This window comes from Juglans regia, chromosome 12 (assembly GCF_001411555.2).
Source record: "Juglans regia cultivar Chandler chromosome 12, Walnut 2.0, whole genome shotgun sequence".
In the NCBI taxonomy this organism is placed as follows: Eukaryota; Viridiplantae; Streptophyta; class Magnoliopsida; order Fagales; family Juglandaceae; genus Juglans; species Juglans regia.
In genome coordinates, this window is record NC_049912.1 from 30,525,709 (window position 1) to 30,591,030 (window position 65,322).

General features: G+C 36.0%; 10 protein-coding genes and 1 non-coding gene across 24 annotated transcripts; 7 read left to right on the forward strand and 4 right to left on the reverse strand.

Annotated features, from left to right (window-relative positions):
* The first annotated feature begins 12,238 nt into the window (after nt 1-12,238).
* Nucleotides 12,239-13,781, forward strand: LOC108983360 (lectin-like protein At1g53070). The gene has a single exon (XM_018954964.2). It carries the CDS (start codon nt 12,546-12,548, stop codon nt 13,611-13,613), a length of 1,068 nt encoding a protein of 355 aa, XP_018810509.2. The 5' UTR covers nt 12,239-12,545; the 3' UTR covers nt 13,614-13,781.
* Nucleotides 13,782-14,831: 1,050 nt separating this feature from the next.
* LOC109019865 (immediate early response 3-interacting protein 1-like) lies at nt 14,832-22,046 on the reverse strand. 2 transcript variants are annotated; one of them, XM_035683169.1, is made up of 3 exons: nt 21,958-22,046; nt 16,583-16,755; nt 14,832-15,281 (listed from the first exon to the last, which is right to left on the reverse strand). In XM_035683169.1, exon 3 carries the CDS (start codon nt 15,245-15,247, stop codon nt 15,014-15,016), a length of 234 nt encoding a protein of 77 aa, XP_035539062.1. In that variant the 5' UTR covers nt 15,248-15,281; nt 16,583-16,755; nt 21,958-22,046; the 3' UTR covers nt 14,832-15,013. The 2 variants fall into 2 exon arrangements, with proteins under 2 accessions (XP_035539062.1, XP_018857782.1); XM_019002237.2 differs by having other exon boundaries at nt 14,832-15,251; nt 21,958-22,037.
* LOC109019864 (60S ribosomal protein L35a-1-like) lies at nt 17,040-18,794 on the forward strand. Its single transcript, XM_019002236.2, has 5 exons — nt 17,040-17,186; nt 17,317-17,352; nt 17,850-18,078; nt 18,159-18,201; nt 18,507-18,794. Exons 1-4 carry the CDS (start codon nt 17,155-17,157, stop codon nt 18,198-18,200), a joined length of 339 nt encoding a protein of 112 aa, XP_018857781.1. The 5' UTR covers nt 17,040-17,154; the 3' UTR covers nt 18,201; nt 18,507-18,794.
* Nucleotides 21,594-27,136, forward strand: LOC109019861 (probable sugar phosphate/phosphate translocator At3g11320). Of its 3 annotated transcripts, XM_019002235.2 has the most exons (6): nt 21,594-21,852; nt 21,982-22,196; nt 24,284-24,751; nt 25,353-25,456; nt 25,570-25,798; nt 26,580-27,136. In XM_019002235.2, exons 1-6 carry the CDS (start codon nt 21,798-21,800, stop codon nt 26,724-26,726), a joined length of 1,218 nt encoding a protein of 405 aa, XP_018857780.1. In that variant the 5' UTR covers nt 21,594-21,797; the 3' UTR covers nt 26,727-27,136. The 3 variants fall into 3 exon arrangements, with proteins under 3 accessions (XP_018857780.1, XP_035539061.1, XP_035539060.1); XM_035683168.1 differs by lacking the exons at nt 21,594-21,852; nt 21,982-22,196 and adding an exon at nt 23,772-23,994 and having other exon boundaries at nt 26,580-27,016; XM_035683167.1 differs by lacking the exons at nt 21,594-21,852; nt 21,982-22,196 and adding an exon at nt 23,773-23,994 and having other exon boundaries at nt 24,075-24,751; nt 26,580-27,016.
* A 1,774-nt stretch (nt 27,137-28,910) lies between these two features.
* Nucleotides 28,911-32,554, reverse strand: LOC109002721 (LIM domain-containing protein WLIM2b-like). 10 transcript variants are annotated; one of them, XM_035683174.1, is made up of 7 exons: nt 32,397-32,554; nt 32,183-32,298; nt 31,423-31,646; nt 31,002-31,101; nt 30,874-30,908; nt 30,655-30,744; nt 28,911-29,346 (listed from the first exon to the last, which is right to left on the reverse strand). In XM_035683174.1, exons 3-7 carry the CDS (start codon nt 31,555-31,557, stop codon nt 29,137-29,139), a joined length of 570 nt encoding a protein of 189 aa, XP_035539067.1. In that variant the 5' UTR covers nt 31,558-31,646; nt 32,183-32,298; nt 32,397-32,554; the 3' UTR covers nt 28,911-29,136. The 10 variants fall into 10 exon arrangements, with proteins under 10 accessions (XP_035539067.1, XP_018836133.1, XP_035539066.1 ...); XM_018980588.2 differs by having other exon boundaries at nt 31,423-31,656; XM_035683173.1 differs by having other exon boundaries at nt 31,423-31,671.
* A 2,910-nt stretch (nt 32,555-35,464) lies between these two features.
* On the forward strand, nt 35,465-38,409 carry LOC118343930 (L10-interacting MYB domain-containing protein-like). 2 transcript variants are annotated; one of them, XM_035683177.1, is made up of 4 exons: nt 35,465-35,667; nt 36,455-36,802; nt 36,905-37,501; nt 37,639-38,409. In XM_035683177.1, the coding sequence occupies exons 2-4, from the start codon at nt 36,485-36,487 to the stop codon at nt 38,107-38,109; spliced, it is 1,386 nt and encodes a 461-aa protein (XP_035539070.1). In that variant the 5' UTR covers nt 35,465-35,667; nt 36,455-36,484; the 3' UTR covers nt 38,110-38,409. The 2 variants fall into 2 exon arrangements, with proteins under 2 accessions (XP_035539070.1, XP_035539069.1); XM_035683176.1 differs by having other exon boundaries at nt 35,472-35,667; nt 36,463-36,802.
* An 807-nt stretch (nt 38,410-39,216) lies between these two features.
* LOC118344051 lies at nt 39,217-39,886 on the forward strand. The gene is made up of 2 exons (XM_035683806.1): nt 39,217-39,237; nt 39,392-39,886. The coding sequence occupies exons 1-2, from the start codon at nt 39,229-39,231 to the stop codon at nt 39,884-39,886; spliced, it is 504 nt and encodes a 167-aa protein (XP_035539699.1). The 5' UTR covers nt 39,217-39,228.
* A 1,468-nt stretch (nt 39,887-41,354) lies between these two features.
* Nucleotides 41,355-45,556, forward strand: LOC109002717 (laccase-22-like). The gene is made up of 6 exons (XM_035683175.1): nt 41,355-41,486; nt 42,080-42,231; nt 43,172-43,416; nt 43,529-43,657; nt 43,764-44,684; nt 45,326-45,556. Exons 1-6 carry the CDS (start codon nt 41,397-41,399, stop codon nt 45,454-45,456), a joined length of 1,668 nt encoding a protein of 555 aa, XP_035539068.1. The 5' UTR covers nt 41,355-41,396; the 3' UTR covers nt 45,457-45,556.
* A 219-nt stretch (nt 45,557-45,775) lies between these two features.
* TRNAR-CCU lies at nt 45,776-45,848 on the reverse strand. The gene has a single exon. It is a non-coding gene; the product is annotated as a tRNA-Arg (tRNA).
* Nucleotides 45,849-46,223: 375 nt separating this feature from the next.
* On the forward strand, nt 46,224-48,745 carry LOC109002722 (transcription factor DIVARICATA-like). The gene is made up of 2 exons (XM_018980590.2): nt 46,224-47,371; nt 47,916-48,745. The coding sequence occupies exons 1-2, from the start codon at nt 46,980-46,982 to the stop codon at nt 48,379-48,381; spliced, it is 858 nt and encodes a 285-aa protein (XP_018836135.1). The 5' UTR covers nt 46,224-46,979; the 3' UTR covers nt 48,382-48,745.
* A 3,850-nt stretch (nt 48,746-52,595) lies between these two features.
* LOC109002723 (coronatine-insensitive protein 1-like) lies at nt 52,596-60,359 on the reverse strand. The gene is made up of 3 exons (XM_018980591.2): nt 59,441-60,359; nt 54,110-54,581; nt 52,596-53,735 (listed from the first exon to the last, which is right to left on the reverse strand). The coding sequence occupies exons 1-3, from the start codon at nt 59,920-59,922 to the stop codon at nt 52,923-52,925; spliced, it is 1,767 nt and encodes a 588-aa protein (XP_018836136.1). The 5' UTR covers nt 59,923-60,359; the 3' UTR covers nt 52,596-52,922.
* Nucleotides 60,360-65,322: the final 4,963 nt, after the last annotated feature.

A 65,322-nucleotide genomic window follows, 5' to 3' on the forward strand; every position in this document is an offset into this window, starting at 1 on the left:
TAAGCCAAGCTCAAACCGAAAAATCTAGTCACCGTTGAGAGGAAACAAGACAGGATGAAAGGGAAAGTACCCTTTTGCGCATGCGATGAAACTCGCTGGACTTGAAATCGTTGCGGGCGGACTTATGGAGGCGAAGCATAAGGAGCTCTCCCATGAGGTCGACCTCCTCTTCGTTGATTTCTTCCATGGTCTTGGCTTTAATTTCATTAATTTATTCCTCTCACTGTCACTGTCTTTGTCTTAAGGGGTGGAGACTCGAGAAATATCAAGAACTTTGAGACAACGAGAATTAGGAAAATTAGGGATTCAAGAAATTTTCAAGAAAACAGAGAGAAGGGGGAGTGAAGAGCGAGGGTTTCCAACTTGCCAAGCTTCTAGCACGAAGAGAGAAGGGAATATGAGGGAAAGATAGAGTGGACGGAAATAATAAAATAAATGTTTGATCATTCTATAATCGCTCGCCAAGTATGGTCAGGGAGAATAATTTATTGTAAAGTTAATAAAATATGACTTTGACTAATTCAATGTAATAATTTTAACTCAAAAAGATGTAAAATTTAGACTTAAACTACATTGCCAATACTCTAAAAAGGGAGGTGAAGGTTCGCTCCCCCCTTTTCAACGTAGCTCGATTGATTTCAGCGTAAGATTAATTAATGGGTCCCAATAATCCAATCCCCCCATTGGCACAATCGATGGGTTCCAAATAACACAATCCTCCCGATCGATGCCATGTAATAAATCCATCACCATCTCGGAAATAAGAAAATACCAAATAAATAGGAAATAATTTTTTTTCGCTCAAAGACAAGTTATCTCGTTTGATGGTAAGATAAGATAAAAAATTTATAAATAATAATAAAATAATTTATATAATAATAAAATAATTTGAATTAAGATGTTTTATACATGAATTTTAAAAAATATAAAAAAAAATTGAATAAAATTATCATAAAGTTAAAACTTGTCAGAATATAATTTTTATTTTAAAATTTTAAAAAATTAAATTGTTTAATTTTTTATGTTTTGTTTAAAAATGTACAAGAATTATAATGATTAAGTAATGATTATATATATAAAAAAATTAAAATTAAAATTAAAAATATTTATATTTAAATAATATTTAAATATCCAAATTAAGTAATTTATATTTGGACCTTCTGAAAAAGACTGAACACCGCGAACTTCGACGTTGGTCAGCCAATATATGAGAAAGAAATATTAGAAACAGATCATGGATCGGTATGGGCAATTGCAACCTCTTAAAAGCTAATTGGCCCCTACCCACTATGTTTTATTTGGCCGGTCCCTCCCTATATATACAGAATATTGGCTGTAAATACTTTTACAATTTTATTTTTCTTGGCACAACAGTATAACCAAAGCACCCCGGCCCCAATTAATCCGATTAACGCTACAATTAGTAATTTATCGTCTCAGCCATATATAACATGACTTTCAACATTAAATTTCAACAATATATTTTTGGGATCTTTTAACTATTTGTAGCGGAGTCCGGATAGGGCTCGTTTGTTTTTAGAGGTGAGATTAGATTAAAGTTAAAAAATTGAATAAAGTATTATTAAAATATATTTTTTAATAATATTTTTGTTTTAGAATTTAAAAAAGTTGAATTGTTTATTTTATTTTGTATTAGAAGTTGGGAAAGTTGTAATGATTAGATGAGATGAGATGAGATGTTTTCTGAAAACAAACGAGACCTTAATTAATTATTATCAGTACAACAAGATTAAACAAGCTGGTAAGTAGTTCCATTAATTATATATATATATATATATATATCTCTCTTTATATTTAAAAATATCTATCGCCCAATGAAGAATAATGATGAACAATATTCTTATTTTACATTTTTCTTCTTTGTCCCTCTTTACGTCCTCAAACCAATATTCTTCACAAAATACCACAAAATCACTACAACAGATCACACAATCACCACAAAAATTATCAGAAAATCACAACAACAGATCAGAAAATCACAGCAAGCACAGACCAAACTCACCGAAATCATTTTAGGATGATCACAAACTCACCATAAATCATTATAATCCTACAAAATCACAAAATGGGAGAGGTAGAGGGCTGGGCATGGAGGAGCAGGGGAGGTGCCGTGGAAGGCTGGTGGTGGCGTCGTGGGCTGTAGGAGGCGGATCTAGGCCGTCGTGGTGGTGCGGTGGCGTGGACTTGGCTAACGGCGCTACGGGGAGAAACCCGTGCGTGTAGAGGCGCTACGTGGTGAGGCTAGGGAGGAGCTACGGGTGGTGAGTTCTATGAAAGTGGTCTAGTACAGTGTGAGGGGAACTCGGTGGTGGTGCTTGGTGGAGTAGGGGCTAAGCTGCGGTGGCACAAGGGTGGAGAACCCATGCGTTGAGACCCATTTCGGGTTGCTCGCATGCGGTTAAGGGAGGAGCTACCAAGGGGCTTCGACGGTGGGGTTTGGTCGCCAACGTGAGGGGAAGCTGGTGACGTGGTCAGTGACACCGCACGGTGGCGCACGACTGCTTGAGGGAGGAGATCGAGTAAGCTAGAGAGAGGGAAGACGTGGCTGAGCGGAAGGAGAGAGAGGGAGAAAGGGAAAGTGAGGGGAAATGAAAGTTTTTGGGATTTAAATCCAACCATTCATCATAAGTCTCTAAATTTGATCCAATGGTAAAAATTTAAATACTAATTTAAATTAATTTAAAATAGATAATCAACATATAAATATCATATCATAAATAAATTATTAAATTTAATTTATAAAATACTAATTTTTCATCATTAAATAAATGATAAAATTTTGTTAAATATTTTTAAGAAAGTAAACTATATAAAGAATTAAAATTTTAACATAATTTAAATAATATTCTTAATTAATTAAATTAGGCAAACGTCCCTTGCCTACTACTAGTGTGTGTATATATATATATATATACACTTCTATATATATATTAATGAACTGCATGCTGATCACCAATTAGGGGGATCCAATCTTAACGTGACGGATAGATATATTTCACCTACAAAATAAGTCGTAATTCGTGTTGCCATATATGCACTGAAAAGCAAGCGTCCTAAAAAAAGGAAAAACAAATTAAAAACAAAAGCAATAGAAGAAATTACCGGCGCCATTGCAGCGAGCGAGGGTCCAAAAACCCTAATTCCGTATCAGACACACGATCGATGCCCCACTATTGCACGTTGAAAGCAGCTGAAGACGACTTTGATGCCAAACAAAATAGGGGTAGGACGATGCGCGCAGTGGGGTATAAATCATGAGGCGGCCGTGTTCTTAGCATGACTAATTGAATTGTCCTTTATTGGAGAGAACCGAGTGCTCCTAGCTAGCTAATTCACTCCACGTGACATTGCAAATCATGTACGTAACTAATTAGATCAAATCAATGCATGGGCGTACGTACTACTGTGCGTACCTTTTGAAACCCTAATGTTTTGAGATGGGAAAAAATTAAAAAAAAAACCCTAATTAAGCCCTAGTGGCCGGAATTACCGTAACAAGAGAAGAAGGATTTTCGTGTTTTATAAATTCAAATCAGCTCGTACGTAGTCCATGCCGTTAAAACCCTAGTTCTGACCATCCATTGTCAATATTATCTAAACTTCACATGCATGCAGCAACATGGTTGTATAGATAGCGCTAGCTAGCTTTTAAAACCACCGGCTAAAGGTACGTACGTACATGAATTCCAAACTGCTACCTCTTTCTAATCAATAAGTTATTTTTGATGAATATAATGTCTGCCCAAAAAAGATAATCAATAAATTATTTGAATCACCATTACCTGAAAACAAATATGACATGGTCAAAGCACCAGGAATGTATGTAAGGTCTAAGCCATGGTCAGGAGAAACAGTTTTAGCACTCCTAGACTATACGTACGTACTGTGGAAATGACGATATATATAGCACTGTTTTTATTCTTAATTTGTTTCTGGATGCAGCTTGCCGATGGATCATCGAGGATTCAAGCTGCTAGTAGCTAGCTAGCACAATTGGTAGATATACATATATAATTCACAACCACGTACTGGCTGCATGGCCGGCAGATTCAATTTTTCATCTATCACGGAGTAGTAATGCCGCCATCCAAGCTGTTGCGGTCCAATTATAAACCTTAAAACTCCAAACATTCAATAAAGGCGTAGAAGTAGGGGCTAGCCACTCTAGGACCACACATTGATCATCTTAAATGACTGATAAAAAAAGGCACAAAAAGGAGGAAATTAAAGGAAGAAAAGAAACAAAGAGATAATTAAAGATAACTAATACTCATCATAAAATAAGAACTTTCAAGTAAAAGCAGAAAATATAAATTAATGGTATTATATATATATATATATATATATTCTTTGGCAAAAAAAAAAAAAAAAAAAAGGCTTGGGATCTTGGCCATCATAGAACTTTTCTTTAATTGGGTGCCATGCCAACAATTATAACTAGGCAACACATGACTCAGGTCATGCCTGTGGTCACTTCATGACCAGGGTATCATGGCATGAATAGAATGAACTAACGTATGAAATTAAATAATTGTCACAATGACTATTCCATCCCAATCCTTCAATTGAATCCAAACAAGAACGAACTGTACTGGGTGGAAAGCTGGCACTTAAGGCTGAAATATTAAATGTATGGAAGATGAAAGCTAGATATGAAATATCATGAAGAGCAGCAAATTAATGCAGGTTCAATATTCAAGGCCGACCACGTGCCCCACTGGATGGGTTACAAGGTCTGGGTGGAAATAACAATCCTGTCCTACGAATCAGGAACATATATGTCCTCAAGAATGAACCAAACCCTACTTTGAAATTACATCAGACAGTAGCATGCTTGATCAGCCAGCCACAAATTACCCCACTATATATGCATTATATGTGTGAGAGTGTAAGTATATGGTGGTGGGGGCTGTATAGCACCAGAGAAAAGAAATTCAGTACTGTGATTGTGGTCCCTTGTGTTTCACATGGTTTGGACAAGATCAAACATCACCCATCACGATCTTATAATAATATGAACGAACCGCTGATATTGGCCTTACTTACTAATGGCTGAGATCGATGAGTACTTAATTGCGAGGAAGCATTAATGGTACTGTTGATAAGCAGTACTCTACTGAATTTTATCCTTTCGTAGGAGAATATTGTAACAAATAATTAATTGAGGTAATTCATGCAAGCGGACAATGTTTGTCAGTACTGTAGAATTTCCTATCACACATGCTGGTTAGGAACAAACGTCCAGGATTTAGAAGGCTGAAAGATCAGTTTGTAGAGAGAGATCGATCGATCACATGCGTGCACGAGTAGTACTGATCTTCTTTTGCAAACTCTCATGTGATGAAGTTAATTAATGTTGTTCTAATTGGAGTGGGATTTATATTTACAGTGGCATTTTGTCATGATTCGAAGCTTTCATCATACCAACATATGATAGCATGTTTTCCCGGCCGGCCAGTTACTTGCAATAACAGCGTTAATTAACAATGTTAAAAGCCCAGTATTTAGAGAAGTAAGAAGCTCCTTCTGCATAATCCCTAGCTATCAGCTGCATTTGACTGTTTTCATATTATTCTAAACGAACCTAGCTAGCTAGCTAGCTATACCTTCATTTTTTTATCGGAGGTTTGTTGTCTTGACGCTAGACCTTTAAGCTATTTATACGACAAGAATGTTTTGGTTAGGATGAAAGGACAGCTATAAGATATTATTCTTGTTGGTAAGACTAATGCACCCTTTCGGCCTACTATTATTTGGTGCCTATCCATGTGCATCAGTTATAGCTAGACCGGTAGTACTCTTACTGGGAAAAGAAATGCATGCATGGTCCGTGGTCGTCGATCGGCAATATTTATTTAAGGTTAAAAAAAAAAAAAAACTGGCGTTTTACATGATGTGATCATGTTTCTCTTGAATCAACAAAACATAAATGCATCTTCAAGCCCGAAACCCTTGCGTTGGAACTGGGATATATTGTAGAAGTTAGCTGGTGACGTTATAAAATGAGTTATTCCCATTGTTCAGTACTCTTCATATGATCACATCTTGGGATCGGAATTAATTGGGAATAAAATCCGGATTTATCACATCTTGTATCACAAGAGAATTACACTATAAGTGCACCTTTCTCCATCTCTCTCTCTCTCTCTCTCTCTCTCTCTCTCTATATATATATATATATATAAGCCTACTGGACAGCTTGTATGCTTCGGATCTTCACACGTATGTATTTCCGAGTCAATCATATGATCGTATCAATGTCGACCATATGATCGATCAATATAAATCATGTATAAAATATTGCTTACAATAGAAAATTATGTTATATATTTATGTTTTATTCTGCAATAGTATTCATTATGAAACAAGCATAAAAAGTCTGACGCGAAAGAGGAACTTGGACTGAACCACAAGCCTTCGTTAAAATAAAGGAAAATAACAAAGAAGAATATTGGTATACATCGGTGTACCCAACTTGTTGGGAAATTCTAAGAAATATACTATATATAGCTGACTCACTACTAGTAACCTTTTCCATGTGTTGGGTTTTGTTAGAGCATGGGGTCTACAAGCATGGAAATATCTTTTGACATTTTTGTGATGATTCGGCAAATCTTAAGAAATTTTATAAAATCTGGATTATATTTCTTAAAAATAAAAAATAAAGATGAAATTTTAGGCATTCTCAGTCTCTTTTATATCGAGGGCACCCGCAAACCACTTTCCTCTGAAGACATGATACACACATACAGGAGAGAGAAATCTGGAGAGAGAGAGAGAGAGAGAGAGAGAGAGAGAGAGAGGGGAGAGGACGTTGAAGGAAGTTTATGGGTTTTCTACGGCAACTAGAGGAGGAATCCAAAGGGATCGCATTGATCCCAAGCTCGCGCACTCTCACAACTTCGGATCATGCTATCCCTTTGGATTCCTCCTTTGGTAGCTTCTAATTAGCAGTGCACTGTGCCGCAGCCTCTTGTCATGCATGAGTAATACCCCTATTTATCAGGTTAGCTCCTCACTCACGCCAAACTCCGTGGAGGAAAGCTCGCCATGTATTGAACTAACCCCTCTAATTCAAGTAAGTCGTCGATAACTCAAACCCTTTTGCTAAAAATTAGCCTTTTGTCCAGCTTTCTTACTCTGAGAAACTTTATTTTTTCTTTGTTTACTTAAGCCAAAGTATTCTTAAAAAATCGCTTACTTGCACGATCGCTTGCTAAAGATCCTATCTTCTTTTCAACAAATAGAGCCATCATTCATAATTGTTTATTTTCTTATGGAAGAAATCATGGAAGTCATTATTCAAAACCCAAAATAATCTGGCTATGGATGTAATTATGGATCTGAGTTTAGAGGATTATGGCTCAACCCTAAAAAACGGAGATCCGCTCCGAGATACGCTCCCGAGTCTAAGATGTCAGCTAGCTCCAAGATCTGTTGTTGTTTAAAGTTGTCACACACACACACACACACACACTAATTTTACTTATTTAAATACAGATAGATGTATGTAAATGTTGTCTCTCCATCATTATCCTAAGTTAAAAATAAAACCAAAGAAATACGTACGTGTTCCTTAATTTTAACTAAACAGCAGGCAAGAAAAACCGTAGTCTAAATCATCTCCCCATCAATAAAAGTTTGGTGAAAAACTGCAAGTTATCTCTGCTGAAACTTATAGATCTATCTATACACAGTTTATGATTTAGTGTTCCCTTTCTCCAAGGAATATCGTGTATGCAAGTGACGAAATAACTTTGGTTAAACCGTACTAATTAATCTTCAAGTCATGTGTAGACTATTGGCCGGGTACTTTTGTCTTTTGGTAAATCATAACTATATATTATGTAACTACATATATAGATTCAAACCTATTTAGTTGAATGGGAAAAGAAAATACTAATTAATTTCACCACCTAGCTGTAATATGCTTCTGTTCACAGATGCCTTACAGGCGCAGATCAGTGGAAGCTAGCTAGCTATTATTAGCAACACTGCAAATAAAACAGTGGCCGGCGGGTAATAAGGACATCAATTGCTAGATATATAACTGTCAATCAACCTCAATATTGTTGGAAACTTCTTGATAATTACAAGCTGCTTCCAACATTTTGATTTCACCTTTCAGAAAAGTAACTTTTTTCCAGGAAATGATGTAAACATATATAATAATTGATTGACTACCAAACGTTTGTTTTCTAGTTTCCACCAAAACCTAGGTAGCAATTAGTTCTGCTGACATTATTTTCGGCTTGACCTAACAGTTTCTAAGAGTTAAGAGTGACTTCATGGATGAAAGGTAATAGAACAGATCATCATCCTAGTCACAGTAGTACCCTGTGGTGGCCCTGAGTCAAGAACCCCAGATCACATGCTTTTAGGGACTTTAATTAGAATCCAAGGTGGTGAACGATCATATTTGAGGACCTCTTTTTTTGCCTAGTACTTTGGTCCTCGCATTGAAAACTGACCCAAAGGCAAAGGAATCATGTACGTACATATGATGAGATCCTAAAAAAAAAGTCCTTTTTAAGTATTAAATTAGTGCCTGCTTTGCTCTAGTTGTCTTGGCACATGAAACCCATTAACACTCTTAAATCCGTCACGCCATATATTGATATCTCCCTTTTCACGTGGCACCAACCTTCTACAGTACTGTCCTTTCACTGTCCTACTTCCCAGGGATCGATGTTGTACCTCTGATCAAGATCAATATGATCTATACCGATACCGTCAAGTTATAAGAAACGATCGACGCACACAAGCAATGGAATGGACCTCCATAATTATAAATTACCCTTCAATACACAAGAAATCTTACAATTTCACGAATTCCTTTTACGTACCGAGGTTTTTGTGTAGCTAGGCTAGCTAGCAAATTACTTGCTTAAATTCTGGCCAGAATGAATAACGAAACGTACGGTACTATTACCTCCTTTACCTTAGATATCTTCTGCTGTATGAGTATATTTTGGCTGTTTAAGTACTATGACTCAAAATCACCTTAGATCTAGCTAGTTATACTCGTGGTTCATTCATTAGGGGCTAGGTACGTACGTAGTTATATATGCCAGGTTTAGAGGTTTAGAGCATGAGAAATTATTAGCCTTCCGTCTTGATGATCTTAGGTCATGATTGGAGGCTAAGCCGGAAAATTATTATGTATATGCAACGCTCAAAACTTTTTATGCATCGTTTTCGTCATTAATCCAATTGCTGTCCAAATAATTTTTTGCATCTATTTAGTTTCCTTTGATGTCGTGCGAAGTAGAGTTTAAACCGTAAATATATATCACACGTACTCAACCAATACATGAGGTCGTCTAATGACACATCACTAAACGTCAATAACTATACAGATTACAGATAAATTGCGATCAAACTTGTGTCGAATTTTTCATAAACCTAGAAAGCAAATAAAGAAACTTCATGACTTCGGAAGCCTCTTAAATGCATGGAATTATATACAGTTGACATTCTGCTAGCTAGGTGATGGGATACTAAGCTCGGATTGAAGAATTGTTGGACATGACTGCATGGAACGCACAAATTTCTTCGAACTTCGTCCAAATTTTTCTGTACATGTTGACTTCATGTACAGATCAGGTTCTTAAAATAATTAGGACACAGATATTATCTCTTTCGTGTTCGTCAAAAGATTGTATGACCTTGCCTGGGAAGTGGGAACACAAAACCACTGACCCCAATTCAACACCCACAACCGCCTCCTTCCTTTTCTCTTACCCCTACCCATTTCTGTTCTTTGTCTAAAACTGCATTTTTGTCAAAACTCACTTTGTAACCATTTATGGAAGATGTGGAGGATGTGATTTATTTTTTCCTTCCCCAAATATTTTAGGAGGGCCCATTATCTTATCTGGGCGATTTGACTGATCAAGATCGTTACGTCGACGTTACATTTTAGTTCATTACACAAAGATAGATCAGTTTAAGTTAACCCAAAAAGAAGAAGTTTCACCACCTAATTATATACACTGCCAAATATTCCTTGGCAATATTTCCGTATTAGATGATTTCCATTAATTAAGGGCATTAATATGCAGGACTTACAATGCATGGGGATATGATCTGTTGAACCCCGATGTCAATTTTCAATTAGAAAAAGGCTGAGTCAGCCAAAGTGTGTGGAATTAGTTGGTATGGTACAATAATCCCCAATTTTATGGTGCGTGCACCATTTGTCAAAAGGAAAGAAATGTACTCATGTCTAGTGTTTTTCCTAAGTTGGAACACAATCTACAATATAGGGCACGCTACACCATAATTATAACGTAATCTGACCAGCTTAGCTACCGTGTCTACATATATACCTTCTTTTCAAGGGAAATGATGAGGGTGTTGTGGGATCAACTGCACGCCCACGGTCAGAGACTCAGCGCTAATGAAGCCCCACCTCCCATGAAGATGTCTCATGTCTGTAAGATCACCCCAAGATTCAGATCTTCATGGTTTTCTAGAAATTCAAAACTTTTTCCCACCCATGTTTTGGTTTCATCACATCCTTTTTCGTGCTATATATATACATCTAGCTACCATGTCTGTAGTAGTGATGTTCGTGTCATATTCGGCGTGGGTTGGCTGGGTGGCGATTCTAGAGTTGAGGGCACTGTGCTATGGTCCTGGAGTAGTCTACTAGTGCTGTTGCAGTGGCATCGGTTTTGAAATACTGCAATATGTATAATCATTACTTACAAGAATTAGCTGAGCTACAAATTAAGTATTGTGACCACTATCGCCGAAGCTATAAGCTATTGATGCACCTACAAAAGTAACAAAACCATTCAGGATCATCTAGATTCGATATATTTGATATACAAAGAAAGATCATATAGAGTGCATGGATATATGAGAACTTTCAAGCTAGCTAACTCTATGCATGGCAGCAAGCGCGCAGTAGCTGGTTTGCAGTGAATATTGCATTAAGCTGGTGGCTAAAGGACAGCAGTATGCTGGAGTACTAGCACTAGTTGGGGTTAGACGACGACGTAGCAAGCGTGAGAAAGATTTGTTGAGTGATGGGATCTACGATACTATTTTCCTGTTTGTTCAATATAGGCCGATAGGCATGCATGCACTAACAAGTAAAATGCTTTCTTCACTGTCATAAAATTCCTTGAAACGACATCTCCTTTCCCCCAGAAAAGGGAAGCAAATAATCATTTGAAAAGCTTGTGCCCATGTCTTTGACAATAGTAATTACGTAGGTCAATTATTATGATCACAAGCAGATTCTTAACGTGCGTCGCGCGAGATAATTTGTCTTTACTGCACAAGTCCCCAATATATAGGAACTGCAATTTTCTTTTTCGCCATTTTTTCCTATATATAGTCTTCAGCTAGAAGAATATCATGATCTTTAGGTAAAAATTAATTGAGTTTCGAAACTAGTTAAATATGATCATTAGCGAAAATAAAAGCGCATAAATATTGGCAAATTCCACGCGACCAAATGCATTGACTGAGAGTGAGAGAGGACCAACAGGGAAGGAGTAGTACTAGCATGGAACTAGTTCGATTTTTGGGCTAATTAACATCTGCATGGTATGAAAAGGCCAGGTGCTATTAAAGCATGGATGGATGCCCCCCGGCCCCCCTCCCCGACCCGGCCAACTTTATCACGCCACCAACAGGCAACATATGAAATAGTATTGTCACTGGAATCATGGATATATAACTTTTGCCATCCAAGGGCATTGAAAAATCATCACATAGTTCCAAATTCATGCTGCTGGAAATGATTTTCAACCTGCAAAGGGGGACCCAGATGCCTGGCTTGTATGCACACCTTGCGTGCAGCAGATGCAAGGTCTTGTCTACTCGGCTTCCATTTTCTTAATTATCGAGCTTAATTCATGTTTACGACATTATACATGATACTATATGCCCGCTTGCAACAAATGCAATACACCTGTACGTGTCTCTAACCAATTATCACCCTAAATTCTCACTTTAATTTCGACTAAATTGATCGACCAGGGACCAAGTTGTAGTAATTCAGTTCAACAGAAACTGAACCTATTAGATGCGGTCATGTGTCCCATAACAGTACATGAAGAATATATATCTCTCAGCCGTACTTTTGTGTCTTGTAAAAATCAGGCATCTATTTGTGGCAAACCATTTGGATGAGGTGCTTATTTTGTTGGTATCCCTAGATTAAGGTTAGCGGGTTTTTCTTTCTGTTCTTTCAATTCATTTTGATCAAATTTAGGGTGATATGTAATTCCAAGTATTTAGTTATAACTACAGTTTTTTTCTGCCAGAAATAAGAGTTATCATTTATTTTAAAATAAAAAAAAGGTGCTTATTTTGTTTGAATTGTCTTTTTCCTTAAATACTTTCGGGCCTATTTGTTTATTATGTCTTTACAATTGGGCTGAAACCCGCCCCGCCTTGCCCCATGATCTGGTTTTTCTTCTGCGAATTGCGATAGCTTCAAAACTCAAGAGGGTCGGAAATCAGACCAGGCATCGCTGAACTGACAGAATCTTCTTCTGCAAATTATGGCTGAAGTTTTCGTTTTCAGAAACATCTCCTCCTTTTCTCTCTCTGTTCTCTATGCCCTATTTCTAATTTCAAATCCCTCTTCCTCTCTCTCATTCACTCGAACCCTACCAAACAGCCCCAACTTCGATTCCGAAACTGCCCTCTTCGGCGACGCCTGGTTGATCAACGTCGACAACGGCCCGCCTTGCGTGGAACTCACGCGGCCATCAACCTCGAGCACCGGGCTTCTCATGCGGACAGAACCGTTCAAGTTCCTGGATGCAAAAAAGCCGACCTCTTTCTCTACGGAGTTCTCGTTCTCGATCTCCCCTGGTAAAAGTAGCGATGAGGGTAATGGGGACGGCATTGTTTTCATTTTCGTACCCGGAGAATCATGGTCAAAATGGTCGATGGTTGAAGGAGGCTCATTCGCGCTCTCCAAAGAAAACAGATTGACGGGCAATTTAGGTGACCAGCACGCCGATGACGTAGAAATCAGTTTGAACGACTTCGATTCCTCTTTGAACTTGGTGCTAAATAATGGAGACAAGTTCAAGTCTTGGATCGATTACGATGCGAGTTCGAAGAGACTGGAGGTTAGGCTGAGTAAATCCGGGGACGCGAGACCGTACAGTCCAATAATTTGGCGTGCGGTTGATTTGGCTGGAATGTTGGGGGACGAGGACGTGCGCGTGGGCATAGCTTCGCGGAACGGGAACTCGTCGCAGAGCGCGAGCGTATATTCGTGGAGCTTTAGGGTGCGAAAGTATCCGTATTCGATGCACTCGTTTCCGGTGGATCCGCAAGGATATGTAGTAAAGGAGGAGGAGGAGGAGCGCGGCGAGCGGGTGAGGAAGGTGAAGAGGAGTGGTTGTGTGCTGACAATGATGAGAGGGTTGATTTTGGCAACGGTGTTCGGGGCGTTGGTGACTTTTGGGGCTCTGTTTTTGTGGGGGATGCTTGTAAGTAGGCGCGAGGCTGGCTGTCCTGTCTACGCTGCCGATTTCGGGTACAAGAAGGTCGATGTAGTTGTTGAGGAAAATAGTGATGGGTTGAAGAAGAACGGGGATGAAACTAATGCATGAGGGACTACGGGCATTGCTGTGTGATTGTGTATTTTTGTTGTTATGGAATTGTAGCTTGTGTTACCCTCTCTGCATGCTAGGTTACTTGGATGCAGCGAAGATATATCGCTGTTATAAATCGTTTGTAACATTTATAGCTTTGATGATTAGATTGTCTAGCATATCAAATTCTAAATCCGCATCTTTGTTTCTCCAAACTGCAGAATCCGTTTACCCTTCACCCTTGATTCATCACCATCACCCAATTACCAGCTTTATAGAAAAGAAATGGGAGAAAAAAAATTCTTCCCTCTTCTTTGGGCTGCGGTATTTGCTCTGATGAGGAGCAGAATCCTTCAATAAGCAGCCTTTGCTTTACCCGAAACATATATAGATGTGAAAAATAAATGGAGAATACGAACTGGAAGCGTAATGTGTCGCAAAACAAAATATGCTTCAGACGGGACGATGCATGCAAACTGGTATCCACTCTACACATCGCAAGCTTCTTTCCCAAAACTGAACCGGGGGGGCCTTTTAGATAAGCAACAGGTGTTGGTGCTATTGCCAACTTGGTTTCATTTATTCAAAAGGATCCTTGGGACACTTCCCTGCATTCAAACATTTTGGACACTCAGAGATATGTCTGGGTTGTATTATTCTGTGTAATCACCAGTACTCAATCTCAGTTCCCAATGAAAAACATACTGGGACTGGGAGGGACATCTTTCCCTCAGTGTTTCACGGGTCATATTTTTCTGCTAGTGAAATCTCTCTGACCCAATTAATTAACAACTCATACACGGTCATTTCTTTGATATGCAATTTTTACCACAGTAAGATCGCTCTCTCTCTCTCTCTCTCTCTCTCCACAATTTTTTTAAAAAAAAAACTATAGGATAGCGCCATATTTCAGGTTGCCAATCCACATTTTAGGAAAACAAGGCTTGCTGGTTCTCATATTACAGCTGGTTTACACAATAATTCTCCAACTGGTTACTGCTATATATCACACTGAAGGGATTCATTCCCTGCTTAAATTTGTCTTAAAAGATACCATTTAAACACCAACAGCATAATCTTACTCACTCGGGAAAATCAGAATGGTGCAGAAAAAATCCAAGCCATACTGGTCACTAATGTTAATGAAAGATAAAAAATAAAAATAAAAAAATTATCGTGAACATATGATACAAGTCTGCTTGTTTAAGAGATATCAGTTTCTCAACTTTCAGAAAATAATTTATAGCCCATTTGAATTAGACAAATTAGACAATCAATAGAAACTCTGTTTTCATAAAAAAATGAACATCTTTGTCACTTCAATAGTAACCTAATGGTGAAAATTTGCTCTTGTCATACTTAAACATAACAAATCCAAACCATCACTAAAGAAATACAAAATTCTACCTAGAGTGGTATCATCCAGATACCAATTTCACCACGATGAAGATGAAGTTTAGCAATATGAGAGGAACTCTTAGGTACTGGGTTGCATAAATAAGACCGATAAGCTGCCCCTTAAATGATTTTGTCTTGCCCCCTGAGAATTCTGAGAAGCTCCATCCTCTAGGTGCCAGGAAGCGGTCCTCATTTAATATTGCCAATGCATTAGCAAGTAGTAGGCAACCCTCCAATAGTGTCCACAAACCCATTTTCCTGCATGATAAAGAATTTTACATCCAAAACCTTAGGTTGTATTTGGATGTTGAACTGAGTTGAGTTGAGATGAAAGTTGAAAATTGAATAAAATATTATTAGAATATTATTTTTTAATATTATTATTATTTTGAGATTTGAAAAAATTGAATTGTTTATTATATTTTGTGTTGAAATTTGAGAAAATTGTAATGATTAGATAAAATGAGTTGAGATGGATTTGGAATCCAAACTGGCCCTAATGCACTTCAATTTGAAGGTAGTCGTCACCCCACCCTCCCTACCTATTGTGTATATAAAACTGCTAGAGAAGACCGTGTCAAAATATCATCTCCGCATCTCTAGGACAGAAATGGCAGAAGGAAACAAATGCCAATTAACTGTCGACTTTGATAACGCAATCTTTATTTTTGATAGGTTAACGACACAAATCTTTATAAGTAATATACGTGGATGATTTCCAAGTACCATAGTGCAACTTTAACCAAAAGCTATTGGGACATTTCAGTCTGGACTACGGAGGCTGGACACAGCAGCCAAATCTTCGGTTGAAGTGAGATGAGATTATTAGAATCATGTGTTGACGTCATGCTCAAATCACTAATAAAGCACGTTTCTTCGGTTTTCATGGAAGGGGTCACAAGCAAGTTTGGTCATTTAAGTTTTTAACCCGTAAGGGAGAGTAGTGGGTCAATTATCTAAGCTTCATGCAGTGACAAAGACGACATTTTTCTGGGGTTTCAAAATGACCGACAGAAATATCCATGTTTATAAACACAATGTTCACATACATGACTTTATTTGCCTGAACCATGCCTCGAGTAATTCAAGGGAACTCTTAAATCAAAACCGAACACATGATGTCTTGAATCTACAGCTTATGGGCTGCACCCAGACTGGTGTTCGCCATGACATTATCAGATAAATAATCCATATGATTAAAGGTTAAAAGGCTTAAAAAATGGAACTCTTTCCGATTAAGTATAAGACCTACAGTATTGTGCCTCAAAAGCAGATCCTTGATGAAAATGGGTATCAACCTTCCTTATCCGTATTAAAATCACATCCGAATCGCTCCCACACAGAAAAGAGAGCCGAAATAAATCAACGGAAAGTAAGAGCGTCCAATTCAACTAACTATATAATAGCAACAGTATTTGACGAATAACCCAATTGTGAGGGACGCAAATGTGAGCAAGAACTGCACAAGATATCCAAATCGAAAGCCCAAAGGACATTGTGGAAACGATGCAAATGTCCGTAAATCTAAGAAATTTATGAATCTGGATTAATAGATAAATCCGGGATTTGTAGGGTTAGCAAAAAATTACCTTTTCCCGCTAACCTGACTGCGGAACCTGATCTTCGGAAAGTCTTGGTAATGGGAATGGATCGAAGGCGGAGTCTGGAGCCCGAGGCTGCACCGAAACAAGAGAGGAGTGGAAGAAACGTGCCTGGTCCCGTTATGTACGCAACGAAAATTTTGGAAGGCCGCCCTTGCTTACTGTGGTAAAAGTAGAACTATATTGAAACTATATTGAAATAGTACTGCGAGTCTGTACTAATAAAGTGTTCAACTAGATGGAAAAAAAAAAACGGGTCACCGGGCCCGGGTCAGAAGAAACTTATTAAAATAGAAAACTGGGCCTGGTTTCCAAATATAAGTTTCCCAAGAACGATTTGGGCTTATGAGTTCGGCCCAATACCTATCTATACTTGAGCTCATAGACCCAAAATGTTTCTCGTCCTCTATTTCAGGTCCAAAAAGTGATACCCCTTCCGACGGTCTAAATATGAGGACCCGAATAATCGCAACTTTCACCACAATAGGGTTTTAGGCTGTTGGTAGTTGTCTCTACCTGGTTTGTACTATCTGAAGCGAGCGCCTCCTAATCACATAGAAATGGTGAAGGGACGCCAAGGAGAGCGAGTTAGGTCTGCAATCCTTTCCTTTCCTTTCCCGTTGTCTCTCTTAAATCCCTAGTTTCAAACCTTTTCTTTTGTTAACTTTACGCTAATAGATTTTTGCTGGTTTTTATTTTTTTGATCCTGTATTTGTTCTCAGGCTCTACGTCAGAGGAACAGTCCTCGGCTACAAGAGGTAATCGGACTTCATTTTGTCCTATATAATACGCCGATCGAATCTTTTTCTTTTTTGGGAATAATTTTTTTTAGCTCTCCTAGGTTCTGTTTGGCTGCTGAGATAAAACAATAGGAAATGAGTATTACTAGGGTCTTAGCTCGGATGTTTGTTTCCTGTGTTCCCAAATCCCAAAACCTTTAGGATATTCTATTGTTGTTGCCGTGTTAGGTAGATCAGAGTTGCTTTCTTTTTGTGTACTAGTATGTGCATTTGGTTTCCCGCATCTGTTTGGATGCCGAGGATTATAGGAAAAAAGAACATTGTTTTTTCTGGATTGAGGTGTTTTTTTTTTTTTATTAGTTCCTGAGGCACTAATAGTGAAATTGGAGGACTTAAGATTGTTCCTATAGTTTTATTATTTTCACATGTTGTTTATCGGCTAGAAAGTCTAAGGTCTGAGGTTCCTTCTTTCTTTTGGTTTTGTGTATAAACTTTTGACGGGGATGATGGATCAGGTCCAAGTCGAACCAGTACCCGAACACTTCATTGATACAGATTGAGGGGGTGAACACCAAGGAGGAGGTTTCATGGTATGCAGGCAAGCGTATGGCTTATATCTACAAGGCCAAGGTGAAGAAGAATGGAACTCACTATCGCTGCATATGGGGTAAGGTGGCTAGGCCTCATGGTAACAGCGGCATTGTTCGAGCTAAGTTCAAGTCGAATCTCCCTCCGAAATCCATGGTATGGTATAGATGTTATTTTGATGTTTGTAGAATGGTTTTCTGTGAAAGTCACCCATTTTTTTCTTTGTTCTTTTGCAGGGAGCTAGAGTTAGGGTTTTCATGTACCCCAGCAATATATAAGGTACTTATTAATACTTATGAATGCTTTTTCTTCATTTATCTGCATTTTATTCTCTGTTTTGTTTTGTCCTTGGTGTTTCTTTTTCAATTTTGGTTATATGTTTTTTAGATAATAAGAGATCTTGTTTTTGTTTATTTACGTACTGCCCTGACTGACTTACAAATTATTATAAGTGAACTTACTGTTGATCTTCTTGTGGTCATCTTTTGTAAATGCTGAATGTAAGCATAATTGACAATTAATTGGTTTGTTAGCTGGTATATCTCACTCTGGTCCTTGATCGCATCTCCTTTTTCCTCTGGCAGCTCTTAGGTTTTGTAGGTGCTGGATTGGGTTGGTGCTGAATAGTTATTCAGTTGCTTCTTTTTATGAGTTAAGTATGTCATATGTTTTGGAGCGGAATCATTAGATTGGTGCAAGGAATATTTTGGGTCTCTACTTATCAAAACATTGTTTGTCTCTACTAATTTCATTGAGAAGTTTCCACCTGTTTGTTTCTTGATTTGAGTATATGGGTGATCGAGATCTTATAGAATGGATACTGAGCAATGTTAGTTAAAGGCATTTGTTAGCTTTTTTATTTCGGCAGAAATTTTTTCCACCATGCTTATGTGATTGTTCTTTTCACATCAAGGTACTTAATTAAATATAATTTCTTTTTGAGTATAAGTAGCTTCATTATTCAAAAAGGAATGATGTGCTACTATATGCTTGTTCTCTTTGGATTTAAAAAAGTTGAATTGTTTATTATATTTTGTGTGAGAGTTTGAGAAAGTTGTAATAATTATATGTAATGAGATGAGATTAGATAGTTTGGTTTTGTGTAACCAAACCAGCCCCAAGTGTTCTGAATGGAGAAGGCAAAAGTTGAGTGTCGTGGTAGGAGAGAAGCTAATCAAAGGCCGCATACTTGGCCAACAAAAGTCAGGAATATGGTAGGAAAAAAGGGAAGCTGAAAAAGTTGGAAGAGGAAGCAAAAAGGGCGTGGGAAAGGGGAGAGGTTGGATTGGTGGAGAAAAGGAAAAAAAAAAAAAAAAATTCTTTTATGAAGTGTGCTATTGTAGTTCGCTTTGGGCTGAAACGGATTCTGTTCTTTAATTCCGGTAACTCTTGCCGTGAATGTAAGTAGTCTACGGACACGTAGTCAACCTATTATTAAAAAATAGTAATTATGTAAAGGGAAATGCTTTTCTCATCGATCGAATTTTTTTAAAATTTTCTTTACTTAGTGATTAAGTGTGTATTTAAATAATATGTGATTTTTTTATTTTTAAAAAATATCTAAATAGTTTTAAAAGATAGTGAAAGTAAAAGTTTTAAAAAAAAAGAAAAAAAAAAAAAGGAAGAGATTTTAACCGATCGGGGACGTAGCAACGTCCTTAAGTAAAACTCCCAATAGCACGTCTTCTTTTAATTGAATAGGAGTATCAAGCCATTTATAGTCTAAAATTCTTAATAACTTTCCTTTTGGTTGTGTTCCGGTCTTACAAAAATAAAACGATCCACATATTCTATTATTTGCCGGTCATATTTGGATATTGAAATAAAATGAGAAGAAAAATCTGTGAATAATGGTAAAATAATTTGTGAATAATAGTAAAATGATTTAAATTAAAATATTTTATGAGATTTTAAAAAATGAAAGAGAAAAAGTTTCATAAAAAGATTATGAAATTAAAATATTATTATAATATAATTTTTATTTTGAGATTTGAAAAAAAAATTAGTTTTTATATTTTGTTTGAAAGTTTGGAAAAATAGTAATGATTTCGCAATGGTTAAATGAAAAAATTGAAAAATTGAAAGTAAAAAATATTTGTGTTTTAGTAGTGTTTGGATGCTGAGATAAAATGGGTTAAAATCATTTCAACAACCAAACATGACCTTAAAAAAAATGTAGTGTTAAAAGATCTCATCTATACCTTTGTGCGCATTATGCGCTATTCAAAACAATAAACCATAAAAGAAATGTTTTAAGTATTTTAGATTAATACTCTTTTATAATATGATAAAAAAATTACCAGACTCGTATTCTTTTATAAGTCCAAGTCTTCTTGATTTTTCCGTTTTGTTTTTGTTTCTTAGTTAGCTTCCCACGAGTTATCATGCAACTTAGAGCATTAGTATTGGTCTATGTATATGTATATGCAAAGTTATATTTGCATAATATGGCCCTAAAATCCGCCACATTGACTTATGCATATTCAAATATTTAGCTACTTATGAATAGTGTTTATCTAAATTTAGATAACTACTATTCACCCTACAAATCATATTTTAATAATTATTTATCTCTCCTCCCACTCTCTCTCACACAATCCTTTCATTTTCTCCCTCCTTCAACAACAAAACAAACATTCACTTGCACATTTATTTTATTATTATAATATATTATATATTTTTTTTCATTTTAGTATATTTTTAATATATTATTATTAAAAAATTATATTTTTTATTATTACATTTGTATCATTAATGTCAAATGTATGTAGTGGATATTAATTGTAAAATATATAAAAAAAATTAATTTTAGCAAAAAAGTAATAATTATTATTTTGTTTCAAATATGCATAAACCAATGTGGAAATTTTGCTTGAATGGTAAAGTGGATATGTAAAAGAGGTAATTTTGCATATGCATAAATCAATGCTAATGATCTTAGTTGACACATGTTTTTTCAGTCCTAAATTAAACGACCAACTTCGTAGGTTCTTAGTAGAGTGTTGTAATTCTCGTTCGTGTTTATTGATGAAAATATGTAAAAATAACGGGTAAAATAAAATGAGAGACGAACTAGGAATTCTTTTTTTATATCTCATCTTTTTTCGAGTATTACTATTTATAAGTCTCACATTCTATACATCTATTTAAAAATATGTTATTTTATTTTTTTATCTTATTTTACTTATAAATATATTTAGAATATTTTTATTATATGAGTAAAAAAATAAAATAATATATTTTTAAATAAATGTTCAAGATGTGAGTGAGATTTATATTTAGAATTTTTCTTTCTTTTTTACTGTTGTGTTCTCCAATACACGGCATCTAAAATAAATGTTTTAGGTGTATCATTACTCTAAAATAAAATGAGAGACGAACTAGGAATTTTTTTTTATTCCTCATCTTTTTACGAGCACTGTTATTTATAAGTTTCACATCCTGCACATTTATTTAAAAATATATCATTTTATTTTTTTTATCTTATTTTACTTACAAACATATTTAGAATATTTTTATTATATTAATAAAATAATAAAATAATATATTTTTAAATAAATATGCGAGAGATTCTTTCTTTTTTACTGTTGTGTTATCCAATACACGGCATCTAAGCCATGGAGTAGATTATAAAGATAGCGGGCACTAGGCAGTCGCACAAATGTATGGAACCCAGACGGTGCCACGTAGGCACTAGACGATCAAAATCCTCGATGTCAAAATACTGGACCGATGTTAGGATCCGAATAATAGAATTGGGCGTATAACAACCGAGCTGGGACTTTGGCCTCCCACTGGCCACTGGCCCTGACCGTTGGCTGAACTCTCTCTCTCTCTCTCTCGCGCTCCTATTCTCCCACCCCCACTCATCTTAAATGGCACGACAGATTGCAGTTGTAACTGCTCCGGCAAGCCTTGTATTTTTCAAAGGTATGCTCACTCGCTCATGTCTGTCTGTCTCCCTCCCTCCCTCTGTCTTAGATGCCTAGTTAACCCTAATTGAAAAAAGAAAAAGAAAAAGAAAAAAACTCGTACCTCCTCTGATCGGCTGATTTTCAGGTGGAGCAAAACGTTTGGGTAGGGCTCAGCTATTATCCGATGCTCCTCTGACTCTGAAAGTATCAGGGACGAAGCTATTGTTTTCGGTAAGCTGTAGAAGCAAGGGGTTTGGATTTGAAAGTTCGGAGGGATCAAGGGGCTTCGAAGTTGTTGCCATGGAATCCGACGGTCAAGCTGACCCGTTATCTGATACTCTGCCAGATCATAATAGTAAGGTTGGACTTTTCTGCGCATTTCCAATTAATTGTTTTAAGTATATAGTTTTCAACGGGTACGAATAGAGGTATCAAATGCCACAGATTCGCACATTCCCCCCCTCCCCCTATGGCTACTGATTGGTGGCATTTGGACCTCCCTTTGCCTTCCTTAACTCTTTTAAGCAAATATCCGTTAATTACGAGGCTATTTTTATATTTTATATTTATAATTTTTTTTATAAAATATAAGAATATTTTTTTATAAGATATGAGATATATTTTTTTATAGAATATGAAATATGTATGAAATGATAAATAATAACTGATGAAAATATTTTTTTCGTTAATTACGGCCTTAGTAATAAAATACATAGTTTCTTCCTTCCTTTTAAGTCAACGAGATCGTGTCCCGTAATGGGTATTTGGTCATGGACCACGACACAATGTTATTTGCTATTTTGTTCCCCTTTTTTTCCCTTAAAAAATTCATATTGGAGATATTATTTTTGGGGGGTGCGGGTGTTTTTAGATAATGTGACAGACAAGACGAGTAAAAATAATAAAAAAAAAGGCCCTCATGTATTGCATGCACGAAATGGGACAAAAATTGGAATAAATTTGAGATGGACCTGTTGATTCCCCCCATTTGCAATTTTAGATAATAAGATGATATGTTTTTAGATAAAAATTAAAAATTGAATAAAATATTATTAAAATATTATTTTTAATATTATTATTATTTTGATATTTGAAAAAATTAAATTATTTATTATATTTTGTTTAAGAATTTAAAAAAATTATAATAATAAAATAAGATAAGATGAAATAGACCTATTTTCTAATTATATTTCTAATGGCGTCATCCTTATATAAGTTTATTTTTTTTGGTTGGGAGAGGAGTATTTTTTGAGAATTCAAAGACTTGTACAAGGAATGTTAAAAGTTTTTTTTTATTTTTTAAAAAAAGAGATAAAATGAGAAATGTTAATTGCAGTCGAGAGTGTGTAAGTTAATCATTTTAAAAAAAATAAATAAATATAGATCTTACATAAATAGAAAATTAATTTTTTAATAATAAATTTTATTTTTTTTTAAAGTAACTCTACAATATTTATATATATATATATAGTATTAAGAGAGAGAATACAGGGAAGTCTACTCAAACGGTCAAACCACCATTTCCTTATCAAAATATGGATCCCCTAGCGTTTCAATTCGTTCTAGAAAAATTGATACTGGGTATTACTCAAAAAATTACAGCTTGCTTGTACTCTTCAGCGGTGTACACCTCTCTATAACGTTATAATTTAATTAATTTTCTATTTGATAAATAAAAGAAGTGTAAAACAAAACAATAAAAAATACAAGTATAAAGTGAGAAAAACAAAAGAAAATGCTAGTCCTGTCGAGAAAATCTACCGAGAACTTTCTCATTGATTGTAATTTTTCTATTTACTTAATAATTAAAAAATATTTTAAATAAGTTTGTGATTTTTCTTAAATATTTAAAGAGATTTAAAAAATCTTTGTTAAAAAAAAAACAAAAAATAAATTATACGTTCGGTAACTACTGTGTCTGTGTGTGTTTTATCAGTGAGAAAACAAATACTGGCACAAAACTAAAGCCGCCCCAAATTCCGTGGCATTAATGAAATGAGATGCGCGTTTATGGTATACACATCCCCTGTTACTGCCTTAAAACTGTGTGTCAAATTGTCAATCGCATTCGTTCTCTCTTCCCCCTGTTTGCAGAGGCCGGCACATTACTCGTCGATCGTCCTCAAAACTCGACCCCCAATCCTTAAATTCCAGCCAGGTCCGCCTCTCTTTCTCTATCCCTCCCCCCTCCTCTCTCGCTATGTCTGAGAAATGAAATGAAAATCTTTTCTCCTTCAGATCCATGGAAGTTTATCCAGTCGTCTGCAATATCTTCTCCAGTCTCTCTTCTTTATTGAGTTTACCAATGCCCAGATCTCCACACGCACAAACCCCAACAGATCTGTATCCATGTTCTCGTCTTAGTACAAACCAACTCACCTGAATATTTTCTATCCCTCTGTCTCTTCCCTCTATTTGGTTGTTGAGAGAATCTCATCTCATCTCAGCCGTCAGATCAAGACACGACTCCGAAAATGAAGAGTTCAAGCCGATTGTTCACGATCGGGCTCGTGGCCTCCTGGTACTCCTCCAACATTGGGGTCCTTTTGCTCAACAAGTACTTGCTCAGTAACTACGGCTTCAAGTACCCGATCTTCCTCACCATGTGCCACATGACCGCTTGCTCTCTGCTCAGCTACGTCGCCATCGCCTGGATGAAGATTGTCCCCATGCAGACCATTCGGTCCCGAGTCCAGTTCTTCAAGATCTCCGCGCTCAGCCTCGTCTTTTGCGTGTCGGTCGTCTTCGGCAACGTCTCTCTCCGCTTCTTGCCTGTCTCCTTCAACCAGGCTATCGGGGCCACGACGCCGTTTTTCACCGCGGTTTTTGCCTACCTCATGACCTTGAAGAGGGAGGCTTGGCTTACCTATGTGACCCTCGTTCCGGTTGTCACTGGGGTCATCATCGCAAGCGGGGTATGTACTATTTTTTGTTTCGTAATTTATTGGGAACTAATTTGAATTTTGGCTATGGGTTTTAGTTTTGCAATTGAATGTGCACTACTTTCTTTGCAATTGGGTCCATATCATTTGGAGTTACTGCACTGCAAAAATGTGGAGATGGGTCATGAGCGAATTGATCAATTTTATTGGGAATTACTTTGAGTTGTGGTTATGGGTTTTGCTTTAATATCTTCTTGTTCAGTTTTATTGGGATTTACTGCGAATTGTGCGGATGGGTTTGAAGGATTGGTATAAAACAATGTTTTTCGGCTGGAAGATCCAGGATAATTTACCTCTGAAACCTTAAGAATTTTTACCTTTTTCCATCTGAGCCTAGTTTATATGCCGTAGTTGAGGTTTGTACTTGTTTGGTACAATGGGGTTGATTTATGAACCTTAGAAATCTTTTGTTTTTCTTTTCGAGGTTTATATTTGGTTGTTTCAACTATTGATAGTGTTTGGATTAGTGACAGGGATACTGCTTCTAGCATTAAATAATCTTTAATTTTTCGATTTACTGTTGTCTCTATTCATGGTTGTCTTCTAATCTTGCCATCATTTCATATGGGCACAGGGTGAACCAAGTTTCCATCTGTTTGGGTTCATATTTTGTGTTGCAGCTACAGCTGCGAGGGCACTCAAATCAGTGCTACAAGGGATTTTGCTGTCTTCTGAAGGGTAAGGAACCGTGTTACTCTTGTTGAGAGTGATGTTGATGGCAGTTCTTGGTCCTGTATTTCGATTATTTTAAAACTAAAAAATGTACTAAGAGGCACGTGATATTATTCTAGGGAGAAGCTGAATTCTATGAACCTTCTTCTTTACATGGCTCCAATAGCTGTTGTCTTTCTGCTACCTGCAACACTTATTATGGAAGAAAATGTGGTTGGCATCACCCTGGCTCTCGCCAGAGATGATTTTAAGATCATCTGGTATCTACTATTCAACTCGGCACTGGCATATTTTGTGAACCTGACCAATTTTTTGGTCACCAAACACACCAGTGCTCTTACTCTCCAGGTATGGATTCATGAAATATACTAATTTCTAATTGTAGTTCCACATGATTGATGGTTTCTGTTAGTTATATTTTTACCTTTAGAAGAATAACTGCTCAGGAGGAATGATCTTTACTTTGCCAATGACCAAAATTTAGCAGCTCCATTTCCAATAAGATTTATGTTTTATTTGTGTGCCTTGAATATTCCCAAAACCCATGCGTGATATCTTGGAAATTTGGTGAAAATTCTCCAATGCATTTATATTCTCTTGCTGCTAGTTATGGTGGTTATGGAAAGAGTGAATAGGTAAAGATAAACAGTTTTCTCTTCATGTTGGTGCCCCCCCGTTAACTTGATCGTAGCCATTTTGTTAGCATCATGCTTGGACTTTCAAAAGATTATGGTAAAAATAGGGATGATGAAACGGATGAGTGGGTTGAGAGCATGGTGACTGGTGAGAGAATCATCTACGATGGTTTTGATAATGGATGATGGAATTCATTACATTAAAACTGTTTGAGGGGGAGCGGTTTGGTTTAAATTGAAGAAAGCACTCTAGGAAGGATGGTCAAAGGTATGTAGGTAGAAGATGTGTGGCAGAAGCTCCATGTAGCAATTCTAGGTGAGGGGGACAATTGTTTAATTGATGTTGTAGGTCTCTCTTTGCAATCATATGTTGCGTCCATCTACTGATTTGTATATTTTTGGCTATTTTTAACTACTGAATCTTTTTTCTTTTCTCCATTTAAATCATTTGGAAGTTCAAGCTTTGTAAAGCAAAAAGTTGTTGGTTCTTTCAGGTATTAGGAAATGCAAAAGGGGCAGTGGCTGTGGTGGTTTCAATTTTAATTTTTAGAAATCCTGTCTCGGTTACTGGAATGCTCGGTTACGCACTCACAGTCTCCGGAGTTATACTCTACAGTGAAGCCAAGAAACGAAGCAAATGACATCATTATGGGAGTGAATTAAGTGGATTTTTCTATAATTCAATTTTCTAAAGCAAGTACAGCATTGACGCAAATGGAGGGGAAGTTTTGGCCATCATGGTTGGTGCCTTGGTTCTTCCCTCTAATTCTTTCCTCCCTTTGCCCGGAAGCCTCAGAGATTGGCTTCCACTTGTATCAGCAACAATTCAGGATTAGCCTTAAAGTAGAAAAAAGTTCAATAAGCGAGCGACTTATATGCCTCTATTATTACCGTCTCAAGGGTTTTGGAGGAATGTCTTTCTTTCTTTCTTTCTGGAAATGTTTTCTCGATCTTTCAGGAAGGGTTTGTAGAATTTGGTCTCAACACAGTCAGTCTGTTATTAACATTCCACATATTGATTAATTAATGAAAAGCATTCATAATCTTTCCATTCCCGCGTGCAAGGATATAGAAACTGCTGAAAAAATTGCATTCATAGTCGAATCTATGGAAAAAGTGGTGGCCATTGGCCGAGTTCAAATGGAAATGCTTCCCGGTTCAACCTCTTGATCCGAGTGTTTAAACCAAAATGGAATTTTAGACTATTAGGTCCATCATGCCCATTTGCTGTGGGAAAAAAAGCTCTTCATGCAAATAGTAGAGCAGAGAACCTTGGGATATTTTCCTCCAATATGCAGGAACAGGAAGATAATTTATTATTATTCTGTTTAAATAATCTGAGTGTTAGACTGCCTGCCTGCCTGGTGCGTACCTCTAGTCCATGGATTTGCCGACAGTTGTAACTTCTACCACACCCATATTTCAGCTCTCCAGGCACAGCTTACCTCCTTATATTTTATCCATTCCATTAAGATCATCTATAATTTCAAAACAATCCCTATAAATTTAAATGTTTATTATAGAGATCATTTTTCTTCCATAAAATGAACTCCTAAAATAAAAGATAAGAGACAATAAGATAACAATCTGGATTCGGCTAGATTCGCCGACACAACATACCATTATTATTATTATTTATTTATTTATTAATTATACTCATCACGTGAAAGTCATTTTCACCAAAAACGAACAAAAGAAGAAACAATAAAGAAGGAACTCATGGGCATATTGGCGCAATGTTTTCCGTCAAAAAGTCTACAAAAGATGGCAACTTGCCAGACGGCGGTGAACTTCAACATGCATGCTTCCCTCAAAGTGAAAGGATATCTAAATAAATGACAAATAATAATATTAAACAATAACACAAAAAAAAAGTGTACGAAACCGGAATGCATCCTATTATTTTCACAGCACTAAATAACATCAATAATAGCATCTATTTCAAATTCTAATTTATCTTATCTCATCTAATCATTATAATTTTTTAAAATTTTTACATAAAATAAAATAAATAATTTAATTTTTTTTTAAATTCTAAAATAAAAATAATATTTTATTTAATTTTTATAATTTTAATCTCAACTTGTGATCTCATCTCTTTATAAAAACAAATGACAGCTCTAAAGTCATGGTTTCCAGTCTAGTCACTCTCATTTTCGGACTGGACTTAGATCTCCGATTTAACGGTTATTACTCTTTGAGTAGACAGAAATCCAGAAATACGGTATCACTAGTTGTAACTATTTTTTTATTTGTAATTTTCTTTCATTTTCCCTGTTGTTGTGTATATAGGAACGTGAATGTTTAAATGAATGATAAAAATGATAAATTAAGAATGATAAGTAGTATTTTTTATTAAAAATTTTAAAAGAAGTTGAGATCTTATCGGATCCATTAGAATAGATGGATTATGGGTCCATCCACTTCCGAGAATCAGTTCTTCAGGGCTTAAATAGAACAGGCATGGGGCCATTAATGTATGATTCTCATCAATCGTTGGCCCTACAACTCCACTGGAGTGATCAACACCACTAAACAATTCACTTGATCAACTTTCTAGTCTTACAGGGCTTTTCTCTCCTTTTTTTTTTTTTTTTTCTTTTCCACTTTGCCTATTTTTGTTTCACGAGAAAATTGAAAATCTCTGTGCCTGCCATTTGACTGATACAAGGAGAAGACTGATTTTACCAAATCTTATCGTGGAATCTATTTTCTTATAAGCACAAACAGCATCTTTCAGGGTTAAGTCACAAACAACATTGCCAAATTTTCACTCCATTTTTTTTTTTTTTTTTTGTAACAAGCCAATACAGAAAGCACATAAAGCTCGTAAAGTTCTGCAAATTAGTCCGTTTTACAAAGGTGGCATTAGCATCCCCCATATATCAAGCAAACACAACGGTATGCTCAACACCGACAAGCTAAAAACGGAACACAGAGAAGAACCAAGTTTTGCCAGTTCTCCACCATTGAGATGAGAATGAAGATGAAACACGCTCAAGAAACAAAAAGAAAGCCATGTAGTCAAACCATAATTCACGGATAGGGAGTCTAAGCCTCTGGAACGGAGGCTGCTGCACGTTTCATTGATGCAGACTTGATAAGATGGTTGTAGCTCCCTTTCTCCTTGAAAAGCTGGGAGAAATGGTGTTTGCAATACAAAATGCCCTCCAGGGCTGCATAATTAGATGGGGTTATAGGACAGCCACCATGAGAGCACTTGAAACATGACTTGTGATAGGCCTGGCTCTCCACAGTCACCTGCAAATTTTTGATCCAAGCAAGCCCACGTTATCACAGCCGTAAAATGTGATTGAGTCTAATCTGGATCAAAATGCATACAAGGGGGATCATATTACCCTGGTAATGATGTCAAGCAACTACATTACATTATATGAATATACCTGCATAACGTTTTGCATGTACAGCCAAAATAAATTGGCTGGGCAATTAATTGGAGCAACACATTTCACCGATCACTATGGTAGAAGGATTGGCTGCGCACTTGCTTTGCATAGCTCACAAAACATTAGGGAAATCACACTTTATCCTCAATCTACCACTACTTCTGAAACATGAGTACCAAACCAATAAAGTTTTCATTTAGCCCCCCAGCAATATAAGTTGCAATTCACCTCATTGTGAGATTTTTTACCATTAAGATGGAAAACATTAGGTAATATGACATGATTCCAATGGTTGAATGTTAAAAGAGTTGTAAATTGCGAAAGAAGCTGAATCTTAGGGGTGAAAGTGACAATTTTGATGGTTATAATGCAAAAGAGTGGTAGTTTAAGGGGGTAAAATGCAATTTTTTATGAAAGATTTATTGGTAGAATACTTTCTTTTTTATCAGTATAAAAGATTTATAATAAAATACTCCAAGAGCATTTTCTCTTATCCATATTTTGCAATTATTGCCTTTAAAAACTAGCAACCTAGAGAAAGGCTCCACTTGTTGTCAAAGAGAACTTGACTAAGCAAAGAATTAATTTGACTCCTTATCAAATATATGCCTATCTTCCTTAGTCTCTCAGTCAAAGCCCAACTTAGTCCCACATAGCTTTTATCTGTTCTGTCCCTTCTGTCACTTGATAATTGGCAACCCGATTCCCCAAGCATCATTCCAACTATTTTCTCACTTCACTTAACAACATTGATATAGGCCTATGAACGCTCACCAAGTAATGTTAGAAGCAACAAATTTTACACTTGCATCTGCAGTCACGCTTTGGAGAATCACTGCCGAATGTAAACTCCGGCACATATAACAGTGCAAAAAACAAACAAGCATGATCATCCTCTATATCCATGAAATGTTACACATTCAAAGTAATTTGGAAGAATATGATTAGAAGTAAATGCTCACGGGGAATGCACTCACTCATCTACTAGAAACAAGCCCAAAAGGGTCATCTTAGAACCCACACTGCCAGGTTTGGACAAGGAAAAAGGGGAAACTATGCAGTGGAAGAAAGTGCAAAGAGTCTGCAAGTGGATAAAACTTCAATACAACCCCTCAAGAAGAATATCACAACCAATTGACTTCTGAGGATTTCAGAGTTTTACCTTCTCCAGTGGATAAGCTGTTTTACCACAGGTAGCACATTTTTCTTGTGTCCCAGAAAACATGCTGGCAGCTTTGCTGGGTGACTTAGTCTGAAACCAACTTAAGCTTTTGAGAATCAGTGATGATGCCCAAAAACAGATTAGACTCCTTTCAATAAAATTTCCCACTCATAATCAAAATCAAATGATGAATACATGCAGTGCAGTAGGGAAAATTACCAGCTCTGGAGTTGGCTTCTCAGCTGACTTTGCAGCTGCTGGAAATGAAATTCATGGAAAATTAAGTAGGAAGAAAAGAAAATCTCCCCAAAAATCATATATTGAACTTAAGTGGAAAATGGACATACGTGACTGAAAATTCTTGTTGAAACTACCAGTCTCCTTGAAGAGCTGTTCGAAATGAGGCTTACAGTACAGAACCCCTTCCATTGAGGAATAGTTGCTGAGCTGAAAACATAAAAGTTTTCCAAATCAATAGGCTGCATAAAATCGATCCACAAACCATGGAGTTGCTGATGTTTACAAATTGTAAGGCGGGTTAATGCAAACCATTCTTGCTATGTTACATCATTTATTGGTAAGTAAGCTAGGTTACATAATAAATCCATCTAATAGCAACATGAACAATACAAGTAACTCTCTAAATAAAAATACTTGCAGATTCTTCTCACAGTGGACTCGTACAAAGTGGGCAAAAAAAGATGAAAAATAAACATATCAGCAAGAACTGCTATATCAGAAAAAAGGTGATAAATTAGTCAGATATACCTTTAGCGTCCCCTTGCAGTGGGAGCACTTGAAGCAAGACTTGTGGTAAACAACCCCATCAGCAGATAGCTGCTCCACCGGATAAACTGTCTTCTCACAAACCTTGCATTTCTGTTGGGTGCCGGTGAAAGACATTGCTGTTGCCTCGGATCTGAACTCTTCTCAAAGAGCTAATATTTACGCCAATTCCAAGGCGATAGATCAGTTTCAAAATCACAGCCTGCCTGGATTTTCCTTTTCAGCGACAACCTAAGTTACTAATCTACTCCAATAAGTAAAACCAAAAAGAAATCAAGAATGCAGCAAGACTATGTCAACCAAGGGAAAAGAACTCATTCATACCATTTGGATCGGAAGAAAACAAGGAAAAGAGCGAGAACAACCCCTCAATTTTGAAACTTTAAGGGATTTATCCAAATATGTTTTTTCTGAAGATGAAATCCAACTCAGTTAATCCAATATTTGACTTGGATCAAGTAAATTGTTCACCCTCATTATATGAAAATAGAAGAAAGAAAACAGAGCCAAAATTCAAGTTTCCTTCAAAATGTCCTCGGCTTTCTCAGAAAGCGATCAGAGATTTAGAGAAACACTTAAATGTACCCAAGGAAAACGGGTACATTCCACTTAATGGTGGAATGTAAGAATCTCTACGAGCAAACCCAAGGAAAATGAAACAACTCCGATAAAAGAGATTGAATAAGATCTTGTTCAATGGGCAATTAAATGTACCCAAATTCGCAGGGTCAAGTTTGTTTACCTCGAGAAACAGAGAAATGGTGGATCTGTGAGCTTCACGGGATTTGCCTCGATCTAAAATATAATAAGAAGTTGAGAAATGGGTGATTGAATGCGAAGGGTCAGGGACGTTTTATGCTGCGAAGTGGAAAATATGGATAAATTAGAACACCCAGAGAGACGAAGAGATTATGATATTTAATAAACAAAAAACGAAAAATCCTCGCTGGACAAACTTTTGGCTCCACTTTGTCTGGTTCAACGACTTGATTACGCGGCTGCCCACCTTGGGGAACTTTGTTGAGGGCATATTTATCACACCCTCGCCTCTTTCTGTTATCTTTTTGTGGGGCAGACAGAATTGCTCACTTTTGTTTCGGAAGATCAAGATCCGGTTTTTGTATAAACTGCGGCTGTTGACCAACGAGAAGATTTTCAGGTATCTCGGATATAATTTAGGTGATATTTTTATATTATTATAATGTATAATGTTTTTATAATTATTAATATAAATATTAGTTTTTAATGACAACAATTCTACGTGCATATAACGGTACAGGCATTGTATATGCGGCAATCACTGGCAACAGGGAGGGATTGATGGTGCATGCATGAAGGCATGCCATTTTGCCTGGGCACGCGCGTGGTCTCTCTATGATGAGGTGGCGGCCTTTCTTATTACCTGAAAGCACGAAAAGTATGCCCGGTTGGTGCCTCAATGCAGAGTGCAAAAAGATAGCCATATTTCTTCGACGGATAAATGAGAAGCCCGAGTAAAAGACATTATTAATCATGAGAAGCTTAGCTGTTCAGAAATACACCAGTAATCCACTTTCACTATGCATAGGACTGTTCACCCACCCCGCCCCGACCCAAAAAATTTGATATTCCAATTTGATCCGATCCGACCCGATTCAAAGCTCTTCCGTTTGGCCGTTTAACCGAATATCTGATTGCCCGAACCAAAATGCTTTTCGGAATAAAAGGATATATCGACCCTTTTTTTTTAATGATCTAGAATAAAATAAAGGCATTTTGATAGATTCCAAATCATCATTTGTATATTTCAATGAGAAAAAATACATTTACAAATCTGTTTGTTAAAGCATTCATCATTGGTTCTCCCAGGCATAACATCTGAACCAAAAAATTATACTGCACACATCTTTTAACTTGATCGCTAGAGAACAATATTTACAATTCAATCAAGGTTCAGTAGCAGCTACATTGATAGGTATTCCACCTTAGAAACTTCTCTACAACACAATCTGCCTTCTACAAAATCTACATAAAATGGAACACAAATAAGATTAGTTCACCTTATTGTTGGACACAATCATGGCAAAAAAACTCAAATGCACAAATTTTCTGTGAGAACAATAAAATATACATCACAAACAGCAAGGAAACAGATCTGGATCAGCTCAAAATAGCATCAGCCTTAAACATAAAACAATACCCATTAAAGAGAAAAAGCAAACCAAAAAGATCAATGCATTGCCAAATTAAAAAACTGTAACTTGAGAAAAAGGGTGACATGGTAGTAGAGACTGTATAAAGAATGATGTATTAGTAAAGAAAAATCAAAAGCTAGTCTTCACTCTTCATTCCTGAAAGCTCTCCTCATTCAAGTTCATTCATGTATGTTCTCTCCTTGGCAGAACCAGAGCTCTCTATGTGCCCCGCACAAATCAAGAATGGTCCAAACATCTGTTATTAGATATATCAATTCGTCTGCAAGATACAACCCTGTTTGGGCATTATTTATCACAGCAGTCATTTCAAATTTTGAAAGCTATAGACCGCAATAAATAGATTACGACCCATTACGAAGAATTTCAAACACCCACAAAAAAGAAAAAACACCCACAAAAACACTTAAAAATCCCACATCAGAATAAAAACACCCACAGAAAAAATACTAGAAAAAATGAAAGATTTAGAGAGAGAGAGAAAGACATTTGTAAATTGTTGATCTGCAAACATATAGTGAGTATTTGAATTATTAATTATGCCGAAACCCAAACCCAATCTAACATTCAAATAATTCTTACCTTAGAAAGTGAAGATACGCTTGAGTCTGAGAAAATGAGAGAGCCACAGAGATAGAACTTGGGAGACAGAGTGAGCTCAGTGAGAATGAGGGAATGAGTTGCGACAAAAAGTGAGACACAGAGAGAGCTCAGAGAGGAGAGGAGAGGAGAAAGGGTTAGTGTCTGAGAGGTTAGACATGAAAATGAATAAACGACGCTTTTCGTTTAAAATCAGGTAACGGGTAATACTCGTTAAAATGAAAAAACAGTACGGCCATTTCAGTTTTCGATTTTACCCGTAAACAGGTTGGGTCAATTCGGAAAATATGTTCGGGCCGGGTATTCGACTTTTTTGTTCGGCCTTCAGTCTATGCATGTCAAATGAAAGTGTTGGGGAAAACTCATTAGATCAAGATAACACGGTTTCTGATTGTGCATGGGCAGAGAAGCAAGAAAGATACTAGCATGATAAGTAACATTTATTTTTAAAAAATAGATTCATCATCTCTACACTATACATCGCAGGTAATTTTTTTTTCTCTTACGAAATGTGTAGTGTATAGATGATTGGTAAAATAATTTCTTTAATTTAGCAAGAATAAAATAAAAAATAAATAAATAATCAAGTGTAGTGTAGGAATAATAAATAGAAGAGTTAATTTCTTTGAAATAACTTCGGATCTGTTTGAGGATCACGGTGTCAATTGGAATAATTTGATCATTTATGACACGAATTTGTTAGTTTTTATAATTTGAAGTGTAATTTAAAATGTTTTTTTTTTAACGATTTCTTGTATTGACTGCCTTCATCACTGGCCAGTGGAGGAGAAAAAATGTTTCTTTTTTCTTTCCCTGTTCAAATGAAATTCCTCAAATTTAATGGACGCAATTTAAATTAGAAAGATATTTAAAAATCGAAGATTAAATTTTTAACATCTTTATCATTACATGTTTGTTTTCAAGATTTTTAGAAAATCTTGTTTATTGGATTTTGTGAATTGAGCGGAAAAAATTTGCATAAATTATTTTAAATATCTTTTTTATTAGAATTTGTTAAAGTGAATAATATATTTTTCAAGATTTTAACGTCTTTAAAAACAGTTTTTATTTTAAATTTGATGTTTGGATAATATTAGGTAACAATTTAAAGTTAAAACAGGATTTTGTTTTGTTTTGTTTTTAATTTTTTTTTTTTTTATAAAAACCTGTTTTGTTTTATTTAAAAGTTATTTGCAAAAAAATATAAAAACAATTGAAAAAATGGCCAAACCAAACAATGTGAAGGACTTTCTTCGCTCGAGTAAAGAGAAGATTTCTCATTTCTGTACCGCTTTTCAAATGAGAGGAACAGTCAGGAACCATCATCATCCATAGTCGCAAAGCTCAGTCCAGATTTAAGGTGGTCGTTTCGAATGCGACTACTTCACCTCTCTGCAAATATCTTCAAAAGGGTTTCCGAATACTGGTGCTTAAGGTACAATTTTTTGCGGCCTATAAAACTAATCTAGCTACATTGAGGCTTTTTATGTATCTCTCTGAAAAATGGGAGGGATTGAAGGATATTTTAAGTCTTTTTTGGCGGTGAGCCCAGCCTCCACCTGGGTAATTGGCATACTCCAGTTTCCTACCACATTGGTTCTAATGTTGTTGAACGAAATCCAGGTTTTTATGGGCTATAGTCATTTCTTGTATTCGTTTTGACGTTTCAATCCGTTGTAAATGTCATTAAAGGTACAAAATTTATTGGGGTTTACAGTCGAGCTTCTATAAACCTCGCTTGGCAGAATATACCTATATTTAGTTTGCTTGGTTACCCGTTATCTATCTGGGTCTAAATGCCTCTAATTGCTTAGATTTAGATTTAGATTTATGCATTCATGTCTATATTTTAATTTTTACCCCTCACTGAGCTGAATATACAGGGCGAACTTGGTTGATTTTATGTTTGACTTTTAACTGGACATGATAACAAATTTACATATTTCCGACTTTTAATCACGTATTTCTATTGTAGATCAATGATAGTGTTTTGGGTTCTCGGTTGTGGAATTGTTATTAGTTTCATAATTTTCCCATTTGTTATTTCTCGCGAATGTTTAAATACTTTGCGGACGTGGTCTATTTTTTTATTTTTTTTATTTTTTTTGGGGAATAGGGAATATTGATCTAGACTGTAGATCATGGTGATAGTGATTCCGGTAGGCGTCTTTTAATTATGATTATTATTATAACTGATTCTTTGTTCTATGATGCCCGTGGAGTCTGTCAGGTGAATTTCAATTGAAGAAAGAATGTCTCACATACCAACTGAAAAGGCCAATTGGACTCCTTCCTTCCACAAAATATTTGTTGATCTATGTCTTGATGAAACTTTAAAGGGGAATAAGCCCGGGACGCATTTTACTAAGGACGGTTGGCAGAATATTGTCGAATCATTTTATGAAAAGACTGGTTCGAGGTATGATCTGAAACAAATGAAGAATCACTGGTCGCTTACCAAGTTACAATGGAAAATCTGGTTTAAGCTGATTGGTGATAGCAGCATGAAATGGGATCCAGAAACCAAGAAATTGGGTGCTACTAAAGAAGATTGGGCCCATTATATAAAGGTATGATAGCTGGCTACTCAGCAGGTTATGCTAATTTAGTTAAAACTTTTGATGTTCTTCATGAATTCCAGATTTATGTTAACTTTGAGATTTTATTTTAAGGCCAATCCAGAAGCTGCACAATTTCAATTCATGGAACTGCAGAATACTGACAAGTTAGAAATTATCTTGAATGGAACAATAAATGGTGCATGGATACATGTTTCGACTGGGTATAAGAGGAAAAATTGTTGTCTGATCTCCTCCCCTTTGTATGTGAAAGAGGAAACAATAACAACACCTACTGTGAAGGAGGAGCATCTACCTGATGATGAATTGAGGAGTGCTGTTATGGCTCAGTCTACTCAGGGCATGCCAGTTGCAAGTGAACAAAGCATGTCTATCTCATCACCTTCCAATGCAAAAGCCATTTGGACGCCTGTTATACACAAAATATTCATTGATCTATGTCTAGAACAGAAGTTAAAGGGGAATAAGCCTGGAACACGTTTTACTAAGGAAGGTTGGAGAACTATTTTTGGATCATTTCAGAAAAAGACTGGCCTGAGTTATGAGACACTGCAACTAAAGAATCATTGGAATGTTACTAAGGAACGCTGGAAGGTCTGGTCTAACCTAATTGGCACTCCAAGTATGAAGTGGGATCCAAACACCAATAAATTTGGTGCGAGTGAAGAAAATTGGGAAGAATATTTGCAGGTTTGCTGAATGAGTTGAACAATATCTGTTTCTATATAATTGACCAGGAGCTATTTCTATTTAATTGACAATTGGGGAAAAGCTAATTGGCACTGCTTGAGTTTTGGAATGGTAATAGTGAAATTTTTTTGTTACAGGAAAACCCAGCAGCTTCACAATTCCGCTTCAAGGCACTTGAGCTTGCTGACAAACTGGAGACTATTTTTTATGGAAGCAGAGTTACTGCAGAGACCGAACCAACTAGTCGGCGCAGGAAGTACAACAATGCTTCAACAATGCCTCACTTAAGCAACAGAGAACCAGAAATACCAAAGCCAGATGAGAAAACTGAGCCTTTTTGTGATGCTGTTGAATCAAGAGGTGCCTTAATGATTCAGAAAGAGGCTCAATTTGTTCCATCTAGAGGAGGCAAACTCAGTTATAGTATTGGGGAATGCATTGACTGTCTTGATGGAATGGAGGAAGTAGAACCAGGAAGTGACCTCTACTTGTTTGCATTAGATATATTCCTGAAGAAGGAATACAGGGAAGTTTTTCTTCAACTGAAGAACCCTAGTGTAAGGATGGCATGGTTGCAGCGCCTGCAATCACTTGGTCCATCTTTATAACAGAATGCTTGCCATGTTTTGTTTTCTCCTGTCACTTCCTACAGGTACATGTAATTTCTGCATACGACTAGCAATTACAAAGCCGTTGTTCTTTTTCAGTCTGGTGGTCGGAACTGTCTTTGACATGCTTACATCGAGAATAATTTAGTGGCCTTTCTGTTATCAGCGTTTATTCATGTTGTAAAATGGGACGAGGTCTATGACCCTCGCTCGGTATGTTTTGTACGTGCAAACAGTCTTTTCAATATTTATGATTTCTTATTCAGCAAAAAAATAAAAGAAAAAGAGTTTCGCGGTTTACTTTTTCCTTTGTAATATTTATTGATATGGTCTTACTATTTTCACTTCCGGATCGATTGGTTACGAAGTTAAGAAGAGATGAGATGTTTTATTAAAAATTTTAAAAAATATTGTTATAATATTATTTTTATTTTAAAATTTTAAAAAATTAAATTATTTATTATATTTTATATGAGAATTTGAAAAAGTTGTAATCGAACAATAAGATTTAATTTTTAACCTTGAACTAGTATCTCCACCATTCACCCTTCCGTCTTTCAGCTCCAGGGTACTAAAAAATGTAGTTTTAATACGGCATAAGCATCCACAAGCTCAACTCAAGATTCCCATACTCACTTTATTTTGAATGAATTTGTTAAATGTTTGATATGACAAAGGGTGTATGATATGCGGGCCGGGACAGTATAAAATGTTGTGAAAAAGTGTTGTGTGTTTAATTATTATTATTATTACCTGTCCAAAATTGTATAAATATTGCGGAAAAGATCAATTTGGAATAAATACAGTTGCTCACCGCATTTCCCAAGATAAGATGATTATTTAATAGCTGAATAAGACTTGGGAAACAACCCAAGATTCAAATTTAAATATTGTAACTCAATGAGCAAATTAGCCTTGAAGTTATCCCTGGTAAGCTAGCTCTTACTATTTGTCTTCTAAAGTAACACACCAAAACTTGCATAGCTTGATCCGCTTCCTTGGATTCCTTGAGAAATTACTGATGTTAACTCCCTTAATCTTATAAGCAGCCATCTGGTGCATATTGTAGTAGCTAAACTTTTTTCTAGACACAGCTAAACCGAGAACGAGACACAGATCATGAGCATGGTATGTGTTCCAAAGCTTTGAATTTATTTATTCTGGTAATCGACTCTCTCTTTCTCTATCTGTTGGAGTAACCGTAAATCATGAGCGCTAGCTTACATATTGGGCCAGGCGAGGCCGACGAACTTTTAAGTTTCAGGATCTATTTTTGCTGCAGGGATTGGAGGCTGGAAAAGGGAAATGGCATGGATCAGTTGGAGGCATCGTGGGTGCACCCATAGACAAAGTCTGGACCGTGGTTTCTCAAAGTAAAAAGCTAACAGAATGGATGCCAATGGTCGAAGAATGCACAGACGTAGCAGGGGAAGAGGGCATGCCCGGCTATGTTCGGCTAGTCTCTGGTTTCATGTTCCCTCAGCAAGATGGAGAAAGGTCATGGATCAAGGAGAGGCTGGTTTCCATGGATTCATCATCTCGTTGTTATGCTTATAGAATGGAAGCAAGCAATGTGGGTTTAGATGGGTCTATAAATTCATTAAAACTTGTAGATTATGGGGATAATTCCACATTAGTGGACTGGTCATTTGAGTTAAACCCTTTAGAAGGCGCATGTGAGGACAGCCTTATTGATTATCTAGGATACCTCTATAAATCTTGCATTAATAGAATTGAGGGTGCTATTGAATTAGCAACTGCATCCAAACCAGATTGAGAAGCATGCATGCATGCATGCATGATGCACTGTTGGAGTTTTTCATGTGATCTGGAAATCTCGTTCCGAAATATAATAATGTAAATGATTGTTGGATATTATAATATTGTCGGATCTAAACCTATAACGTTCCAATTCTTATATATCGAGGCCTAGTTCGGCTAGAGATTTTCCTAATGGAATCACAAGCATTTTATATCAAGCAGCAAAGAACTGCATGGGAATCAGGTGAGCATGAAGGCCATGATGAGCATAGAAGGTTTTTTATCCACTAAATTTTAATTTTGCTATTGTAAGAGAGAATCCACTCCGTACCTTTTCTCTAGCTACCGCTTTGAATTTTGGTTTTTTGTAAGTTCTTCTTCCTTTTTAACTTTTTGACTTTTCTCGTTCGTGCGATTGACGACTAGTAAATTCTTGCGAGTAACTATTTATAGTGAATGACGGGGAAGAATAACGAGAAAAATGTGGAAGTCGAAAGGGAGCGGTGAAAAAGACGTGGGATTTGGAACTTATAGCCTTGTAGGTGGGTTTTGTTCTTGGTACATACCACATATGAAGAAAGGTATGATGAAAACAATATCCAGGTTTGACAAAATCACTATATATATATATATATATATATATATTTAATGAAGAAGTTGTGGGATTTGAAACTTGCAGGAGAGTTTTTAAGCTTTTTTGGACAGCAAATCAGACCATTACATACCGATGACCTGAAAACTATGGCTCAACTATAGAAATCTCGTGTTGATAAATATTTTAGGACAACTACTCAACACCATTACCACCATCTCCTACGCGAGTCATACCCTTCTCGAAGAGTATATATTAATTAAGTAGCACCCCAATACATGTATCTATATATATATATATATATATAAATATAAACTAATTAATACGACAAGATGGATTGAGGGGTCGGAGTTAATTTAAGTGCCTCACAAATGTTATGAACAGTTAGAAGGATTAAGATAGATATAAATACATTAATGAGGACTGATTCGAATCATGAAACGACCATTTGAATCTTAATTTGTGCACGGCAGGACATGGTTGCAAGACTTCCCCTGTTTTGTTATCATCAATGATCACTATCGTGAGTTAAATCGTATTCATTACTTAATGCTAGCTTAATATCCAAACATATGTATGTATCTTAATTAAACTAAAAACTAGGAAAAATAGGATTTTTATAGTTTTTTTTTTCACAGAGAGAGAGAGAGAGAGAGAGATTCTGTTAGTTGAGCGGTAAGTTTCAGAACTCGAGGGTTTCGGTCATTTGAAAATAGCAACGAGAGCTTATAGCTTACATACACAAACGGCCAGAGTACTTTGTGTAGCATGGAAGAAAACTAGCTAAAATGTCTGGCCGGCCCTCTTCATTCACCTACCGCTGAAAAAGGACATGACATCAAAGATTTATTCTTTTTATGGTCGAGGTGGTCAGTCGTTTCAGAGTAAGTCAGACACTAAGCTTGGAGCAGAGAAAGAGAGAGAGAGAGAGAGAATGGATCGTCGGTTTTGGACATTAATGTTACTGGGAGTCTTCTTATTTCCAGCATTGGTTGAGTCCTTGGTTCGTCATTACAATTTCAATGTAAGCAAACTTTTTCAAAATACTTCGTTCATTTTGTTCGCATGAGTACATCATAATTCAGCGTTGGGAATGCCATGCATTACACAACCTAATTAAGAAAGCAAGCTTGCATTCTCTGTACATCATAATTCATCATTAATATTACCTGTGATGGGCGAAAAGGCCATGCATTCTCGCAATTCTCTGTACATGAAATCGAAGACGACACATTAATTTAGAACCTACGTTTATGTTTCTGGCCAATATAGAGCTTACATTATCAAGATCGGTTCTATTGCTAATCTTTTAACCACGTAAAAGTGTTTTCATGCAAGCATATATATAGAGGATCACCTAGCAAAGGGTACTACTGGCATGGGTACTCCAGCTCAAGAACTGATCATGCATGATCATTGATCAGTGGAGTTTAAATTATACAGTACAACACTATATAAGAATCTCGTGTATCGATCTAGTCATGATGATAAATCAACAAAAAGAGAAAATGGTCTGAGATGATCTCCACAAACTTCTTAAGAGACCGTACGTCGTCCCTTCATAATTCATCATATTGTTTTTATCTTAAAACTCACTACTGGCTGCTGTATGTGTAGGTGGTCCTGAAGAACACAACAAAGCTTTGTGCAACAAAAGCCATTGCCACTGTCAATGGGAAATTTCCGGGGCCAACTCTCTATGCAAGGGAAGATGATACCGTGATCGTAAGGGTTACCAACCACATTACACATAATGTGACAATCCACTGGTGAGAATAATTCTGCCTTTACTTTGAACACACTGGAATATCGAAAAAATAGTACTGGGACGTTTATATGGCCATCGATCTAAATTAATTTAGAATTGGATAATTAAGCCAAATTTCCATTTTAGCTACGATTTGATTAGAATCCTTTGATTCATCCCTATACTGGAGTAGCCATCGTTAGAATGATTTTTAATTAGTTTGTTACATTTGCTTTCCAAGTATGTAACTGGCAACTGTAGCTAACTAGCTACGTACTGTACTGTAGTAGTAAAGAAAAAGGAAAATACTACTTTGACACCTCATATATATATATATATATATATTTAAAATTTTCTTTACCTAATAGTGTATTAATATTTTTTTATATTTTTTAAAAATGTTTTAAAATGATAGAAAAATATGAATAAAAAATTAAAAAAAAATGAGAAGATGAATTTATTTTAGGCGGCATACGTCAATGCTGGGTGGCAGCCTAGCACTGCTCGAGGCAAAATCTTTTGTTTTTTTTTGGGGAGGGGGGTTATGTTTAAATTGAGGAGAGAGATTCAGAAAGTGTGATCATGCATGCATATATGGTTTTTCTGAAAAAAATGTAAATAAAAGAGATCTAGAATTAATATATAGAGAACAATAAATCTAAATTATGGGGGCGGAGAAAATTTTAAAGGGTGAGATATTGTGTGTATATATATATGGTACTGTTTTCAAAAAATAGGTTGTTAATTAATTAGAAAAATATGAAAATTTCAGCTTAAATTAACTCAACTTTGGCTAGTCCAATGCTAATAGGTACTCCATAGCAGTCCACCATAAGCACAAAAACATGCATGACAAAGCACTGTTATACGTACGCATTAATATACACTAATTACAGCTAATTAGCCTTAATTTTATTTTGATTTAATTGTTAGCCAATTAATGTTACTTGTAATATTGGTAGGCATGGGGTGAGACAACTTCGGACCGGATGGTCGGATGGACCAGCATATATCACACAATGCCCTATACAACCTGGGCAGAATTTCATGTACTCCTTCAACCTCACTGGCCAAAGAGGCACGCTTCTTTGGCATGCACATATCTCCTGGTTGAGGGCCACTTTACATGGCGCTATTGTTATATTGCCCAAGCGAGGCATTCCTTACCCATTTCCAAAACCTCATAAAGAAAAAATCATCATTTTAGGTGAGCTAGATAGCTCTAAATTCATTCAATTTGTCTATATAATAAATTCGGTTTTCAAGTAATTAAGTATATTTTTGGAGAAATTACGTTTTATTCTTAATTGTGTACGTAGCCGAATGGTGGAAAGCAGACGTTGAAGCTGTTGTCAATCAAGCTACCCAATCTGGTTTGCCGCCTAATATATCGGATACGCATACCATAAATGGTCATCCAGGACCTGTTCCTGGTTGCTCTTCTCAGGGTACGGACAATCTGATCATGTGGTTCATACATAATCTTGTTATGTGTCTAGAGATCAGAGGGACTGAAGGATCGATTTGAAATGTTTGGTGTTTGTACAAGTGCAGGGGGTTATACTTTACATGTTGAGAGTGGCAAGACCTATTTACTACGCATCATCAATGCAGCGGTGAACGATGAGCTTTTCTTCAAAATTGCAGGGCACGGTCTAACAATTGTTGAAGTGGATGCCTCCTACACCAAGCCCTTCCAAACTGACACTATATTCATCAGCCCTGGCCAAACTACAAACGCCCTCCTAACTGCAAATCAGGCCATTGGCAAGTACTTGCTAGCAGTCACGCCTTTCATGGATGCTCCGGTTGGCTTTGACAACTTGACTAACTATGCCACATTGCGCTACAAAGGCACCCCTGCAAATCCCCCAACCATCTTAACCACCGTTCCTCCTCAAAATGCAACTCCATTAACCCATGCTTTCATGGACTCACTTCGAAGCCTTAACTCCAAACAATACCCAACAAAAGTCCCATTAACCCTAGACCATTCTCTGTTTTTCTTCTTAGGCGTTGGGGTTAATCCATGTGCTACTTGTGTTAATGGGAGCCGGCTTGTGGCAGATATTAATAATGTTAGCTTTGTGATGCCAACTGTAGCTCTCCTTGAAGCACATTACTCCAACATACAAGGAGTTTTTACAGATGATTTTCCTGGAAACCCACCTATTCCTTTTAATTATACTGGTAACTCACCATCTAATATCCAGACCATGAATGGCACCAGGCTGTATAGACTGGCTTATAATTCTACAGTCCAGATTGTGTTACAAGGCACAGCTGTAATAGCACCAGAGAACCATCCAACCCATCTGCATGGGTTTAATTTCTTTGTGGTTGGGAAGGGGTTAGGGAACTTCGATCCCTACAAGGATCCGCTGAAATTTAACCTCGTTGATCCTGTCGAGAGGAACACAATTGCAGTACCTACCGCTGGATGGACTGCAATCAGATTCAGGGCGGATAACCCAGGTAAAGTTCAGCCAGCTTGTTTTTTTAATAATATAATTTTTATGTTTCGCTGTGCTACTATTCAAGAGTCATGCTGCACAGAAACTCCACAATCTATCCACTATTTAAAAACATGTTATTTTACTCTTTTATTCTCATATTTCATTTTTTTTATATATAGAATATAATATATAAGAGAAAAAGAATAAAATCACATGTTTTTAAGTGGTGTACAGAAGTATGGAATTTATGTTTAGCATTTTTTTTCTAAAAAACGTGACAATAATGCTAAAATGAATTTTAAAATTGGAAATAGTCTTTATCTTGATAATGAGGTTGCACCTAGAGTGTCTTGGCATGGAAGAAACAATAAAAAATAAATAAATAAATGAATGAATGAAGGTGCTTTCAATTTTGAATTGAATCGCCATTGATGGGACTCCCTTTGCTTGTAGTAGTTAGTACACTAGGGCCACTGAAAGACGTGGCATAACAAAGCAAGCCCGAAAATCAAAATCAAAAGAAAAAAGGCAGAGACAGACTAGACTACAGAAGAATCTTCTGGCTTGTGTGAGACAATTAGGCCATAAATTCACGAGTTCTTAACAGAAGCATGTATGTGTCCTCAAAACTGTTGAAATATTCAACTTTGGTTCTTGCAGGTGTTTGGTTCTTACATTGCCATTTGGAAGTACACACGACGTGGGGACTTAAGATGGCATTCCTGGTAGACAATGGTAAAGGCCCGAACGAGTCTCTGCCTCCGCCTCCTAGCGACCTTCCCAAGTGCTAGAATTTAGTAGTTGATTCGTTTCTTTTCCTTTTTTTGTTCCTTGAGGAGGTGTGAATAAGAAAAGTGGGCAACTTAAGTTAGTGACTTTGTACATTTTTTTTTTTTTTTTTTTTCCCTTTTGCTTGTGGGTTGAAATTATACTTTTTAGTTTTTAGTGCATATATCTGAAGAATGAGTATATGTGCTTGATCCAATTTAGAAAAAGATATCATGGTTTAGGGTCATAGACTAGATAAATAAGTTTACTTCTTAAGCTAGCTGTTCGAAACTTTGACTCTCTCTCGGCTGCAAAAAGGATGAAAGAGATAGGTCTGAAGAGCGCGCCAGGTAGGGGTCGAACCTACGACTTTCTGCTTAGGAAACAGACGCTCTATCCACTGAGCTACAGGCGCTTTAGAATCTCTTCTTGGCAAGGATTTAATACAAATTGTATGATAAAAAACCTGAAAAGGGTAAAAGATTTTACTTATAATATAATCTACCACATCAAATCGTATTAATTTTTAAGACTAATTATATTGGATTTCTTTTCAAACCAAGCATTTTCCAGAGTGTGAAGAAAAAAAAAAGTATTTATGGGAGACTTATCGCTTGCCTCATATGGACTATAAAATCATGAAGTTACTTCTGTTATTTGGGAGTTTTTTTTTGGATAAATGAGATTTGAGAGGGGTAAAAAGGGTGTGGCATCAGTCTCCATTCAGTGCATTCACCTGTAGGAACAAAAAATAAATAACATTGTTTATGGGAGCTTATCAATTTCCTCGAACAGCCTATAATAATAAGAGGCAATGGTCACTAGGACAGTAGGCCTTAAGACTGCTATTAAGGTTTCAACTTGACACATTTCAAGCTCCGATTCTTCTCTCCTCCGACCTCATTCAGAACCAACCAAAAAATCTCAACTGGTTGTGATTCATATCTAGGATTCACTTTGTGTATGTAGATTTACCTTCTCTTCCCAATAAAAAACTGTTTCCCGCCTTTTCTTTTCCGGATTCTTCAGAATCCATCCCTTTTTCTCAACTGGGTCATGCTTTCCTGTACCTTGTTCGATCATCTTGCTACCGGGTTCTTCATGTTTTCTGTATTTTTCTCGAGATTCCTCGCTTTGTGGGCTAAGAGTTGCAATCTGGGTTGCATGAAAAATTTTAAGTTTTGAACTTCATTTTTGCAAAAGGTCTTGACTATTCTTCAAATTCACAAATTCCATCTGGGTTTGGGTTTTCTCTCTGGAGGGGTTTAACGAAAGCAACAAAGTCAGATTGCTCATAATTTTCCAAGATTTCTTCGATTCTTAAAAGTTGGGTCTTTTTAAGATTCTTCAATTGATGCTATTAAGAAAAGGAGATTCTTGATTCCCAGTAGAAGATTCTGATTTCAATGCCTTCTAAATCATAGTAAAGATTAAATTCTCTCTGCCTTCTGTCTCTGTTTCTAAGACTCCTCTCACTTTAAAAGCCTAGTTTCAGTGCTGATTATGTGAATTATCCAGCAATTGTTGTATATTAGCACTAGGAATTATGGAAACTCTATATCCAGCTTCATTTATGTCAGACTCCAGTTGGTTTCTACAAGTAAGCCAGAGCACAGAATGGACTAGGGAGGAGAACAAGAAGTTTGAGAGAGCGCTTGCTATATACGATGAGACCACTCCTGATCGATGGATAAAAGTGGCGGAAATGATCCCGGGGAAGACAGTGTGGGATGTGATTAAGCAGTACAAGGAATTGGAAGACGATGTTAGTGATATAGAATCAGGGCGGGTTCCGATTCCCGGTTACCTTACCTCTTCTTTCAAATTGGAGTTGGTTGATAATCGCAACTTTGATGCCTATAGAAGAAAATCTTCAACAGCTCGGGGTCCTGATCAGGAAAGGAAGAAAGGGGTGCCATGGACAGAAGAAGAGCACAGGTGAATTTCCTTCCAGTTTTTGTTCCTATATTTAAATTTATGTTTCCAGTAGGAGGTTTTCAACAATTCTTTTATTCAATTACCGAAAAAACTATGAAACAAGAAAGTGTTTTGGCTCTTTAAATTCTGTTGCTAGCTGTGCAAATAAATTGAATTTCCAACGCCCTTTATTCAGTTCTGTGGAAACTGGAAACTAAGGAAAGAAACCATCAAATTGGTAGACTTGCTTTGTGTATGGTTTACACGAGTTCCTTTTTTCTGGGTCATCCATTAAATCAATGGGAAACTAACCAAGCTCAGTTCTTTTTCAACTGGCTGGTTGTGAACTTTGAAACCCAAATACACGCATAAAAACCTCAAAGCAATTGTGAATATCTTTGGATGGGTCAGGTGATGTTGTTTATCATAGAGATGAACTGCTCTAAAGTCTCAAGCTTGTTAGCATTCATGTCTCATTCACTCCTAAATGGTCTATCTGCAGTTTGAACTCTTTTGAACGTTATGTTTTTGTTCTTGACACGGGTTGTTTGGTAATGAATTACAGGCAATTTCTGATGGGGCTTCTAAAGTACGGTAAAGGAGACTGGAGAAATATCTCCCGGAATTACGTAATTTCTAAGAGTCCAACTCAAGTGGCAAGTCATGCTCAGAAGTACTTTATAAGGCAGCTTTCAGGAGGAAAAGATAAGAGAAGGCCAAGCATCCATGACATCACAATTGTCAATCTCACAGAACCCTCATCGGGAAATAATAAGCCTCCCTCACATGATCAGTCTTTTGTTCTTGCACCACAGCAAAAGCCCACCAGCGCACCAAGAATGTCACCTGACTGGAAGCAACCTCGTGATGAAGCAGTCATGATTTTCGACTCGGACTGTGGAAACCTTTCAATGTCACCTCCGTACGAATTTAAAGGGCAAGGGCACAATCTGTATGGCAGTGCTCATTACGGATTTCACACCAAACCGTACATTCAAACCCAATCCTCAATACATCAAATACGTAAATGATCAGGCAGTTGTTTTTGCTGCACTCGTGGATTCAAAGTGCCAAGTCAGACCATGTTCAGCCTAATTCACTGTCTGTGCTTTTGCCATAGTTTTCTGTGTGACTACATAAATGAGGGCTTGAATTACATTGTTTTTGAACGTTACAGAAAGATAAAATCTTGTAGTGGTTCAATCTCAATCTTTTAGCTGTGAAAATACAATGAAAGTCGATTCAGTGTCTGTATGTTTCCCTTCCCTTCAAGTAATATTCCTTGCTATCCATTCTTGAGGATGATTTTGACTGAGTCAGCATTACGTATGAAAATGGATAGTAGGCAGTTTGTGGATGAATAAAGCATAACCGCATCAATGTGGTTGCTTCTCAGAGTATAAGTTGAATATACTGATTGACTTGCATATTTAGTTTACAGACAATCATGTATCCTCAAGTTTGTGACGATCATTTAACACAGATCAAAGCCTCAATATGATGATTTCCCAGTTTATGCAAATACATGGTCTCGTTAATATGAGGCTAGAAATTCAAATCTCCTGGATTTCCAGGTTTGTCTCCAATCAATAATGATTACTTCGTTTTGTGGGTTTAAGAAGTTGTATTCAAGGTGCAAGTCGTGTACATAATGCTTTCACCTGTGGAATAGTTTTGTGATTGTTCCACACAAGCCAGCCATGTCTTTGGGTGATGTGGGCAAGCTGCCTGACTCAGTTGTTACTCTTTGTGATATTCTACAGTATCTGATTGCTTACTTTTTCTCTCAATACATTTCCGCCAGTCTCACCTTTATGGTATAATATGGCCAAGTTGACCATGCCTCGTCACCATCACTCTTTTTTTTTTTTGGTTTGTTTTATGGATTCATCGCCATCCCTTAGTCGAGGCTGAGTTTGCATTCCACTCAGTAAGCATCTCCTGCTTTAATTCTCTGTAGAATATTGGAAGATCCATGTACGAATGCCAATGTGGTTTACGTGCTTTATAATTAATTATCTTTACTTGGGCCTATCCAGTTTTGCCTTGTTTTTGATATTTCTGTTTCCACCAACCCAATTGTCGATGGTGGCAAGACTGTTGCATCAGCATATTTGCTCCTTTTACCAGTCTCTGCAAGCATCATGCTTTGCAGTGATTCTTTATTTTACTTGCAAATCCAAAAAGGGATTCTAGAGGTGTACAGATTTTGTGCTCGTTGTAACCCCAATCATCGGAATATAGAATTTGGCTTTTAAATTGCACGAGGAGGTCTTGACTGTTCTCTGAACAAGACTATAATTGAGGTTTATACTTCGAATGACTAGGGAGAGATCCCAATACTTCCAAGGATTGGAGCCTTGTGGTCTTTCCATGCAAAAGAGGAAAATGCTCTGCACTACTAGTTTTGAGTTGATAATATTCAAGAAAGTAAAACTGGAAATATAGAGTTCACAATAAAGAATAAGTGCCCCATTTGGTATTTAGAAGATTTCTGGGAGGAGTTACAAGAACATCTTAATAGCCTGGAGTATACAGTGAATCACATCTTTCGTGAAGGTAATGCCATGGCTGACTTTCTAGCTAAGTGTGGGGCGGAAGGGTTGAACTCTGATTGGGATGACATTCACATGCTGCCTAGCCGGGTGAGGGGTCTTCTTCGCATGGACAAGCTGGGTATGCCCTACCTGAGGATATCATAAGCTTCGTGCCAGGTTTGTTGTTCGTTATTTATTTGTCTCTCGTTGCTCTCAAGTTATTTGCGTCTCTTTTTGCCTTGTGTACTTGGTTTTTTGCAGGTGCCCCTCTTTGGCTAGCTCGGATGTAGGTTATGTATCTTAGTTAAGGCCGTGTACTCTATATGGTTATACTGATTTTGATGCCTGGGTTCTTTTTTTCCTAGATTTAGCGCTTATGTAAATCCCAGGTGTCGTACTTGTAACCACGGTTTGCCTCCGCCACAAGTGAGGACAATCAATAAAATTGGGGTCCCGTCCTCCTAAAAAAAAAAAAAAGACCTATCCAAGGAAGTTCTCACCGCAGCTTCCTCCCTCCCCAAAAAAAAAAAGCTGTACAGTATTGGAAAAATATAATTTCACTTTTTCATGAAATGAGGAAAAAAATAAAAAAAATGGAAACTTCATTGGGCCCTCATGAAATAGGTGGATGGTGGATCACTATCTCAAAGGTAAGCACATTCCACAAATATCAAATGAAACAAAGAAATAATGTTTCCAGATATGCTCTTACTGTGTTTGTTTTTCTTTTAGTTGCCATTGTGGGTTCTACTACCACCAATATTGCTGCTGCAACTATTCTGAAAAAGCTTAAGTGCCTAACCAAGTCACTCACTTTGCATATACCAATCTCCAAACCACATATTGAGCATTAGAATTTCCAAAGCAGCATGAGCAACATGGCTATTCATGTCAACTTTATTTTTATTTCTTTGATAGATGACATAACTATCAACCTTTTATTATATTTTAAGAAAAGCACTCTTTCTGCAAGTTGCATAAGAAACCACTCTGCCCACTTTATTCTAATTTTGATCACCTTTGAGAATTGAAAATCGTACACCTGTCATCTCTATCTTTCCTTATTTAAAGTTTCAATTAAAGACGAAATCTTTTAAAAATTACTTTTGTGAGCCATCATGCAAATGTCATATTCCATACTCGGAACACAAACTTCCACTATATATATATATAATACAATAAATCTTGAGAGGTGAAAGGAAGGTGAAGGAACATGGCAGCAGTACAAAAGGTTGCAGTGTCACCTACTGCAGACAGTGAAACTAATTACTACAACGTCCCTACCATTGGGAAAAGTAATGCTCATTAGTGCAGCATACTGTGTAGTAGGGCAAGATATGGTTGGTCTCCAAGGTGAAAAAGGACCTCACAAATTAGAAATATCATACTATGCAGACGACAATTGTTATAAATAATTAAAACAAAGTATGCATCACAATATTGGCCTTTTACACTCATAATTGGAGATCACAGAATGTCGAAAGGGAAGTATCTGTGAAGAATCAGTGTGAGTAGGAAGAAGTACTCATTCACGATTGGAATTGACTTCATCGATCGATGGAGTCTCCTCCCATCTAGTATTATGGCAATTTCACTTCTGCTTTGAAAAGAAAAAAAGTCCCATGCTGCTTTATTTTTTCTTTGTTTAATGATCAAGTATTGAAACTTAATGTATGCAAGTGTCCCATAAATTCAAGATTCTGATACAAGCGATGACTTTTTTGCTTTTAACATATTTTCTTCTCAAACACCAAAATCACTTTTGTCCCTCCCTCCTCTTCCTTCCTTTACAGCTTCGCATTTGCTTTAGATTGACCTTTTGAAACTCTACTTGTATTATCTACAGATGCATGCTATATCGCCTTCCTTTTCCCCTTTCGTTTCGATTGCACCACTCAGTTAACAGTTGCCATTTGATTGCTTTCCTTCGGTGATGAGCAAAAGATGATATCATGTTATGCCTGCAAAAACAGTAAATTATGCCTTTCTCTTATTCATTATGTTTGTTTTTCTTTCTTCTTTTTGGAGGGTTGCAAGCACTCGAGTTTCCCCCATCAGCACCAATCCTGCCCTTAAACAGGGAAACATGGCGCATGCAAAGTGTAATCCACCTTTAAAGCCGCCAACAATGCACATGGGAAGTGTTTTTCGTCGAGAGCGTTTATAGAATGATTTGTCAGCTCTACTCAATTTTGCCGACGGTTCTCGACAAGTTTCTCATTCTTTGTCAAATCACAGAGTTCCTTCCACAAAGCGATTCCTTAAAATGTCTCATTGTCAAAGGGTCCAAGCAATTTCAATGCTAGTTTTTGAAATTCTAGTAATATATCATAACTCCCATCTTTAATACAACAAAACCTAGTATAGCTTCTTCTATCGACATAAAATCATTATGTCTAAAGTTTGCAACCATCCATAACACTGCCGAATCGGGCAACAAGTCGAACTAATACATCAACGAGTATTTGAAACTAAATCATATCCTTTGATTACAAGTTGGGGATGTCCTTTGAACCTAACAATTCTGTTAATGAAAGAACTACGCAGGGCAATGCCTCCGGCCCCCTTGCTGTATGTATATTTCAATGCCCCTACCCTCAACCACAAGGCTTTTTATTACACCATTGGTCTGAAGCATCTAGTCTGGGGGGCTTCCATCCAGTCAGTCAGTAGTCCACAATGACATGGCAGCAGTCACGAAATCATGGTAAATAAAATCACTCGTTATATTTTATTCACAAACTAGAAATATCCCACCATTAATACTAGTAGTAGTAGTCACCAAAGCGTTGAAGTTTAAGCCAGCCAACTGGGAAGTGAGACTATAGTACCATAGATGCAAGTGCTTCCAAATTACAGAAGAAAAACCCGAACTTTATTACAGGACTAATGTCAAGCAAGTACTAGGGCAGAGAAATGAAATTAAAATTGAAACCTCTTACAAAAGGACGAAAAGGGCATGAATTTATGAACAGGGCGGTGACAGGAAAAAACTCCTTCGTAGAAGAGTAGTTAATAGCTTGATACAGCCTGGCCTACCTAGAAAAGGCTTCTGGATCCAAAGGGATAACAGTGGCAGGAAAATCTGTTCTTGGTCCGGCAAGGGAATAATATGCAAGTATATGGGCTGGATGCTCAACTAGAACATTCTCCCCAGGCTGATCTCTAGCAACAACTCGACTAGGAATTAATTCAATATTCCAGAATGGACGAGCCATTGCTAGAAGGTCGCAACTCATTGCAGAGGCTCTATATCCTTGCACCCATAAGTACCTCAAAGAAGTCAGCTGCAATACAGCAGCAGCCAGTCCACGCTCACTGAAGCAGCAGCCCCTCATTTCTAGTTTTTGCAAGCTAGGACAGCCTCTAGAGAACTCCAAAAGCCCCGCATCAGACTCTCCAACATAACCCAGAAGCATCCATCTTACATTTTGGCTGTACTGCCCAACATAACTGAGACCCACATCAGTCAAGCCTCCAGGTCGGAGATACAATGCAAACCGTCTAAGCTTTTCACAGCCCCTCAACAAAGCTCGAACTCCATTGTCAAGAGGCAAATCAGTTATCCTCTCTTCTCGGTCAAGCAAGACTAGGCGGAAATCGCAGAGGTTTTTAGAGTAAGTGCCAATATATTCCAAAGAAGCATTTGTGATATCGGACACATAAACAGCCATGTATTCCAGTTCTAGGCAGCCCTGAGCCAAAGCAATCAAACCTCTTTGTGAAACTACACCTTCTTCATCCTCCATTCCCTGTTCATCGGCACCTCGCTCAATTCTAAGCCTCTTTAGTTTCCTACAACTCTGAGCAAGAACTTCTAATCCTCTGTCTCCGATAACATTCCTTGTCTGTTCAGAAGAAAAACAGATGAAGAAATATATAGAAATTTCAGATACAGTTCCTAGTCCAGAAGAACACATAACACCCACTTCCTTAGGTAGTAACAACTCTCTAAACCCAAAAACCAAGGTCAAAATAATCATTATTGGTAACCAACTACAAGAGACTCTTGTGGAAGAACAAAGTTTGATGATTAGTCAAATAACAAACTGAAAAGAAATTGGACAAAAAAGCAGAAACAAAAGCCTGTTCTGGAATATGTACATGTATGGTCTAAGAGTCAGATACAGGCATAGTTCTAAACAAGTGTAGAAAAATAAAAAGGATATAATGATAAATTGCTAATAAAGGAGAGAAAAAATAAATGGTTTTGTGACTCTACCTCAAGTATTTCTAAGTTGGGGCTCCTTTGTATTAACATACAATGGTCCTCTGTGTCAAGCAGTGCATAGAGAAGATCCAGTTTTTTGAGTTGGGCTGCATAAGGAAATACAATGGGCATTTCATTCTTCCCCATATATGTTAGTCCCAAACGGCATAATTTTGTGGGAAATAATACACTTGAGTACGTGTCTGGATTCTCATTGAAGGAACCCCCACAAAATTCCTCTAAAGCATTTGCAGTACGGAAGAAACGTAGGAGGTCCAAGATTTCAAAATCACTCACTTTAACAGAAACTAAGGAGCAACAATTTCTGGCTATGAGTTCAAGGTCCTCAAAGCTGATTTTGACAAGATCAGTCATATAAAAATTCAAAGCTTCAAGAACCGTGTTGTTCAAAGCAAGCTCGTGTAGCCATTTACCATCATTCTCATCAATTGAGCTCTCTTCCAAAAACAGACTTTTTAAACTCCTGAGGAAGCAACAATTAACACCAGTCAATATTGAACGCAGATCATATTAGGAATCCAGAACCCATAGCTCAATTCATTCAGAATGTGCTTGTGCTCACACATCCACAAGAACAAATGAGCGTAGAAATGAAAAGGAAAGTGGATGTGTCATAAAACTTTATCATGTCCCATAGAATCTTGCATGTCTCAAACTATACTTTTTCTTCTCGTGGAGTGCGCAAGCGCTGCGCAATCCTTTTGTTAATTTTTTTCATGTGGATCCCGTATTTGCTCACTTTTTTCAAAATGATTGCGCAGAGCTTGCGCACTCCATAACTGCAAATATCATTTCTCTTACACAATTACCAACCTAGATATAATCACATGATCAATTAAAATGAGCATTATCGTCTCAACTTTAAAACAGAAAAGGCTTGTCTGACCTAATTTGCATCCACCACCGCACAAGTCCTGTTTCTTCAAATATAGGATATCTCCCTCAATAGGTTATAATTTTTCTTCCAATATCTCAATAATTTTTTTTAATGCTTTAAGGGGCTGGCTCACCACCCCCATGTCATACATTTGGAACACACAGATTTTCACACAATTAAAATGCTTAAAGAGATTTATAAAACCCACAATACAAATTCGAAGCGAAAAAAAAAACACTGAGAGAACTTTCCATGGCTTGAAATTTTCTGATTACTACACAATTCTCCAACTTTCCGTGTGTTATACTCCAATCCCAATCAAGACTCTGTTCAGACAAATTTAATTTATAACATTCCACAAGGATGAGCATATTCATGCATTATGTAAAGATACAGAATCGAGGTAGTTGACTTTGAATGAAAAAGCAAATACGTACCAATTTCCATACAAGAAAGAATACATAGTGCAGTTTTTTCTTTATTTTTTTTATAAGTGATACATAGTGCAGTTAATTAAAAGGAAAAGCTTGGTATAATTGCATGAGCGACCTTTCAATCTCACCTAATCCTTCATGACTGTATGGTTCCCAAACATTTACAGGTCAAAAGTATTATTTTTTCAGTTCTTAATCAATCTACATCTGAGACTAAAACACAATTATTCATCCTGCATAACATTTCTGGAAATTAATTTTGACTCATGATCAGTCGTCACTATTAAAATTGTGACGACACTATTTTCAGTTCTACTCCATCCTTTTACAAGCATTCAGGATGAATGCCATACGTATTCCTATACATTTTCCGTATTATCTAAGTGTAACAAATGACTCGGCCTTTTATGATGTTTATTATTTCTCAAACTATTTCCATTGCCCTTTTCCATTCTCTAAATTGTATTCAGTGCTGAACCTACCTTGAATCCCAACCTGAAAAGCTTGAGTCTTTTCGCTACCCATGACCATAACACACCCCTTAGTTTGAAAAAAAATCTTGTGAAAGTGTAAGTTACATGTGTTTCAGGATAAGTAATTCCAACCTAAGGCATGAATGAGCCAATCCCAGCTACCTGAGAAATCCTTAATGTTATCTAATATTTTTTTTTTTGATATGTGCTTAATGTTTTCTAATATGAATGACAACACAATGAATCCAACTAATGTTGAATATATATAGATCAAGAAATACCCCAAGTCCTATATAAATTATATAGATATATAAAATAATAACTCAAGTAAATTCTCCCTTCCATTTGTACACGACCATCTGTCAGTGGCAAATTCAAACTTACTACCAATATGCTTTCATTTATAAAACTCAAATGAACATATCTCCGGAAAAGTTCACAAACCACTGAGGAACTGTATCAGAATAAAGTGAGATTGAAAGCTGCTTACGCAATGATACCAAGCTTCGAAGAAATTGTATCACGACCCTCCTAAATGAACATGCTATTAATTCACAATTAAAAATTTCTTTCAAACTAGAACTTCCTAAAAAAAAAATAAGTTCAGACATTATCTACAACGATCTAAGGAAAGCTCAAATCACATTTGAGCTTATACTCCAAAAGGACTAATCAAAATTACAATCAGAGTTTGTTGGAGTCATTATAAGGCTCAGTTTGGATTAAGAAACACTCACGACCCATCTCATCTCGTCTCGTCTCATCATTACAACTTTCACAAATTTCCACATAAAATACAATAAACAATTCAACTTCAAATCTCAAAACAATAATAATATTAAAAAAATAATATTCTAACAATAGTTTATTCAACTTTTAACTCTCATCTCATCTCAACTCACTATCCAAACCTAACCTAAACCACAATTTCTCCCTACCAAGCAATGTGGGATCCTAATAATCATTTTTCTATAGAGCTTGGATATCACAATCTCCCCCTCGCAAATCCTAGACATCCTCTTCGGTCCATTACGTCCATTACTTGTGGCACGGCTGAAGTCCCCAATTTTAGGTCAGGATTGGCTTCAACTACCATTTATAACAAGCTAAGAAAATTTCAGCCACGTCTAAACTTATACTCTAAAGGATTAATCAAAGTTACAATTTGAGTTCCTTGGAATCATTATAATCACCAGATCTCTGTGAGATCTCATTTACCCACCTTCTATAGACCTAGGGTATTCCAAAACCCCAAAATTCCCCCAATTTGTAGGGCTTCCTACAGATCATTCTCCCGTGGGGTTTAGAATAAAAAACTCGCCTCTTGCCACCTAGGGATCAAATATACCTCTCTATTCGACCTCCTGCCCTTATAACTCTTAACTCCAAGAGCATATAATCACTCCAAGTCTTCGCTAGCGGCTAGCCAAGAGAAGGTGTTCAGATCGCACTGACACATTGTTGGTTTGACAAAATACACACTAACACTAAGAAACAATTATGAGGCCCTATCACTTTCTTAGCCCACAAACCAGACTTAATCTAGAGGCCTTAGAGTGACCATGAAGTCCTAGAATAGGCTGCCATTGAATGCATTGTATCATAGAAACCGAAGACCCCACAAACCTCAAGTGAGTTTATGCTGAAAATTTCTGACTAAGGATATGTTTGGTAAGTGAATATTTCTCTAATCTTTTAGAATTCTTGAAAAAGAATTGAAATGTATTGCGTTTTATGAAAGTTGATAGGTAGAATGAAGATTTGTTTGGATAACAAATTTGTGAAAGTTGTTTTTTAGGTTTTTTATAAGTAATAAATCTTTATGAAAAAACACAAAAGGTGCAATCCAAATATGTGGGAAGTATAAAATAGAGACACCTATCTAAAGGGAGAAATAGATACAATAAAATCTTGCAAGAAAATTGTTTTGGTTTATGTTTTCTTGAAAGTTGTCTTGATTCTTTTCTCTCTTTTTTTCTCATTCAAGAAAACTTGGGCAAATGATTAAATGAAAGTCTTTTTCAAGAGATGAAAATCTGTTCCACTGTTTAAAATTTGTTTAAATTGAAATTGAAAAAAAAAAAAATCTTAAAGCTTTTTTTAAACTTTCAACCAAAAATACCCAAAGAGTTGTAACCGTTTCTAGTTCCTAAATAGGTGTAATCACATGTATCATTCTTGTGTACTTGGGCTATGCCTATCTCTATATCAATAAAATATCTTCTTACTTATAAAAAAAAAAATACCCCGAAGAGTCCTTTTCATTTAGTTCAAGAACTGAATTAAAGGGAATGGTACAGCAAGCAAGGCTAAAAGCAGATCTTGAAAAGCTCGTTGTAGGTCTTAACCATGGAAAGAATAGAAATCGGGTAAGGTACGGATTGGCGCAAAAAGAAAATAATAATTCTACTTATCATCCTCACACACCACACACCACACCTATTTTAATTTTTTTTTTCATTTTTCCTATAACAAGTATGTGATGTATGGATGATAAATAAAATAACTCAATTAGTTTAACAAGAATAAAATAAAATAAAAAATAATTTTAAATTATGTAAAGTGTGTGGTGTGGGATGATGAGTAGCATTCCTCAAAAGAAAAAAGGTATTGCATAGTATACATCATTAAATATGTGTGATTATTTTATCATCCATGAAATGCATTTCTTTTCCAAAGAAAACACAAGTGCTTAGAAAGGATCCAGATTTGTACTAGGTTCAAACCTTAATTGAATAGGTGTATATCATACAAGCTATAAGGATTTTCGTTCAGGCTTATTATATGACATTGTGTTTTTCCTAGCTTGGATATGTTGCGATTTATTAATTTATGACATTATTAATTCGGTAGTCATATTTGGGATTCTTTTTTTTTTTTATAAGTATATTTGGGATTCTTTAATGTCTATAAAACTCTTATTACATGATGCTAGGGAATGTAATGATGTAGCATTACCAACCTTATCGGGAAGTGGGAGTCATTGTTGCTATCATACAAGCAATTATCTAGATAAGCACCTGATGAAGTCAAATGACCTAAGTTCTGGCTAAAACTTGAAGATACCAACAAATAGTGGGTAGGACTTCAAGGAAAAATCGAAAATCAGCATGTCAACAATTAAAGAAGCAACCACCTGAACAATTAGAAGCCCCGCACCTTATCGGTAACAAATTATTGATAAAGGAAGTAGAAATAACCAAAGATTAAAGGAAAATCATAAATTCGCTCACAAAGAAAATTAGGGTTTGCGGACCATATAACATTAGCCAAGTCATTAGCAAGGAAATCACAATTAGAGTAAAATTATCAAATAGAATATCTATAAACAAAGGGAGAGCTTAGTAAGCGACCCAATCGAAGGAAAATTTTAAACTAATTACACGTATTGCACAACTATTTAATAAAATAAACCTCGGCCACATGATAAAGCCAGAGATAAAGTTAACAAGTAGATTCATACAAATAAATAAACCTCAGCCACAAGATGAAGTGGAAGATATCTTGAATGAAAACAAAAAAGGGTGGGGGAAATTACCTGCAGGACCGACCGATATGAAGAAGACCATCCGTGGAAAAGCCAGAACACCTATCGATCTTGAGCGAGTCGAGCTCGCGCCCGCGAGACCGAGCAAGAAGCTCAAGATCGGAGTCCTTCACAATCATTCGCCGGAAGTGAAGCGACTTCAAGCAATTGAAAGACTCGGCGATCTCGTTCACCCACGGAGTGACGTATCCTCCCCAGTCCTCGGGTATTAGATTGAACATCGCGGCCCTGGGCTTCCCCTTGAGTGTCAGAGACTCCAGCTGCCGAAACCTCCGGCGAAGCCGATCGGGGCTTGTCGTGTAGCAGAGCGCGATCGTCAAGTGTTTCCGCGTCAGTGCGTCAAGCTCGTACCACCGGCGGCACACCAGAGACGCAGCGTCCCGGTCCTTTGGGTCGTGAATATACGGCATCACGCAGTTCAGAACCTCGTCAGACATTCCGGTGCACACTCTGGTTCCATTCTGATCCTCCATTGCTACCAAAACCCCAAGAAATACTCCGGGAAAAACTTCACTTCTTTTTTCTAATAAACAGAAATTATTTTCACACTCAAATCTCAGCTCAGAAGCTTCCAGAGCCTTAAATCTCGAAGCCGAAATCAGTTAAACGAATCAGTGAGTAAAAATAAAACAAATCAGAAACCGTATAAAGTAAAAGACCCACTCATCGGGCTTCATCTGCAAACAAGAAAAAAGAACGCCAACTAGCAAAGTGAAACTCGGTAAGTACGCAACAACGCGGTTCGGACAAGATCCACATGGTGAGAAAGAGATCGAAGGGTGGAGATCGCCGGAATTGGAAACCGACGGAGACGGTTGGAAAACAGTTAAAATGGGAGGGCGATTGAACCAGATCCTAGTGAGGGGTCTATGATGCGCTTCGAAAAACAAGAGGGTCAAGTTTTTGGGGGTGTTAAAAGAAAGGAGCAGAGGCCTTAGAAGGAAAATAATTAAAAAATTAAAAATAAAAGAGCATACGACAAAACTATATTGAGTGCAACCAATCAGATGTCATTATTGCTCCGCTCTGCTACTCGCACACCACACTCTCTCTCTCTCTCCATATTAAGAAGAGGAGAGAGTCACCGAGTGTGATACCCATGTCTTGTAAAAATATATCATATTATATAAATTTATTTATATTTAATCACTTTAAATTTATCATCATTTATAATAAAATAATACTATATATAATTATGAAATATGTAAATATCGTACAGTCATTTTGAAATAGAGTATGATCTATTATTAAAAATTTAATTTATTTTTATGTAGATCTCATATTTATTTATTTTCTTCAAAATGACTGCACAGGCTTATACGCTCACGACTGTAAATATTATTTTTATTTATAATAATTTTCTATAAAACATTTGTATAAATCAATAATAGTGTTTTATTACACAAAAGCGGATGCAGCACATCATTCAAAGTAAAACTCATTAATTTCAAAACACCAATATCTCCTCAGTTTACAATATAATAAATAGTATCGGTAAACTAAGAGATATATTTTTAATTATTGTAATATTTTTAAAAGTAATTTTTTTTAATAAAAAGATCACATATCATTCATAAAAGAAGACATATAAATATGACTTAAAAAAATCAATTATAAATATTAATAACTCTTCAATACACTGTCGTAATTGACATGATCTAATAAATAGTTAGATTAATAAGTAAAATGATCAAATCATTATATGTTTTCAACTATATAAATAGTATTCATTAATTTCATTTCAAATAAAATAGAGATCATTTATATCCGAAGAACTCATGCACTATCGATATAATATTTTTTCCTTAATATAAGTTTTATAGAGGAGAGGATTATGTACTTTAAAAATATTTAATAATTTTAAGTCAATTATTGATAATTGTGGTGGGTGGGTGGGGAGGAGGCGAGTCATGATTGGTGCGTTATGTATGACTGCACCAGACAGTGAGGGTGGTTTTATTTTGGAAGTTTTTCAAGTTGGAAATATGATGGAAGAATTCAGAAGACCATGCTAACGTTGTTTTCCCTGGTCTGGTCCGGACATGATTGAACCTAGAATTATGATCCGAATCCCAAAATATTCTCGTTTATTTAAAGGCTGTGAAAGCAACGTCGTTTTTATCAAAATTTATGAAAGTATTTTGTCATGTCGTCTAAAGGAAAGGTGTTAGATATATAAGAAAATATATTTGTAATTATAAATTATATAATTATTGTATAATTATTTTTAAAAAATAAATTTATAATTATAAAATATATAAGTATAATATAATTATTTTAAAAAATAATAGAATTTATTATTAAAAAATTAATTTTTTTATATAAATTTCATATTTATTTATTTTTTAAAAAAAAATTATATAATATTTATATACTCTATAATTATAAATATCATTTTTCTAATTTGAAAGGTTGGTGACTTTCACTATGCACTCATAAATTAATGTATTCATTACATTTATATATTTTATTTAAATATGCTCGTACATAAAAAAATATTATATATTTATAAATCAATTTATTAGCATAAGAGAAAAGTTAATCCCACCGAAGATGATCTCGATAAATTTTTTTTACAAAAATATATATTTAAAGATATAAAAAAATCAAAATCAAAATAAAAAAGATCAATTCATCTCGTCGGGAGCCATTCTCGTCGGCTCTTAACATAATAAATACATGATTAATATCGAAATTTATAATGTTGATGGCATACTTGAAAAAGAAAAAACGATTGGGGGTAAAATGGGAATCAAGCAGAGCTAAGTCTTTAATGACTAACTACTATAGTGACCTGTGGGTGCAAAAAAGTGAAACCGGAAGTGTACGTGGACGTGGTAGGATTTGGACATGGAAGAGATCATGTTTGACAGCTAAAACGGCTGTATCATATAGTACAGAAATCATCTACTATATATTCTTTAACAAAATTTATTAGTAGATAATTTTTATATAAAATTTTTTATAAAAAAAATCAATTTTATTAATAAATAAATAAAATTACATATTTTTAAAATAAAATTTACTTTTTATAAAAACGTACATAAAATTTATCTATTTGAAATTTATATAAATTAATTTTTTTAAATTTTTCTAACTTTTGAAAATGACAAAAAATCACCTGAAAAGAAATCTTGTAATCAGCCTTACTAAATTCTGTTTCCTTTCTTTAAAAAAAAAAAAAAAAACATGTGCAATTTATGGTGGTTGTGAGGTGACATATCTGATCATTATTATTATTGCCAAATAAGTCATCATGGCCTTGTTTCAATTAGAGTAAAGCAATTTCCCATTCATATATATATGATAGAAGTTTATTTTTATTTGAATAAGGTGTCCACCAAAGTGTGGGTATTTCCGAATGTGACCACAAGAGAGAGAAAGAGATTATATGATTAAAAGAAATAGTAGATATAATCAAAGAGTGTGTTAATCCTGCGTAAAAAAAAAATAATAGAGTTTATTATTAAAAAATAATTTTTTTATATAGGTCTTAATTAATTTAATTAATTTTAAAAAAAATAAAACGTGAGACTTGTACATTCTAAAACTGCATATATAATTTTTGTATAATTAATTAACATGCATCCCAACTTTATTTTCAGCGGCCTAACCAATTAGTTGCCATTTTTCAAATATTTTTTAAGTCAAGTGAGGGAATATATTTAAGTTGAGAACAAAAGTAGATCAACATACTTAGTACTTCAGCTTTTTTTATATGGCTAGACCACATTTAGCTAACAAATAATGTGACTATATAGTAAGTGGTGAAAGGGATATATATGAATGAAATCCGGTCGACATTTTTTTAAGAAGAAGAGAGATGTGAATTAACTAAAAGTACTCCTAACTATATAACTTTCATTTCAAGAAAAAAAAAAAACATTAATTGACCATATTTTACTTGATGCTGATCTATGAGAATTAACGGGTTAATAAACATGCATGAGCTCCCACGTGAATATCGGACGTCTCATTATGATCTTTACAACAACAAAAAAAAACCTATTTTCATATATACAGCAGTAGCATTAATAATAAGCATGTGAGTATATTATCATGATGATCATGACTATTAATTGTTGTAGCATGCATGCTTCAAGAAGTACTTTAGTGTGTTTGTTTAATTAGAAATTACATGAGTTGCTTAATTTATAAATTAATTGTTGCATGCATGCTGAATTGGATTGGAATTATATATGGGGTAGGTAAACCCAAAAAGACCGAGCTAGCTATCTCATTTTTCTTTTCATATTTTTTTAACATATTTAAATATTTTTTTAAAAAAATATATCAATACATTAAAAATCACTTTATTAATCACTAAGTAAAAAAAATTAAAAAAAAAATAAACAAGCGGTCAAAGTGAGTAGGCAAAGTAAGACGACAAACTAGCTAGTATTTTCCTTTTCTATATGGATATGCAAAATTGCATCTTTTAGAAATTGATATTGCAGATCAAGAAAAACTCTTGCATTGGATTATGCATATTTGAGTCAAATAATAATAAAATATTATTATTTATTCTTTTCCTAATTTTTGTTTTTATATTTTGCAATTAGTGTCACTACAAATTCTATCATTTAGCATCTACTATAATTTTTTTCCTAAAATTCTATCCACTGGTGGAGAGAGAGGGGGGGGGGGGAGATAGAAAAAAGTAATAAAATAAGATTTTGAGACTGAGCAGTGCATCTTCAAATTTATAAAAATAATATTTATAGCTATGCAAAATTTTGAATTTACATAATTCAATGCAGCCCAATTTAAAATCATATTATGTAAATATGTAGATATATATGTAGATGCATAATCCAATACTAGATTACTAGTGCTCTAAGATTTGTGTAATGGTACTGCAAATTAAATACATGATGGATCTACCAAGTACCAACCAATTAGTTGTTGAATTTTGACATTTATAATTTTATATATATATGTAGATCATATTCTAGTAAGGCCGATTCGATCAGATTCTTATAAGTAATTTAAAAAGAAAAGACAAAAAATACCACGTCAAAGACTTTTTTATCTTTGAAAACCATGCATGACCCATCTTTTGCATTAAAAAAACCCGACACCTTTGGTACGCGTACGTAGTAATTTAAGTACCCATACATAAATTTATATATATATATATATATATATATATATGTATATATGTTGTTTTCTATTTGGGAAAAAACAAAAACAAAAAAGCCTCCCTGGTTGGTTTGAGAATGTATCGCAAGTTTGTTTAAGAATTCTTGGTTCTTACGAAAAAGGCAATTGAAGGTGGTGACTCGACAATGGTCCACAATGATCCGCTGTCAACGAAGCTTGCTATCTAAGCCTGATAAGGTACGTACCCAGAAAAAAGCATCTTGATCAATCGATCGATCCTGCATGTTATTTATTTTTCTTCCAACATCCTCGGAAGCTAGGCGCTAATTTTGTTGTCCAGTTTTTATTCTTATATTTGGTCACTTCATGCATGTATGTTGTTTACTTTAGGTTAATTCGTTGCAGAATTATCATTGATCTAGCGCGTGCATATTTTCACGGACACCTGCAAATCTTCCGTTTCCTAAGCATTTTCCTTTCCAATCTCGTTTTGATCTAGCGCTAGATCAATAAATGACGCGAAAGCATGTTTGGGATTATAAAAAAAAAAGTATTTGTGCAGGATCATGAGCAGTAGATCAAAAGAGAATCGTTGCTAACTTTTTAAGAAAAAAAAGGCCGAAAGCTCCAATAAAGAATCAAATTGATGAGCAAGTGAGAATTAGTTCCTTTCTTTTTTCCTGCTTCTTTAAAACACAATGAGTGGAATTGGGTTTGGAAGAGAATAATGCATGCTGCAGGCACTTACAGCTTGTTTTTCCTTGGGGGAC

Coding starts and splice junctions, on each gene's coding strand:
- LOC109002722 (XM_018980590.2), top strand. CDS start 46,980: ATGGAAACTCTATATCCAGCTTCATTTATGTCAGACTCCAGTTGGTTT. Junction 47,372..47,915: donor TGGACAGAAGAAGAGCACAG/GTGAATTTCCTT, acceptor AATGAATTACAG/GCAATTTCTGATGGGGCTTC.
- LOC109002717 (XM_035683175.1), top strand. CDS start 41,397: ATGGATCGTCGGTTTTGGACATTAATGTTACTGGGAGTCTTCTTATTT. Junction 41,487..42,079: donor TTCGTCATTACAATTTCAAT/GTAAGCAAACTT, acceptor CTGTATGTGTAG/GTGGTCCTGAAGAACACAAC. Junction 43,417..43,528: donor AGAAAAAATCATCATTTTAG/GTGAGCTAGATA, acceptor TTGTGTACGTAG/CCGAATGGTGGAAAGCAGAC.
- LOC109002721 (XM_018980585.2), bottom strand. CDS start 31,557: ATGTCTTTCACCGGCACCCAACAGAAATGCAAGGTTTGTGAGAAGACA. Junction 30,912..31,001: donor CAACAAGAATTTTCAGTCAC/GTATGTCCATTT, acceptor TTTCATTTCCAG/CAGCTGCAAAGTCAGCTGAG. Junction 29,347..30,654: donor CAGCTTATCCACTGGAGAAG/GTAAAACTCTGA, acceptor AAAAATTTGCAG/GTGACTGTGGAGAGCCAGGC.
- LOC118343930 (XM_035683177.1), top strand. CDS start 36,485: ATGTCTCACATACCAACTGAAAAGGCCAATTGGACTCCTTCCTTCCAC. Junction 36,803..36,904: donor ATTGGGCCCATTATATAAAG/GTATGATAGCTG, acceptor TTTTATTTTAAG/GCCAATCCAGAAGCTGCACA. Junction 37,502..37,638: donor ATTGGGAAGAATATTTGCAG/GTTTGCTGAATG, acceptor TTTTTGTTACAG/GAAAACCCAGCAGCTTCACA.
- LOC109019865 (XM_035683169.1), bottom strand. CDS start 15,247: ATGGGTTTGTGGACACTATTGGAGGGTTGCCTACTACTTGCTAATGCA.
- LOC108983360 (XM_018954964.2), top strand. CDS start 12,546: ATGGCTGAAGTTTTCGTTTTCAGAAACATCTCCTCCTTTTCTCTCTCT.
- LOC109019864 (XM_019002236.2), top strand. CDS start 17,155: ATGGTGAAGGGACGCCAAGGAGAGCGAGTTAG. Junction 17,187..17,316: donor CGCCAAGGAGAGCGAGTTAG/GTCTGCAATCCT, acceptor ATTTGTTCTCAG/GCTCTACGTCAGAGGAACAG. Junction 18,079..18,158: donor ATCTCCCTCCGAAATCCATG/GTATGGTATAGA, acceptor GTTCTTTTGCAG/GGAGCTAGAGTTAGGGTTTT.
- LOC109019861 (XM_019002235.2), top strand. CDS start 21,798: ATGGCACGACAGATTGCAGTTGTAACTGCTCCGGCAAGCCTTGTATTT. Junction 22,197..24,283: donor TGCCAGATCATAATAGTAAG/GTTGGACTTTTC, acceptor ATCTCATCTCAG/CCGTCAGATCAAGACACGAC. Junction 25,799..26,579: donor CCAGTGCTCTTACTCTCCAG/GTATGGATTCAT, acceptor TGGTTCTTTCAG/GTATTAGGAAATGCAAAAGG.
- LOC109002723 (XM_018980591.2), bottom strand. CDS start 59,922: ATGGAGGATCAGAATGGAACCAGAGTGTGCACCGGAATGTCTGACGAG. Junction 54,582..59,440: donor CATATCGGTCGGTCCTGCAG/GTAATTTCCCCC, acceptor TTGCTTCCTCAG/GAGTTTAAAAAGTCTGTTTT. Junction 53,736..54,109: donor CCAACTTAGAAATACTTGAG/GTAGAGTCACAA, acceptor TCTTCTGAACAG/ACAAGGAATGTTATCGGAGA.